The following is a 72,089-nucleotide window of genomic DNA, read 5'->3' as shown; positions in this document are numbered from 1 at the left end:
CTTCATCATAGTGAGAATTGTATGAAATTTTTGTTGCATGAGCAGAAGTTCCTTGCAGCTTCAATAATCTTTATTCTTCTATCCCAGTCATGACAAGTGAGTGATCTGATGTTTTTCTGACTATGAGCTTTCCATCAAATATATTAATGGAGTGCCCTTGCTGGAAGATGTGGACCAAATACAACAAGTTTCTCCTCAACTCTGGGAGGTATAGAACATCATGTAGAAGAAAATCTATAAGACCAGTCAGTTTGAGCCTGATGGTCCCAAGCCCTTATGGCTTGAGTTTTGACTTGTCTACAAAGTAGATTGCTCCATAACGTTGTAACTAAATTATTCAAACAAATATTTTAAGAATTTCATGTGGCAAGTTTCTCTTGAATCAAGAAACCAAGCATATTTCCATGAAGCAAGTGAAGCACTGAATAAGTCTTCAGTTAATCTAATGCTACAATGTGCCGCAACATAATGAGCGGACTTGGGTACTTTTACTTTCCCTTTACAAGGTGTTTTACCTTTTTATTCATTTCTTTCCTAGTTGATTTTGTCTCAAGGAAGCTTACATGTGGAAGCATCATGTTCATTTCTATTACACCATATGCAATGAAGATTAGACCTTTTTCCTTGGAAATATTTGCCCCCTTGCCTCTAAAATTCTTCCTTCCTCTTCCTCTCCGACTACCTCTAACTCTATAATAATCCTGTGCATGATTCTTCTTTTTATGTGCAAGGCACACAACTTATTCAGAATACCGAAGAGATGTCTTCTTCCCAAAATCCTTCTCTCTTTCAACAAACTTCTTCTCAAGGGAGTAAAAGGAAATCTCCTTAATTTTTCCACTTGCGTGCAACGACTCAAGATAATGTGAATAAGTGGGATATAGTGCCTTGACATAACCAGTGAAAGGAATATCTATTTCAACACAAGTGGCTTTTATCCCATGCATAATGGAACTTATTTTTTATGTTAAGGTAAGAGGGTCATCATTTTTCAACTCAAGATTGAACAACTTGATCATCAGTTGAACAACTTCAAGCTTAGAGTGTGAGTCATATAATTCCTTCAAATTCTTTAAAGCTTCAAAAGCATTTGAAAATCGATAAATATGATGTCTCACCTCGTCATTTAATGATGCTAAAATCAAGGAATAGGCCTTCTTGTTCTTTTTTTCCCAAATGACAAGCTGCTTGTCCGAAGTGGGATTTTAAGGAGGATTCTATCCTTCTCCTTCACAAATTTGTTTCCACAGCTCATTGAAAATCAAAGTGTGTTTTATCCTTTTGGACCATTACTCCCACTATGGAGATGAGTGAATGCACCATAAAATATAATCTAGCCTCAAAATAATTACAGTGGTTGCAACAAACACTTTATGTATTTGCAATAAAGTTGACTGACTATGTCTTAGAAAAAACGTCAATTAAAGATATAGGCTCTTTTGTGACAAAGATTGTCTCGATATGAAAATCAACCATGGTCATCCCTGGTCCAACATCACATTGCAACAAATATTGTCTCGATATATAAATCAATCATGGTCAACCATGGTGAAATGTCGCATTTTGATAAGCATTGTCTCAATTTGGAAATCAAATATGTTCAAGCGTGTTTAGTCTAGTGTTTATAATATTTATCTTAGTGTTTATATACCTTGTTATTATAATAATTATCCCTTGGGTTTAATATTTTTCCCTTGGGTTCATAATCCCTTGGGGTTTTAGTATTAATCACTTGGATTTATTATTCCATTAGGTTTATTATATCAATATCTTCTATTTATTATTCCCTTTGGTTTATAATATTATTCATGGTCAACCATGGTCGAATGTCACATTGTGACAAAGATTGTCTCAATATGAAAATCAACTATGGTCAACCATAGTCCAATGTCACGTTCTGACAAAGATTATCTCGATATGAAAATCAACCATGGTCAACCATGGTCCAATGTCACATTATCAATCATGGTTAATCATGTTCAAGGGTTGTCTCAATATGGAAATTAACCATGCACAACCACATTCAACCATGTTTATTTTAGTGTTTATAATATTTATGTTAGGGTTTATATATCTTGGGTTTATAATTTTTATCCCTTGGGTTTATAATATTAGCCCCTTGGGTTTATTGATCTAAGGGTTCATATTCCTACGGTTTATTTTTACTCCATTAGTTTTAACGTCCTTTGGGTTTTAAGTATTGATCCATAGGTTTTATTATTCCCTTCGGTTTATGATATCAACCATGGTTGGCTATGGTCAACCATTCTCTACCATGTTCTAATATTAATCCATAGGGTTTATTGATCTAAGGTTTCATATTCCTAGTGTTTAATTTTATTCCCTTAGGTTTATAGTCCTTTGGGTTTTAAGTATTGACCCCTAGGGCTTATTATTACCTTTTGTTTATAATATCAACAATGGTCAACTATCGTCAACCATTGTCTATCATGCTTTAATATTAATTCCATTGTATCAGAATTGAAAATCAACCTTTGTCAACCATGGTCAACCGTGTTAATTTTAGGTTTTATAATATTTTTCTTAGGGCTTATATACCTTGGGTTTATAGTATTAATCCATAGGGTTTAATATTATTCCCTTTAGTTAATAATTCCGTAGTTTGTTAATAATAATCCCTTGGGTTTATTATCCTTTGCGATTTCTTAAGGATTTCTGCTCTACCATGGGTATGACTGTTAACACTGACAAAACAAAAGTTATGATTATCAAATCCAAGAAGGACAATTACGCTAATTTTATGTATGACAATAATAACTTGGAGGAAGTGTATTCTTACAAGTACCTAGGAATTGATGTCCATCACAAGCTCAACTGGAACCATAGCATTGAGAAAAGGATTAATGGGGGGTGGAAAGCTTATTTTGGTCTTGAAAATAATTGTAAAACAGCAAACCTTGTAATGTGGGATAAAATGAAGTTCCTCTTCGAAAATTTAGTCACTCCTGTTATCTTATATGGCTGTGAGGTTTGGGGTTGCAGCATCTCCAGAGAATCATGGAGAAAGATTGAGCAAATCCAGAAGCGTTTTATAACTTATAACCTGAAAATTAAAGGTAATACGCCCTATCCTATTCTTCTTATAGAAGCAGGTCTTTCCCCTATTGAGAGCCTAGCTATGCTTAGGTTTCTGTTGGACAAGCACAAACTCAATAACATAGACGATCATAGACTTCCTAAGCTAGCTTTAAATTCCAGCCAAAACCACCTAAGGCTCAATCGAGGGTGGCATAAAGACACAAGGGCCTGGTTAAACTACTGGGAGATCAACGAGAATGATGCATTGCAAAACATATAAAACATTAAAGATATTGTTACTTCTAAGTTAAAAGAAAAATTGTGGTGTGAGAAAGATTTAGCGACTAAAAGAAAATTAAGTTATTATAAGAAGGTCATCAACCCCACCCTAGAAGATCAAAAGTATCTCTCTATTTTAACAAGCTCAAAGAAGAAAATTAATATAGCAAAGATTAGAACGAATTCTCATGAGCTCCATAGTGAAACAGGTCGTTGGCAGTTCCTAAAACGCCATGGATGGAAAGGATTTGTCATATATGTGAGAATAAGAGCATCGAGGATGAAAACCACTTCCTCTTAGAGTGCCCTGCGTACAACCACATTAGATCTCAGTTTCACAATCTTTGTTACAATACTGACCTTCCTAACCTTTTACAATGTCAAAATTATAGTGAGCTCGGGAGGCTTCTCTCCAAGCTTTTTGAGCATAGGAATAAAATCTTAAATCAAAATAAATAATCTGTTTATTTAGGTCCGATAGATCATTGTTTGGTCTCAGCGGACGTTAACCATCATCATCATCAGTATTCCCTTTGGTTCATAAGCCCTTGGGGTTTTAGTATTAAACCCTAGGAATATGAACTCTTACATTAGTAAACCAAAGGGGTTGATATTATAAACCCAAGAGAATATGAAAACCCAAGGTTAATACTAAAACCCCAAGGTACTATAAACCCAATGGACTAATATTATTAAACCCATGGGACTAATATTATAAATCCAAAGTATATAAACCCTTGGTTGATCATGATTTATATTGAGCCTAAGGGATTAATATTATAAACCTATGAATAATATTATACCCTAGTAATATCAATAGTTAGATTAATATACCCAAAGGATTGATATTATAAACCCAAGATATCAACACTATAAACCCAAGTGAATATAAACCCTAGGGTTTTTAATAATAATTCCTTGAGTTTAATATCCCTTGGTTAATATTATTCCCTTGTGTTTATAATACCTTAGGGTTTTACTATTAACTCCTTGGATTTATTATTCTCTTGGGTTTATAATATCAATAGAATGTTTATATTATAATAGTATAATATTAATAATTGTAAATTTTTATTTTATAATATTAATTTTTTATACAATGATTTTTTAAATGTTATTATGGTTATTGTTATATATTTTTAAAAATGAATTTCAATTCTGCTATTTTTTTTTTCTACGTAAAGGCTAAATCTATTAAAAAGAGAAAAATATTTACAGAGAGGTTAAGACCTCAGAGGAGGTTGAAGACATCCAACAACCAGATACCTTGATAGACATATACCCCTGTGACAATAATCCCGGGATTGAGAAAACTCAAAACATGTTTTCCAGAGCCCTTTCAGACAAAAGTGTGAACCAAAGTGATGAACATCACTACAAAACAGTCGAGGACTATGGCTTTACTGATAATCGTTCTGCCCTGATAGCCATATACAAAATTTAGCAAAAACAATGGCTTTCTGAGCCATGACCTGATACAAAGCATTAGACTATGATGGCTGATAGCGATACCCAGCCAGGACCTGATACGAAATAGAATTGACATAATCCAGAGAAGCATAGCAAAATGATAAAAAGACCAGAAGGGAAACTGCCATCAGCAGGCACGGTACCGTAAAAATCAAGCATGTTTCAGAGAGTCCGGAGCATCCTTTTCCACTCGGCAAGGAGAGCCCATCCACATATAAACGACATTGTCCCCATCTCCCATGTCGCCGCCACCTGGAGGAGCTTCCAAATTCATATTGTCGTCAGAAGGGTGCGCCGGCTCGACCGCAGGCAAATTGCGCTGAGCAGAATCAACTGGAGGCTGAGGTACCTCAGGCACATTCCCCGCTTCTTGCAAATCATCACAATTAAACACAGTCCCTACCACATCTCCCTTAAGCACATTGTTGTCCTGAGACTGCGACGGTGAGGTATGAACAGAGCTGCTGGGCTTATCTTCTTCCTCAGCCAAAATAACCTAAATGTTGGCTGAGAGAATTGGTTTATTGAGCCGACTGTGAAATTTGAAATGGGGGGTTTGAAAAGAGTTTTGCCGGAAGGGCCTGCCATGATCAGAGGATGGGGAAGCCGAAGCCAGCGGAATGATATTCTGGGGAGCAGGATGAGAGCGACCACGATTACCATTGGTGCCTCCATGGCGAGAAACACCATGGCGTCGCACCATCTTCAAAAAGACAGAGAGACCTGAGAAGGGGACTAAACAAGACCAGACAGAATAGGGCCAAGAGTGGGTGAACCAGGTAAAGAACAGACTCCAGATAAGCCCCCAAGCTGCCAGAGCAAAACAGGGATGCGGGAAAAATGGCAGACGAATATGGAAAGACCCGATGAGAGCGATAGCCAGAACCAGAAACTGAGCCATGAATAAAACAACCTGCACCGGATCTCGAACAGGGCGCGCATTCATTGTCGAATGCTTAACGATCAGCCTGTACCTCAACACATTCATATCAATCACGAGAAGGTTGTGGGAGCCGTGCCAGATGGCCAGGTGCGAAGCTAGCTGCCGGCGGAGAGTTAACCCGCCTTAAATGCACCTCGGGAGCACCCGCATCCGGGTAATTTCAATACTAATATTAATATTGAAATATTCTAATATATTAATATTAATTACTAATAAGATCATATATGTGTTTATCAATCACATTTATTAATATAATTATACTAGTTTAATAGCTTTATAAAATTCATCCTTAAGTAAATACCTCATATATCTTTCTCAATCACTGTAAATTTCAACCACATCTAAATCAATACAATACTCCACTCAATTGAAAATTGAATATTTCACCATCTTATATATCTTCGATAACTTCATAAAATTCTTGTACATTTCGACTTTCTATATGTTTTCAATGACTAAAATTAATAAATGGAGGATTAATTCACATCTAATTCAATACACCACTAATCTCTGGGCATTTTAACTTCCTATGTATTTTCAATGGCTTTGCACAGAAAAGTAATTATGTGCGTTCAATGGCCTTCTCTAAAACAAATAAAAGGTTAAGGAAGGAAACACGATTCATGAAGATATTAAAACAATCGTGTTCAGCGTCAAACACGCGGATTGGACTAAATTGGGTCACACGATATTTGAAATACAAGTATGCAACAGCTACTGCAATTTTGTCTAAATCAAAATACGGGGAACATGCTGCACGATTGGGGAACCAACGACAAATTAACAGGAAGATTGGCAATGCTATATTAATGCCTTAATTTTAGGGTAAAATGTGAGGCCATATATATATGTATATGCACTGATCTCATGCCGAGGTTAAAAAGGTAGTCTAAAATCAGAGAATAATTGATTTAAAAGAAAAACCTATTAACCTAATTATATTATTCTTATGTGAAAAAGAAAAACTTATTAACCTAATTATATTATTTTCATATGAATATCATCTAGAGTGTATTTAGAAAATCTTTGTTATATAGTGTATAGAAATGGCTTTTATGCATCGGCACTTTTGCTGGATTGAATAAGAAACGGTTATTAAATTTGAATTTGATTTCGAATTAACATTATACATTATAATAAATAAAATAAATTTATTTTTTATTAATAATAAAATTAAAAGAATTAATTATTTTTATTAAATATAAATTTATCATTATAATATTTAGTAATTAATTAAATTAATTGGAATTTAAAGTAATAATAATGAATTAAAATTTAATAACAGAAATTAGTCACGTTATAATAACATTAGAATAATAAGAAAATTATTAATAATTAATTAAAAAACTATTCGTTAGAATCTTTTAATAATAATATATAAAATATAATTTAGATTATAGTAAAATTTTAAAACATTATTAATAATTATTAAAAATGATAATTAAAAATTAAAAATAGAAATGAAAAAACTTTAACCTGACTTCATCTCCTTAAATCAAATTATTCTTTTACTATTTATCCTTTTACCAAAGTTGTTCTTCTCTCATCATTCAGAAATTGAATTGATGATGGATCCCTCTTGGGATTTGAAACGTTGACAAATATGATTATCACTGTAGATACCCGAGATTCAACTTGAAACAAGATTCAACTTGAAACAGTATATATATATATAGAGATAGATATATATATATATATATATCTTTTCTTATAATAACATTGTTTTTTATTGATTTTATTCTTATTTATTTATAAATTTAAATAGTTTTTTTGGTAGATAAACAATATTAAAACTACAATTTATTGAAAAAAATCACAACTACACTTTTTTTATTTTCAAAATTTATTTGTGTTTCAAAACTCAAAAATATATCTCTCTAATTTCAAATTTTATCTGAAATTCTTGTGTAATTAATATGTTCAAAACAGATCCCTACCTAGTTTCAAATTTGATCTCCTTTTTAATTAATACATATTTAGTTTTCTAAGATTTCTCTCTAACATAAAGATATCTAAAAAAAATCAATTACTTCTTATAAAAAAAATATTTTCTTATTATCTATTTTCTAAAGCTTAAACTGGTGAGACTACTTGAAGATCGATTCCAAATACCAAAACTCTAGATGCCCTAATTAGTAATGAAACTTGCTTTCTTATCACTTGTATCCTCTTACGGTAAGGTAATATGAGTAACGCCTCTAGAAATTTAAACAAAAGTGTAAAACTACTTACAAATCAATTCTAAAAAATAATAAAATTAAAAACTGATAAATTTTTTCCATTTCCTATTGCAATCTCCCATCCATCTATTTTGTGTTAAAAGGCACTAAACTTACCATGCCAGCCACTCAAATTAACAAATCCGAATAAACTATAAACCCTGAGTTTTCTGTCATCCACGCTATTGGCTACCATAAACCGAATCAAATTCTTATCGATTTATTCAATATACGAATTTCAGTATTTGTTTCTTGGATTCTAACAAATTTGGTAATTATGATATAAATATCATCATAGTTTTTATTTTTCCTCTCCTGCCCGCATATGCTAACAATGTAAAAGTACGTTTCCATTATAAAAACCCAACCGAGAATATTATTGATTTTTTTATTAATTTATAATAAATAAATGAAATTAATATATATTTTAAAAACGCTATGAAAGCCAATTTTATTATACAAAATTAATTTAATATGTATATTAAGGAATGGCCTAGTTTAATTTAAGGATATATTTTTTCCAAAAGAAAAATGTATTTTAGTTATTTAGAAAATTAAAAAATACAATTTATATGTCTAATCTATAAGTTGAGTAATCATTATTTAGGAACATTTAAATAATTAAAATTATATGGAGATATACTTGGTCTAGGTCACACCATCCCAATTAAGCTTTTGCCCACAAAATTTCAAACTGATAACATTTACACAATAGAGTACTTTAATAAAGCACCCTCTACTCTATTTCCCATAAACTTTTAATAAACAATGTTATATTTTAATTAAGAAACTTCTTATAAACTTTTTAAGAGCCATGATATATTTTAATTTAAAAAATGTTAATTTTGAAAAAGTTAGTAAAATTTCCACTATTTATTTATAACATATAAAATTTAATTTTAATGTTAAAGATTAAATATCTTAACATAATATATAATATAAAATGTTTTATGTTTTGGCGTAAAATAAAGACATCCTTTACCAACGAATAGTATAGATTTGGAAGTAATTAATATTTACATTATATATATATATATAGGTTATATATATAAATATATTAATTTATATTTTATTAGAATATTTAATAACATATCTTATTTTGGGTGCCCAAATTGTAAGTGTAATGGTTACATTGAGAAGTATTATGGTAGAAATGTCACAATGTTTAAACATTTTGACTAGGTCAAAATAAAATAAAGTAAAATAAATAAATTCTTTTACACAATATGGTTACATTTTTAGACTCTAATCCATGATTTTTTGCATGGTATTAAATTCTCTTGCACAATATGGTTACATTTTTAGGCTCCAACCCATGATTTTTTGCATGGTATTTTTCTCTAATATAGTCTATTTAACAACTAATAATTAAACCATTTTAAGGCTCGATTTACTAATGCTAAGAAGGATCAAATCTCTTTTCACTCTAAAAGAAGTTTTCACCTCAAGAGATTTGATTAGCTAATAATTAAACCATTTAAAGGCTGGATTTATCAAGTGCTAAGAAGGATCAAATTTCTTTTCACTCTAAAAGAAGTTTGCACCTCAAGAGATTTGATTACTCTTGGGTGATAGCATGGAGTTGGGTTACACTTTTTGACAAAATGAGGGCATGTTTTGGTGAAAAAATGATGCTCGATTGAGCAATTTTAATCACTCGATCGAGCAATTTTTAAGCACTAGATTGGGACGTTGAGGCGCTTGAAAATATCTCGATCAAGTGTTTAAGCAAAACCTCGATCGAGCTGCTTTCTAACCCGACTTAGAGTCTTAATCGAGAGTTATGGCTCGATTGAGGTATATTTTTCAATCAATCATATGGCTCGATTGAGCACTTTAGCTCGATCAAGTGCTATTTCTTATTGAAAACCTCAGTTGTGACATGTACAAGTCATTTTGCTCAAACCATGAGAGGAAAAGCAGTTCCACGGAAGAATTCTAAGCTCGACCAAGATGGAGGAACTCAATCCAACTACCCATCAAACTTGTCAACTTGGAGGTTCAAGTCAAGGTAGCTTTCCTATCATTTTTCTCTCTTTTGTTTAATTTTTTTCTGCAAAATAAAATAAATTAAATTGAGAAAAATCTACCACACAAAAACTACAAAAAAATCACGGAAACCACCATGAAAACCACAAATAACCACCAAACAAATGGTTGAAAAATACCAAAAAAATCTATAACTTATGTTTTAATTTTTATTTTTTTTCACTGTATAAGTTATTTGTTATGGTAGCATGTTTCTTGGTTTATTTTTTAATTACTTTAACAAATAAAAAATTTCAAAACAGAAAACAATTAAACTATAACCAATAAATAAATTGGGAACTTTAAATTGACATAATGAATATGGTTGCTCATGATGAACCTCTATTAGATCAAATAATAAATTTTATTTCATTTTTTATTTTACATTTAAATAAATTTATATTTTAAATATTTTTTACGAATAAATATAGTAATTTGTTTTATAAAATTAATTTTTATTTAAATAAAATATTAACTAAATCCAAAGTCCAAAACTAATTTTTTTTATTTAATAAAATTTTAATATATATATATATATATATATATATATATATATATATATATATATATATATATATATATATATATATATATATATATATATATATAAAGTTATATATAACCTAACTAACATATTTAACTATAACATTTAACATGTTTATATATATAATATATATACATCTTGAGTGGGCCTAATGGTTAAGAGCGTGTGTTTCCTCCTAAGAGGTCACAAGTTCAAAACCAGAGGGGTAGAGTATCCATGCATCCGTAGACTTAACAGTCAAATCGCTACTTGGAGATGGGTGGGTCCTTTGTCCCACAAACAAGGGGGTCTCATGCACCAATTTTGTGTATGGCTTGCCTATGACCTTATGACCTTAAAATATATATATATATATATATATATATATATAGCTAACATCACACACTCATACACACATATATAACATTTAACATAGTTTTATAATAATTTAACATAATGTTCTCTTCATAATAACATAATTTGGGTGATGCTCAACAACATTTTAAGGCTTTAGTTGATCTATAAACTGTAGTTTTCTTCAAAATTTCCACTACTCATATCAGTAGAATTATTTAATATTATGACACAACAACTATATATCTATTAGTTCCCACCCTTATTAAATTTATTAGTTGACTAATGATTTTGTAATTTACACTTCCTATATTTTTATTTAACTATATAACTCAACATAGCATATATATATATATATATATATATATATATATATATATAGATAGATAGATAGATTCAAGTTTCAACAATGCATCATTGATACATACATTAAATCCATGATGAAAAGTGCATTTTAAGTGAATATATAGTGGAGAGATGTCTAATGTTGTGGGACAGTAGTTGTCCCTCCAAGCCACCAAAAATTGAGAGATGTGAAACCACTTTTTAAACAAAAATATATGACATTAAGTGCAAATATATTTTAATTTATGTCCAAATTTTCCCAAAATACAAATTGGGCCCATAATTGTCCATAAATACTATTTTAAATACAAAGAGCACAAAACATCTTGTCCAAACTATAAAAAAAAATAAAACTATAAATCCTTCCAAAATGGCCTTCTCCAAAAGTACAAAGTACCCATCAATTCAACCCCACTGAACTGAATTGAATCTATGTATCCCAAATGTACATTCATATCTGCACATATAGATAGATGATTTATGTCATCCATAACTATTGTGTTATTGAATAATTCATCCCACTGTGTTTAATCAATGACACCAAATCCATTAAATTCAATAAATGACACCCAACCCATTAAATTTCCCATTAAAATATATCATATCAAAGCATATGGATCAACCATTGGATCACATCCAAATTAATCTAGATCACACAGTCAAAATTAATTGATTGCAATCCATGTCAATCCTTGCTACCAATCAAATTCAAGTGCAAAAAACTATAAAAGAAGTTGCATTTGTAACATCCAAACAATTCACCAGCACTAGAAACATACCATCACAGAACATTTCAGAGTATATTCAAGTATTCAAGTTATTTATTTACAGTTTTTGCACAGGTTATGATAATTTATTTGAATGATAGAACTTATAATAATTTTCCAATATTTTGATTATGTAAACTAGAGACTATAGTGTAACAAATGGTCTATGCATTTCAACATTTTGATCAACTTTTTTCTTGCTTCAAAGAATAAAGGATGTATTAATAATACCAAGAACCAACGCAACCAGTACAACAACTATGTCGATGATTGCACCTAAGCTTATACTATTTGGATTTGAACTTTCTACAAATAGCCACACAAACTAGTATTTTTATTCCAAATGCTATTAGATCATTTTGATTGACTATAGATAAAATCCAAGAGTATGTAATTAAAGTTTCCTTTTCATACAAGGAGGGTATGAAAATCCAATGAAAATATAGGCCCTGAATTCTTTAAGAGGCTTATAGATTTTCTTACTGAGGTTGGAACTAAAGTTCAAACTATGTGAGTATTCAAAGCACATCAACATTGTCAAAAATCAAGGTCACAGAAATACATTGTATCCATGGAGTGGTTCAACTGAATGAAGGGGATTTAAACTACAGTTGGCCCTAATAATGCCATTGGCATTAGTAGGTACAACAATTGACCATACAAAAGATGATATTATCCTTTGTAGGGGGTCTCCAAATTTTTTCATTTCTATAAAGCTTGAAAAAGACACCTCAAAAAATACTAGCTTTACAAAACATGAGAAGACTTAAAGTTAAAAAGACATTATTTACAAAACATGAGACAACCTTAAATTAATTAAGGGCATTCCGACTCACTGTTTTCTTCAACAACTGAACTAATAGACATTGTGATTTTGGAGGTGGTTGACTGAGGTCTCCTAGAAAAATTTGAAACCTGTTGACACAAAACAAAAAAGTAGCATCTGGAGTTTTCAATTTATCTCTTCTATTGCATCAAATTTTCCATTATACCTGCAAGCCCACTCCTATGATTTTCCTCTTGAGCATGATTTTCTCTTGTTGTAGTGAAAATAAAGGTCCTAGTATTTGCAAAAAAACCTCGTCCTAATTCAACTCATTCCAAACTCTAAAGAAAACTACCAAGAATGCCCTAATTCAAGTCATCCTCCATAGTATCCTCAGTGAGACACAAATACACTGCAAATTTGAAACCAAAGAAAACAGAGGAACAATTGCAAAATTGACAGAAGTACTCACCTTTTTAGCTAGCAAAGTTATGAAACACTTGAAGAATTCATTGAACACAGACTGAGGAGAGATGTTGTCAGGATCACCACCTCTGAGGATATAACACTAGAAATGAATTGAGGGTGTCTATAACTTGGGGTTACAATAAAACTAAATTGATAGAGTTGCTTTGCATAAAGATTGAATTGTGAAATGATATAGGTTTAATTTTGCAATGTTATAGAGGTTGTATTGCCTTTCAAATTCTAGCCTTACATCTTAAATTATGATTTTCCTTGTGAGCATGATTTTCTCGTTGTATTGAAAATAGAGGTGATGTTATTTGCAAAAAAACCTCGTCCTAATTCAGTTCATTCCAATCTCTAAAGAAAACTACCAAGAATCCCCTAATTCAAGTCATCCTCCATGTTATCCTCAGTGAACCACACTTACAGTACCAATTTGAAACCAAACAACACGGAGGACCAATTAAAAAATTGATAGAGCTACTCACCTTTTCAGCGAGCAAAGTTGTGAAACACTTGAAGAATTTATTGAAAATGGATTGGGGAGAGTTGCTACTAGGATCACCACCTCTGAGGATATAACACTAGAAATGAATTGAGGGTGTCTATAACTTAGGATTACAATAAAATTGAATTGATAGAGTTTCTTTTCATAAAGATTGAATTGTGTAATGGTATAGGTTGAATTGTGCAATGGTATAGAGATTGTAATGCCTTTCAAATTCTAGCCTCACATCTTAAATTATGATTTTCCTCCTAAGCGTGATTTTCTCCAGTTGTAGTGAAAATAAAGGTCCTGCTATTTGCAAAAAAAACTCATCCTAATTCAAGTCAATCCAATCTCTAAAGAAAACTACCAAGAATCCCATAATTCAAGTCATCCTCCATATTATCCTCAGTGAAACACACTTACATTGCCAATTTGAAACCAAAGAGCACAGAGGAACAATTGAAAAATTGGCAGAGTTAACCTTTTTAGCTAGAAATGTTGTGAAACACTTGAAGTATTCATTGAACACAGATTGGGGAGTGATGCTTCGAGGATCACCACCTCTGAGGACATAACACTAGAAATGAATTGAGGGTGTCTGTAGCTTGGGGTTACAATAAAACTAAATTGATAGAGCTTCTTTGCATAAAGATTGAATTGTGTAATGGTATAGGTTTAATTGTGCAATGGTATAGAGGTTGTAATGCCTTTCGAATTCTAGCCTTACATCTTAAATTATGATTTTCCTCTTGAGCATGATTTTATCCCATTGTAGTGAAAATAGAGGTCCTATTATTTGCAAAAAAAACTCGTCCTAGTTCAAGTCATTCCAATCTCTAAAGAAAACTACCAAGAATTTCCTAGTTCAAGTCATCCTCCATATTATCCCCAATGAACCACACTTACATTAACAATTTGAAACCAAAGAACATAGAGGAAAAATTACAAAATTGATAGAGCACTCACCTTTTTAGTTAGAAAATTTGTGAAACACTTTAAGGATTCATTAAACACGGACTAGAGAGAGAGATGTTTCAAGGATCACCACCTATGAGGATATAACACTAGAAATTATTTTAGGGTGTCTATAGCTTGGGGTTACAATAAAACTGAATTGGTATAGATTCTTTGCATAAATATTTGTGTAATGGTATAGGTTGAAACTATGCAATGGTATAGAGGTTGTAATGCCTTTCAAATTTTAGCCTTACATCTTAAATTATGATTTTCCTCCTGAGCATGATTTTCTCATGTTGTAATGAAAATAGGGGTCCTGTTATTTGCCAAAAACCTCATCCTAATTCAAGTCATTCCAATCTATAAAGAAAAATACCCAGAATCCACCTAATTCAAGTCATCCTCCATATTATCCTCAATGAACCACACTTACACTACCAATTTGAAACCAAAGAACACAAAGGAACAATTGCAAAATTGACAAAGCTACTCACCTTTTCGACTAGCAAAGTTGTGAAACACTTGAAGAATTCATTGAACATGGATTGGGGAAAAGTGTATGGATTCAAAGTGGTTTGTTTCTTCCTAGATTCACCAAGTTAGCCTTTATAGATTGTCATTAGACATAGAAGATTAGTGCATGAGTCTAATGAATATTGTTTCTAAATCTCCAATATAAAACAAATTCTTCTGCGTGATTATTGGTTTCATTATCTGGTCCCCATTGAAAACAGACTTTATAAAATGATCATCCTACACCTACCATTAACATGATTTTCCTTTTGAGACCCCATCGAAAAACATACAAAATTTTCTATGAGAGAGTTACTAACATTGGGACAACTCATCTTCCACCTCTAAATGAATTTTCCAATTCTACCACTATCTAGCTTTTGGGTTGATGATTCTAGGCTAAGAGACATGTAGGAAATTGTAAGCCCAACCAGGTTTCAGTTTTAGGAATCACATCAATTTAAGTCATAAAAAATTTTATAAAAAAGAATTAGGCTAGATCAACATCTTAACCAAAAAATGAAACATGTGTGTTTTATTTGAAATTCCTCCTGTGTCTACATCATTTTATTATAACACATAAAACATTTTATCTAAAACATGTATTGATATAATTGAAGATATATAACCAATTCTGGGCCAATTTCAACACACTGGCAATAATTTTCTAAGTGCAAATACAAGCATGGTATTTTAAGTGGAAAAACAAGCTATCAAAGAAATAATTACTGATATACTTGAATAAATACAACAAAACCTTCTTGTAGATTTCATTTTTCAAGGATACTGTAAAAAAGGCATATGTATGATTTTTTTTTTTATGTTGCTACTGTTTTTTATTGTAAATTTTCTCTATTATAATCCATGGTATTGCAAAATATTTATTGAAATTTGCTAGAAATTATGAATAAACTAAGATGTTGTTAATTTCCTGCACGAAATAAAAAATACTAATAGCCTGTAGGAAAGCATAATTTCAATTATTATTTTCTAAATGCATGCAATAAATTTGTAGGTAGTTGCATCTATGGAAATATTTAGTTATTTTTCTCGTACAAGGAGAAGTGGTAGGAGAGTAACCAGCGGTGCCCAGCTGCGATGCCCTTCATCAGATGAGGACGTGACAGGTGAGGTGAATGTCAACAATGCTCCCAACAATTTTTTTGAGGATGACCATGTGCTAGGAGTTGATGTTGTCACACCATCAATCACAAATCCACCATCAACCACAGTCCAAGGGGCAAGTTCAACTAAGAAGATCATCGCTATAAGAGGTTGGAAAGAACAAGAAATGTTAAATGCAATTGATGAAATAGAGTTTAATGGATATTTAGTTCATGCATCTACAAAAAGACATGGTATTCCTCCATCATCAATACATTATTGGATAAATGGTCTCACTCGTAAAAAATGTAGAGTGTCTCTTACAGTTATGACAAAAGAGGAGGAGGTCAAGATGGTTGAGTGGTGTAAGGAGATGGCCTAATTGGGACATGGGCTAGAGTTAATACAACTCAAATCCATAGCTTCTTAGATCTTTCCGGGGAGGCCAAATCCATTTAAAGATGGGTTTCTTGGTAAATCATTGTGGTCTGGCTTAAAAAGAGGCATCGAGACCTTGTATTGCGTACAATTAAGGGCCTTGATAGATATAGAGATTTAAATCTACACCATGCAATTGTGTCTACGTTCTATGACACTCTTTATAATTCATACAATAAGTATTAGTATGTTGCAAACCATATATCGAACTGTGACAAAACTGGTTTACAGGAAGGAAGGAATTGTGGCATGCAGGTAATTGTCAAGAGAGGGTGCCAAAATGCTCCAAATATTTTACCTACGATCGGGGAGTGGATAAATATTATATGTTGTGTCAATTCAAGTGGCACTTCAATCCCAAGATTTTATCTACTCAAAGGTAAAAATAAACTAAAAAACTATATACAAAACTATGAACTAGGAACATGCATGCCTGCTCATCCCCATGCATGGATGAGTAAGGAACTTTTTTTTAATTTCCTTTGTCACTTTTCTCCATCTATTCCCAGTGGTGTCTCACATGAGAAAAAAATACCCATTAATTTTAGATGGTCATGGAAGCCACATTGTTGTGCAAACAATTGAGGAGGAAAACAATTTGGGCATCGACTTGTTAACATTACATGCTCATACTACTCACAAATTGAAATTCCTTGATGTCAATGTGTTTATCCCTTTTAAGAACTATTTCAGGTCAGAGTGAGTTGCATGGATGGCAAAGAATCCAGAGGTTGATGCGAAAAGGTTTGAGCTAGAAGATCTTGGAAGTAAATCCTTTAAAAGGTATCTCACACATCAAATATCAAGGTCGGATTTAGGAGGATTGGAATATGGCCACTGAACTCTGATTCTCTTATGCATGATACTAGTTGTAGCCACGAATTTCATGTAAATGGTCAAGAAGAAGGGCATATCCATGCATATTTTGAAATGCAAGAAGTGGGTGAACAGGAAGATGTAATTCTCACTGATAATAAAATTTCCCTCTCTCAAGGACACTTATATGTTGATGGTGATGAACATGTAAGTGAAACACAATACCATCATAAACGAATTAAAAATAACATGGAGGTTGTTCTACCAACTGAAGCATAGGGAACTTTCGCTATTGATATTCTTAATGACTATAATGATCATGCAATTAACAATGATAATGTGGTTGAAAAAGACATTGATGATATTGCACTAGGAAGCAACAATGACCAATTGACATTGGCAAGCCACATAACCCCACCATCATGGCTAGCAGAAGCCATGATGAATATAAACAAACATGGTGTCTCAAGGACCAATGAAGAAAGCATGAACATGCCTTCACAACCAACAGAATTGAACAATGAAATTGTTCATTTTTTTGTGGAAAATAGATCAACGGAAGAAGATAGTGAACATGATAAGAAATCATATGAAGAGAAAAATATAGTTCAATCAGTTGTCCTGGATATTGAAAGGCAAGTGTCAAACAATGACGTGTAGGTGGAAAGGAATGAAAAATTACTTGGTTGGTTCCTAAAGTTACCAGTAGAGATAGTGTTAATGAAAAAGAAAACATGGAACACTAGGTAGTCTTCGATTGGGCCGAAGTTCACAATTACTACTATATAGCCTTATTAGCTGAGTTTGAAAAAAAAAGAAACTTGACATTCAAGAATCAAAACTGAGAAAGAAGAATTTAGACAAGGAAAAGAATTCATAAAGGATTGTTGCAGCACAACCTAGAGTAGAGGAATGGCTTGAAAGATAGAAAGTATGGCAAGACAAGGACCATACAAAACAAATGGCAAGCCAGGAAAAGGAATCAAGAAAGGCTCAACAAATGCTTCAAAGTGAACAAGGGATGAAATTTGAAAATGATGCAAGCACAAATAATGAAACGAGGATGATGTCAACGATATTGGACCAAATTTCAGATAATACACCATTATTCCAAGACCCATAATCATTTAAGTGCCTCAATATCAAGATGGGGGTTTATGCACTTGCTATATTCCTACCAGTGCCGGTGTCAATCATATGTATTCTTATCAGACACCTCCACTTAATGTATGGGCTAGTAGCACAAGTGTGAGTTATGGGTACTCAATTCCTCCATGGCTACAAGGGGAAAATTGGACTCAATCATATGGAAACAATGCAACACATCCTAATAAACCACTATTAGGTAGGCAAACCTACTTGGATCAAGCAGGGAACTCAAAAATTTTGGGTACTGAAGATTCTGGAGGCCATCAAGAATAGTGGTGTGATATGTTTTTTTTTGTAACCATATTATGATTTGATTTTTTTTTTCTTTCATGACTCCATTGAATCAAACAATTTCAAATAATTTTAATCAAACAAATTCACAATTGTCTTATTATGACTAGAGAATAAAATGTGATCAAACCATAGTGGATGACAAGAAATCATACCACACAATCAATGAAGAATCTAGAGGCCATCAAGCAAAGGGGTTTCATGTTTTTTTTGGTGTAACCACATTAGGATGTGTATTTTTGTAAAGATTACCATTTTGTATATCGATATAATCTATGTATGATTGATTTGGGTATGTCAGGCCAGGTAGTAACTCCACAAAGCAAAAATTGATTCGTGTATTTTTCCATCAGGTAGGTCTTTGTTATATACAATAGGGAGTGACTGTTCAGTTCATCTCCTGATGCCTGTTCACATTCCTAATTTAATTATTTACATAAGTTCACCCAATCATGAGGATTAGGTGTCAACAGTCCCCCCCTTAATCTGAAGGGATGTTGGTGAGTCCAAGCATCGTTTTGAATCTTTCAAGCTTTTCTCTTCCAAGCACTTTGGTGAAGATGTCTGCAATTTGCTCATTTGTGGAACAATGACGGAGATGGATTGTTTTGGCCTCAACATGATGTCGAATCAGATGATATTTAGTATTGATGTGCTTCGTTCGATCATGGAACTTTGGGTTCTTGGCCAAATTTATTGCAAAGGTATTGTCAATCATGAGTGGAGTTGATTGTACTTGTTTTACCTGCAAATCTTCAAGAATTTTCCTGAGCCACACAATTTCTTTTGTTGCTTCAGCTGCTGCCACGTATTCTGCTTCTGTTGTGGAATCTGCTGGAACTGATTGTTTGCATGATCTCCAGGAGACAGCTCCTGATCCAAGACTCATAGCATATCCTGAAGTTGATACCCCAGTTTCTTTGTCTCCATCGAAGTCTGAATCAGAGTATCCAATCAAGCTGAAGTCGTCCACCTGTGTATACTTGATTCCAAAGTCTTGAGTTCCCTTCAAGTACCTTAGAACTCTTTTTGCAGCAGACCAATGTACCTCACAAGGCTTTTGCATAAACCTGGAGAGGATTCCAACAGCAAATGAAATGTCTGGTCTGGTAGTAGTGAGGTAGTTGAGACTTCCTACAAGCTGCCTATACTTTGTTGCATCCTCAAATTATTTTCCTTCAATAGATGTGAGCTTTAAGTTTTGTTCCATTGGAGTAGTGAGAGGATTGCACTTTGTCATGCCAAACCTATTCAACAAAACTCCAATGTATTTCTTTTGAGAAAGAAATATGGACTTTGGATGTTGGGTTACTTCAATGCCAAGATAGTAATGAACATAGGCCAAATCAGTCATTTCAAAAATTTTCCCCAATTCCTTCTTTATGGATGCAATGTATCTTTCATTGTTCCTTGTCATTAAAATATTATATACATATACCACAAGATATACAACTGTTTTGCCAACTTTCTTGACAATAAAGTTGCAACATCAAGATCAAAATGATTGAAATTGAGTTTCAGAATATGCTCAGTTAGTTTTTCATACTAGGCTCGCGGTGCTTGTTTGAGGCCATACAAGGACTTCACAAGTTTGAATACTTTATGTTCATGTCCTTTCATAGCAAATCCTTTAGGCTGGGACATAAAAAGATTCTCTTTTAGATCTCCATTCAAGAAAGCAGTTTTTACATCCATTTGATGGACTTTCCAACCGTTCTGAGCTACTAGTGCAAGGAGTGCCCGGATGGTAGCCCATTTTTCTGTGGGGGAAAATTTTTCCTCATAATCGACCCCTTCCTTCTGTGCAAAACCTTTTGCCACAAGCCTAGCTTTGTGCTTGTCAAGTGAGCCATCAGATTTATACTTGTTCTTGTAGACCCACTTGCAGCCAATTGGTTTGGTTCCTAATGGAGGATCAACCAGCTTCCAAGTGCCGTTCTTTATGAGGGCATCATACTCCTTTTGCATCACTTCTTTCCATTCGTCATGAGAAGCAGCTTCTTTGAAGGAAGTTGGTTCAAAATCTGTAGACAAGTTCAATTCACAATCATAAGAAACAATCATATCAATAGGTGAATTAGAGTCATCTACATCACCTCCATTTTGCCGGTTTGAATTTTTGGTTCCTGTCTTTCCAACTTCATCAGGATGAAAACTTTCAAGTGTCTTTGTCAGCCACTTTGGGGGACCTTTCTGAGATGGTCCAGGCTGCTCTGTTGATTGAGTTGGGACTGAATCAAGATTGAGTCTCCCAATTCTATCAATTACATCACTTAAAGCATCATCCATTGTTGGAGTTTGATGCGGGGGAGAGTGTTCTTCAGATAAGATTCCACATGTTGATCTAGTATAGGAATCCCCCCTTCAAGATGTGGAATCTAATTATCAAATTCTTGAAATGATTTTGTTTTTGCGAATCTATCCAAGCGATCAAGTTGCCGCTCAACAACATTGTCAGTTTTGGATGATTCAAGAAAAATTACATCTCTAGATACAACAAACTTTTTATTTACTTCATCATAGAGGCGGTATGCTTTGGAGGTGTTTGAGTACCCCATGAAGATACACTTACGACTTCTAGCACCAAGTTTGTTTCTATGTACCTTTGGTATCAAAGCATAATAGGTGGAACCAAAGACCCTGAGATGTTTTACCGAAGGAACATGTCCATACCACATTTCATAAGGAGTCTTGTTTCTTATAGAATTAGATGGACATCTATTCTTTATATATGCAGCACATAGAACAACATCAGCCCAAAACATTATCTTTACATTTTTGAAGAAAAGCATGGATCGTACCATATTCAAGATTGTTCTATTCATTCTTTCAGCTGCACCATTCTGTTGGGTATTATAAGGCACAATTGTTTGATGTTTGATCCCATGTTGGCGAAAATAGTTTTCAAATTCATTTGATGTGTATTCTTTTCAATTATCAATGCGAATAGACCCAATATGAGATTGTGCATCATTTTCAATCCATTTATGAAAGTTCTTGAATGTTTGAAAAGCATCAGATTTGTTCTTCAATAAATAAACCCAGCACATTCTGGTGTAGTCATCAATAAATGTCATGATATATTTATTTCCATTTGCAGAAGGAACAGGCATTGGACCACATAAATATGAATGAATGAGTTCAAGTTTCCTATGTGCTCTTGAATGTGAATCATGAAAAGATTGTTTGCTCTGCTTTCCTGGAATGCAAGCATCACATTGCTTAAGTTTCCTAGGAATTGTAGGCAAACCAGCAACACCATTTTTCTTCAATAAGTGGAGACTGGACCATAGTTCAAGTGTCTAAATCTAGCATGCCATAATAAACTTGATGGAAGTGTACCTTCTTCATGATGAGAATTGTATGAGAAATTTTGTGCATGAGCAGAGGTTCCTTGCAGTTTGAGAAGCCTTTCTTCTTCTATTCCCCTCATGACAAGTGAGTGGTCAGATGCTTTTCTTACCTCAAGCTTGCCATCAAACATATGAATGGAGTGACCTTGTTGGAAGATGTGGACCAAGGACAACAAGTTTCTCTTGAGTTGTGGGAGATATAGAACATGATCCAGAAGGAAGTCTGGAATACCAGGCAGTTTAAGCCTGATTGTGCCAAGCGCTAATGGATTGATTTTTGATTGATCTGCAAAGTATACTGCTCCATCAACATTGTCAGTGAAATCTTCAAAAAAATATTTTCTATGAGTCATGTGGCAGGTTGCTCCTGAATCAAGCAACCAATCATTTTTCCATGAATCAAGTGAAGCATTAAACAAATCTTCATTTACTCCAATGTTACATTGTGCCTCAACATAGTGAGCAGATTCAGGTGCTTTACCTTTGTCTGTATCATCAGTTTTACCTTTCTGTTGGTTTCTTTTCTGCTCAATTTTGTCCCATGGTAGCTTGCATGTAGAGGCATCATGTGATCCATTTCTTTTGCAGTGAATGCAGTGCAAATCTGCCTTTTCTCCTTGAGAATGTCTGCCCCCCTTGCCTCTGAAATATCTTCCTCTTCCTCTTGAATGCGTACTGTAACAAAAAAATACTTCTGCTGCAAAATTTTACTCTTAATGGGAAAGAAAAATATAGTTCTGATATAATGGTCCAACATATTCAAATATCAATTTGCATGCTTTATCTTTGAATCTTGTAAACCAAGAAAAAATCCCCTTTTATTTTTCTCGGCGTGCATCACCCACAGTTCTTATCTAATTCCCAGCAATGGCAGTCATACAATATATATCAATCTGTAGTTAATACACTATATGCACAAGGTTATTGCAACTATAATAGGAAGATATACCCTCCAGGATAGAAGGCAAGAAGGCGGTTATAATGCGGTGGGACAAATCCGGTAAGGAGTATAAATCTTAGTGTAAGCTACCTCAATTATGATCTATGTCAAAATAAGTTGCGTATGAATAAGAGCACAAAGCCAACAAATATATGTGCATTACAGCATTCTTTGCCTTGAGTTGCACTATTGCTAAATGCATATGTGCATACACAATGGAGATATATAAAAAAGAATTATCAATTTCAATCTTAACAAGTCGTCAGCTTTTACCTCTGAAAATCTTTCCAAGTAAGGCCACACATCAAATCGAGAAACCCAGTTACGCAAAACTCCTTTTTCTGTTCTGAAGGGCACCCAGAGTATATAACAGTTGAAGCTACGCTGGTGGAGGACGGTAAGGATGGCGTCTCTATAGCTATCACTGTTTCTAAAGGAGAAGGCCCTTTCTTTCAATTTGATTGCATCGGGTATTACTACGACTTTCAAATCGAGGGCGTGGCCACAAGTGAGCAATCGAAAACATTGTTTTCTTGCTCGGATCCCCACGCTTCAACAGTGAATCAACTCAACAGTCCTCCAAGCAATCCAGGCCAGCCGAGGCTAGGCTTTTCAAGATCTTTGAAATAAACAATGACAAAAACAAGAATAAAGCCGTTAATGGCCTGAGCCAGACAAAGACAAGCTAGGGGAGTGGCACTTCGAATCCTCTAGGACGGGCATTCATGGCATGAACAAAGCTCAGTTATCTGCTCTTGCTCTCGTCCTAACAGCCCTGAGAAAGTCCAATGTGGCTTGCAGAGCAACCAGAGAGGATTCATGTTCTATGGAGATCAGCTGGCCGACAAATGCTAGGCATGTTGTTCATGGCGTGAAAATTCATGGCATTGGATAGCCACATGAATTTGGGCTACCAACATTTAGCAGAATGTCCAACGCATGTCAGGTGAATGTCAGGCGACGGTTTAATGCTAGGCGCAGGTTTTATAAATGGAATATGGCAGAACAGCAAACATTCATGGACAGACACCTTCTAGCTGACAGAGAGCCAGGTAAAAGGAATATGGCAGACAGACAGAGGAGTTACAAGGAGCATGAGAGCTAAAAATGGAGCTGGCTCTGATACCATGTCAAGCCAGGCAGTAACTCCACAAAGAAAAAATTGATTCGTGTATTATTCCATCAGGTAGGTCATTGTTATATACAATAGGGAGTGATTGTTCAGTTCATCTGCTGATGACTGTTCACATTCCTAACTTTATTATTTACATAAGTTCACCCAATCATGAGGATTAGGTGTCAACAGGGTAGCATATAGAATGTTCTCTCATGCATCCACATAGGATGTTCTCTACTGCAACCAACTACTAGATAATTACAATTTTCCAAGAAATTAACTTTGCAAGACGATGAAATTTAATTGTATTTAAGTTTCACCTACACGGAAGTATTACTGATATTCAATATCAAGCTTTGTCTAATGAATTTTATTTTAAATTGTAGCAAAATATATACATATTCATGTAACATTGTCTAATTTATTGACACTAATATATTAATGTTATCCAAAGATGGTTTCCGTGAGATTCAATTCTAGTCAATTCTACATGGTTATGAAAAAAGAATTATTTTACTTCAAATCAGCAACGATTGGTTCAAAGAATGTAACTAAAATAAGCCATACAATTTCATCATATATCAAAGAAAACAAACAACTTGAATGATGACTCTCATCATAGATAAACTCAATAAATAATAAACTACTCTCATCACATAATTTATCGACTATAATATACTAATGTTATTCGAAGATGGTGTCAGAGAGTAAATTATACATGGTCATGAACAACGAATTATTGGTTCAAAGATTGTAATTAAAAAAATCCCTCTAATTTCATCACATATAGTATGAAAAATATAACTTGAAGCTACTCTCATCATAGATAAACTTGATAAAGAATAAGCTATTCTCATCACAAAATTTATCAACACTAATATATTAATGTTATTCAAAAATGGTGTCATTGGGAGTCAATTCTACATGGTCATGGATAAAGAATTGTTTTACTTCAAAAACAACCATGAATGGTTCAAAATTTGCAATTAAAAAAAGCCTTGCAATTTCATCACATATCAAAGAAAAATTACAACTTGAAGCTAATATCATCACAGATAAACTTGAAGCTACTCTCATCACAGATAAACTTGAAGCTACATCTCATTCTACAGATAAACATGAATAAGAATAATAAAATCTAGCAAGATGATAATAATTTAAGATAATTTCAAATAACAATAGTTCCATAACTTATTTTTTAAGCATGTCGAGACCCATGTTGAGACCCATGACCTAAAAATTAATCTATTCATTACAGGACGAAATCTCTTTACCCTCACCTTGTCAAAGATAAATGGGGTAATAATAACTAAGTTTCTAGAGTTCTTACTTGTGATAATCTAATATTCAAAGGATTGGGAAGATGCCCAATCGTATGCTAGCTTGGGAGAGAATTCATAAATGAGGGCGATCACATGATCTGTCTAGTCTAGACATGCCTAGAGAAAATCCATGTAGGAAATCTTGGAGACATGTGAGAAAATGCTCTAAACAAGGGAGGAATATGAAGAAAGCGACAACATAGAATAGGTAGCACGAGGAGGGAATAAGCTTGAATAATTATGAGGAACTTCCTGTTGGGTTAAAGATATGGTCCCTTCTCACTACATACAAATCTCCTCATAATCATCGATTTATATGGAAAGAAAAGAAACTTAACAAAAATTACTATGATAGATTCATTGATTCATACAACAAATCCATGCTAAATTGGTAGTAATCACTGAGGTTGTTCTATTGAGTCTATGTTGCAAATCTGCGCTTTTTTAGCAAATCAACTTGGAACAATTATCAATTGATTTATCCTTGCTTCTATATTGCTACACCTAGTAAGAAGACCAAGCATAGGTAACAATGTATCAATTTCGAGTGAATGTGCACATGTTGAGACCCATGTCGAGACCACTGACACAACAAAGAAGAATCCTTATCTCCAAAACTTGATTTCAAAACGAAAAATTCATAACCCTACCAAAAACACTATACACAGAGCATATATTTTTTTTCTAAAACCCTACTAAAATACAAGCATAAAATACATTTTTGGATAGGGTTTTTGGAACCCTACCCAAAACCTAAAATACACAAAAGCATAAAATTTTGTTTTCTAAAACCCTACTAAAATAGCCTAAACAAACCATCATAAATAGGTGTACATAGTAAAAGAAAAAAAAAGATGTCGCTAGAGAGATGTTACATAAAATTGTTATTTAATTAATTTTTGAAACCTTTTTAATACATGATATATAAAAAATATTGTTTTTATAACTATTATGATGGATCTCTATTCACATTTGAGCTTTTTAAACTACTTTAAGTTTTAAAGATTTTGGCTGGAATTTGCTAAAATGGTTTTTATTAGATTATTTTGGAGAAATGTTTTCATTTTTTTCTTTCCTATTTTAAGATTTGAAGCTTAAATCTCATTATTTACTTCATAACACCAAGATTAAGTTTTTTTAACTATTTTTCAACATTTAAAAAAAATTGAATTCACAAATCAACTTGTAATTACAAAAAAATTCTATCAAAATTTGAAAGAAAAAAAACAAAACCATTAGCATACCACATCAGAATTGTAATAAAGTATAATGGGTACAACCAAAACAATTAGAACACTGTGTCTACAATATAATAAAGTATAATGGGTCCCCAGTAGGACAATCACATACAAAAGTATTCAATTTTATGTTTATTAATTTGTTTTCTACACATTATTAATAACAACATAGGAATTATCCCTGTGCCTTAATTATCCCTGTGCCTTAATTATTCCTGGCCTTAACTTATGGAATTTTTTATTTATATATATGGAGAAGTCAAAAGTTATTTTTCTAGGATTTTAATAAAAAATAATTATTTTTACTTTTAATTAGTTTAAGATTAATTTTTTTTTCCCGTAGAAAAAATCGTAATTTTATTCATATTGATAAAATTACATTTTGTAGATGCTTGAAGCATATGCATATGGCTGTTCCTGTAATGACAGGCAGCAAACAGAAATAGAATCAACAAAAAAATTAGCAAATGGTTGTTCCTGTAATGACAGGAATGCAAACAGAAATAACAAAAAATGTTGTGCCAGCAGGCCTATATTTTCCTGCCTTTTTTCTTCTCTACTTTGCGCTAGACTCCAATGTTGGGAGTGGGGACAATAATAGCAAGTTGATTTTCCTCTGTGTACATGGGTTGTTCTTTATCCGAGTCCGATCCTTTGGAGCTATGTGCTCGTTTGGCGCCGCTTAATTCCAACTGTAATTCTTGCTGCCGTACCAAGCTATTTGGCTCCAAATTGGGCCCCTCGGTGCTTTCTTCCTATGTTTTTTCCTGTTTCCTTTGCACGTCTGTGGGTTCTGTATTGAGTGCCTCCTCCTCTATTGGTTCGGTATGCTGCCAACCTTTGGGTTTTTTCTAATGTTTCTTGTTCCCTTTTGGCTCCTTACTAGCCAGTGGACATGCATATTGAAGGTGCCCTGTCTGCAAGCAATCGCGGCATCTAAATGTCGTGTTCTCATAGTCAAGTTTTTGCGTCCACAATGAATTATTAAAATTCAATGTGATGTGATCTGGGAGTCCTTGACTTAGATCCACCTCCACACATATTCTGGCATATGTGAAGATTCCCCGAATGGTTCTATCTTCATCTGTTTTAAGATGTTTTCCTAAGGTGTCCCCAATGGCTGCTAAAGCTTTGCGGTGCCAAAAGTGCAATGGGAGATTATGCAACCTTACCCAAACTGGCATCGTTGAAACTACCATGGTATTGGCATCAAAGTCCGGGAACCAAGGGGTGATAAAGAGACCAACACTGCCCCAAAACCAAGGCCCCTGATTAATGATATTGTCACGTTCCAGTTCTGTGCTAAATCTGACTATGAAAAACCCTTTAGGGCATAGATATATTTCACATTTTGGTGACCATGATGTAAAAACCCATTGATGCAGTGCATCCGCTTTGGGCCAATATCCATTAAATCTGCATATAACAGCGTTGTGAGTAAAATCTGTGTATAGATCTGTTACCTCCCGCAGCGATACAGTAAGCATAGGTGATTCTGGCTTCTGTTCCACAATGTAAGGGCCTGGGAGCTCTGATGTGGGTGTTGGTCTGAGTTACAATGGTTCCTTTCCTTTGACTGCGTCGTGGAAGGAGCCTGTAGCGTTTGAGCTAGTTCCCTTGCACCCACCTCGCAGTCTCAGATTGAGGATGATGGTTGAATCTTTAACAACTCCATAGTGCTGGAGTGTGTGTTGGTCCTACATGCAGAATCCTGAAAATAACAGATTTTGGTATGTTGACGGGGTTCCCAGCTTGATCTGGATCTCCTTTTTTAACTCCAAAACACTCATCCCTTCCCTGATCTGTACACAACAATGTCTGCCTTCTATCGATTTGATAAAGATTTGCTTAAGGTCTGACGGATCAATCTTATCGAGGCCCGTTTTATTAAATTGATCGCCAGATCTGGCGGATTGTTGGTAGATCTAGGGTTTTATGTCTTCCAGCTTCATAAGAGGGCTTTCCCCTTCCCGTCCGTAGTTTTTCCGGTGCAGCCATTGTAGTTCCCAGGTGTGCCTCTGTGGGCCCAGGCCATTCAATAGTATTATTATGAGGTTTATTTGATTCATGCCCGGTTTCTCGCAATTTTCCCTGTTGTTGTTCATTCGCCTCTATTATCAGAGCTGGGTCACCTCTCAATATTTTAATGGGAGGTAAGGGCGTGAATTTTTGTTTTGCTCCTGTTCGCTTTGCCATTTCCGGCCAGATCGCCTCATCCTTGCCTTTAAGCACAGTTAAATGCACAAGTTCAGGGTAGTAATGTGTTTTTGTTTACAGATCTGGTCGGTGGTATGCTACACCGCCCTTGCTTTGTCCTATTACAATGAAAGCAAACGATACACAGCAAGAAGGACTCTGAAACAGGTAAAGAAAGCTCGTCCCTGACCTGTGTGAGGATCGATCTGCCACCTGGGAAAGATGAGTCGCAGGGGTTTTGTTATCTGGTCCGCTGCGAATCCAGATCCTTGTATACGTCTGTGTTTCGGTGATTCCAGCACTTGATCTTCCTGCTGTCTCAGCTCCTACGCAGGTCTGCTGTGTGTCGGCGGCACTGTGGATGACAGAAACCCTCGCCATCATGAACCCTTTCGTAACCAATCTGATCGATACCTTTAGGGTTTGATTAGGATATAGTGGAGATTTGTCAGTTTAAGATTAATTAAAAAAAATAATATCAATATTTATTCATATACATTTAACTAATTATTTAAATTAAGATTAAATTTATTCTTTTTCTATTTTTTACCCAGTGAAAAGTAGTTGTTTCTTTATAGTCGTTAGAATGGTTTGTCTTCCTATTTAATCGGCTGCCATGATCTGATTCTTCATCTTGTCCTGATGATGAACCACACTAATTGGTTCTAAACGCTACCAAATATTCCTAATATAATTTCTACCGAAAATGTTTCAAATATTCTGGATTACATTTATTGATTATTATACTTGGAATAGTAAAAAAATCTTGTATATGACACAACTATTGTAAATCAAGAAAAATGAATCAATCATAATTTTTTTGCCTTATAAGTTGATTGAAAAAAAACACATTTCAATAAATTAATTTTTTTAATGAAATAAAATAGAAAAAAAAATTAATATTTCAAATTATTTAGAATGAAATTGACAATAAAATTAAATTAATAAAAATAAATAAGAATAAAATTTCAATAAAAACAAAATACTTACAACTATTTGTAAATTAATTTTTTTTCTCTAAATAAGAATAATAATATCACTGAAACTTGAGGTTATAAAACAAAGGCTTATCAATATTTCTCAATTAAACTTTTTTATGTTTACTAAATAAATATGATAATATTACTTTTATTTGAAAATTGTAATTATTATTAATTTATAAATAATTTTTAGATTTGTAACATGATTTTTCACAAGCACATATAGGAAAAAGAATGTGAAAATTTAAATTTGTAATATGAATTTCCAAAGTAGATATTTAGAAAAAAAATTTGCTATTTTCATTATCTTGTGAATATTAAAATTAAACTACAATTAAATTGCCAATAAAATATAACTAAGAGCGAAGGAGATGTGAATATACACAACATGAAATAACAGTTAAATTAAAAACTTAAAAATACTTCCAAACATCAAAATCATAATTAGTCTCTCCGCACAATGAAATACTTCCAAACATCAAACTCATTATTAGTCTTTCCCCGCAATGGGTTCATTGATCAATCACATTAGATCTAATTATCGCCATAGCGACTTACTTGACACCTATAAGGGATGCATATGATTGTTGCATGCATATTCCAATTCTGGAGTTACAACTAAAAATATTGCCGAATAAGGAGACAACATTTAAAAATTTAAAAATACCTCCAAACACCATTTAGAACAGAATTTCTTGGGGAAAAATAATCACCATAGATATAAGAATCCCAGCAACATATTCATTGATCAATCACCGTAGATCTAATTATCACCACGACGACTTACTTCTCACTTTTAATGGAGTGTCAACGTAACAATGTTTATTGTAATAAATAAAGGTCTTGGACAATCCAATGTTTCTTGTAATAAATATAGGTCTTTGACCTATTTATTTCAAAGCAATATTCTCTCTTATAAATGAATGTTTCTTGTAATAATCCCAATAACAGATTCATTGAACACCATTTAAGACAAAATTTCGTGGGGAAAAATAATCACAGTTACAACTAAGTATGCAATGACGAAATGAGATGTGGAGTGCTTCAAAAGAAGATTCCACGGATTGATCCAATATAGGAATCTCCCCTTCAAGATGTGGAATCTCATTATCAAATTATTGGAAAGATTTTGCATGTTCGAATCTATCCAAGCGATCAAGTTGTCACTCAACAACATGGTTAATCTTGGAAGATTCAAGAAATATCACATCTCTAGATATTATAAAATTCTTGTTCACTTCATCATAGAGACGATATGCTTTGGATTTATTTGAGTAGCCTAAGAAGATGCACTTGCGACTCCTTGCACCGAGTTTGTTTCTCTATTCCTTGGGTATCAAGGTATAACAGGTAGAACCAAAGACCCTGAGATGCCTCACTGAAGGAATGTGGCCATACCACATTTCATAGGGAGTCTTTTTTTTATAACATTAGATGGAGACCTATTCTTTATATACACAACACATAGAACTGTATCAACCCAAAATATCAGCTTAACATTCTTGAAAAACATCATGGAATGTACCATATTTAAGATTGTCCTATTCATTCTTTCAACTACTCCATTATGTTGGGGATTATAAGGAATAATTGTTTGATGTTTGATCCCATGCTAGTGAAGATAGTATTAAAATTCATTTGAAGCATATTATTTTCCATTATCAGTGCCAATAGAGCCAATATGAGATTTTGCATCATTTTCAATCCATGCATGAAAGTTCTTGAATGCTTCAAAAGCATCAAGTTCAGTTTTTATACGTGCCCTGGAATGAGAATCATGAAAAGATTGTTTGCTATTCTTTCCTAGAATACAAGCATCGCATTGATTAAGTTTCCTAGCAATTGTAGGCAAACTAGTAACAACATTTTTCTTCAACAAACAAAGGTTGTCATAGTTCAAGTGTCCAAATATAACATGCCATAAAAGACTTGATGGAAATGTACCTTCATCATAGTGAGAATTGTATTAAAAGTTTTGTGCAGGAACAGAGGTACCTTGTAGCTTCAGAAGTATTTATTCTTCTATCCTCGTCATGACAAGTGAGTGATTTGATGCTTTTCTCACCTCAACCTTGTCATCGAACATATGAATGGAGTGTCCTTGCTGGCAGATTTGGACCAAAGACAACAACATTCTCCTTAGCTCTGGCAGATACAAAACATCATGCAGAAGAAAGTATGGAAGACCAGGGAGTTTGAGCCTGATGGCGCCAAGCTCTGATGGCTTGAGTTTTGACTTTTGTGTAAAGTATAATGCTCCATCAACATTGTTAGTGAATTATTCAAAACAATATCTCCTAAACATCATGGGGCAAGTTTCTCCTCAATCAAGCAACCAATCATCTTTCTAAGAAGCAAGTGAAGCATTAAACAAGTCTTCAGTTACTCCATTATTACAATGTGCCACAACATAGTGAGTGGATTCGGGTGCTGTACCTTTCCCTTTGTCATTGGTTTTACCTTTTCCTTCATTTCTTTCCTGCTCAATTTTGTCCCACGGCAACTTACGTGTGGATGAATCATGTCCATCTCTATTGCATCGTATGCAATGAAGATAAGACTTTTCTCCTTAGAACTGTCTGCCCCCCTACCTCTAATATTCTTACTTCCTCTTCCTCTTCAGCCACCTCTTCCTTTAGAAGAATCTTCTGAATGATTCTTCTCTCTATGTGCAAGACACACAACTTCTTCAGAAGACTGAGGAGCTTTCTTCTTCCCAAAATCCTTCTCTCTCTTAGGAAACTTCTTCTCAATGGTGTCAAAGATAATATCCTTAAGGTTTCCACTTGCTTGCAATGACTAAAGATAATGTGAATAGGTGGGATATAGTGCCTTGACATAAGCTATGAGAGGAATATGTATTTCAACACCAGTGGTTTTTATATCATGCATAATGGATGTTACTTCTAATGTTAAGGAAAGAGGGTCATCATTTTTTAATTCAAGACTAAACAACATAATCGTCAATTGAACAACTTCAAGTTCAGAGTGTGAGTTACACAATTCCTTCAACTTCTTTAAGGCTTCAAAAGCATTTGAAAATGGTGAAATATGGTGCCTGACCTCTTCATTTATCAATGTTGCAATCAAGGCATATCCCTTGCTATTCTTGTTTTCCCAAATGGAAATTTCCTTATTTGAAGTGGGCTTTACAGGAGCATTGTATCCTTCTCCCTCACAAACATGTTTCCACAAATCATTGAAAATGAGGGTGTGTTTTATCTTCCGGGATCACTCAGGATAGTTCTCTTTACTAGAGAAAACTACTCCCACAATGGAAATTAGTGAATGCATCATAAAAACTGGTTTGAGCTCAAAATACTTTGCAAAAAAGATTGATGTAAAAATAAATCTTCAATTAAGGGTTTAAACCCTTAATATTCCTCCAAACTCCATGCAATTTCATACCATATAAATAATATATCAAACTTTTTTTTTTCAAAACCTTCACTTTATAAGCCATGACCTTATAAAAATCACTCAATGCACTTTATATGCCACTTATACCACCAATACATTCACCATATATGCACAACACAGTCAACATATACACATAGTGTTTAAAAAAGGAGTGGACATACCATTCATCGCACCATTTTTCAACACAAGACTGCTCCAAGGCTGCATCATGCACCACAAACACGTTGCACAGGATTTACCAATCTGACCCATTTCTCTGGGGGGAAAATCACATAGATTATTGATAATTGACCCTTGTGATTCTTAATCACTATAGTATTGCAACCCGACCTTCTAGATTTTTCAACTGATGTCGATCTTCTTTGCGATAATTTTCAACGAAGTTTGACAGAGAAATATATAGACATTTCTACAAGTCGAAACTCGATTTTGCAATCTCACATAGAGCCAATCACTTCAGCAAGTTCAACACAGAAGTGCCCATTTGTTGAAGGGTTTTTGTAGATATTTCAGTAACTTATCTGCAAATTGGGTAAAAATATGAAGAGAATTCAACACAAAATCAATGGCAACAGTGATGGCCATGTCACTGAGATACATAGAGGTGAAGGCGAGGGGTAATTGGCACCTTCTCCCTAGGAGCAAGTTTCAACATGGAATAGGGAGTGGGTGGCTCTATTAATTGTTTGAGGAGTCTTCACCAACCAAGTTATACACTGGATTGATTGTTGAAGTCTTTGTGAGACAGATAGAGATGAATCAGACAAATATGTCGTAAGTGGTGATAAGTTGTGGGAATAAGGGGGGCTCGAATGTGAAGGAAACAAGCATTGATGCAATACACAAACATAGTCACGCTCTTAAAATAGACTTGACTCCAGAATATATGCTCTTAAAATAGACTTACCTCCAACATATATGCTCTTAAAACAGACTTAACTCTAGCATATACACTCTTAAAATTTATCAACAAACTTCTCATGCTCTTAAAAGAGACTTACCACATGCTAAACACCATTGAACATGAACCATTTAACACAACACCTCGCTCTGGTCTTCACGTCGATTCAACCTTCTAGGCACCAGGTAGCAAATAAATGCCTCAATGTAGTAATGCGACCCTTTGAATAGTAGGAATATGATATGCAGTCTCGACCAATGCATTCAATAACATTGCACATGATTTTGTGGGACTATGGCATAGGTGTCATTCTGCAAAAATGCAGAACAAAGGCAAGAAGGAGTTACAAGGGAAGGAAGGAAGCCAAAAATGGAGTTGGCTCTGATACCATGTCAGACCAGGAGGTAACTCCTCAAAGCGATTTTGTTTTTGCATTAACATGAAACATGAATATATACATGGAGAGGGAAACTATTTGGTTTACTCTCCCAACATCTCTTCCTCTTCCAATTCCCTTTATTTTCCTATTTACATTATTTACATGGATTTACCTAATCCCAAAGATTAGGTGTCTAACAAAAAGATTTCAACTAATTAGCATATAATTTACGAAATCAACAAGAAATAAAAACTTACATTTAAAACAAAGAACTATCTTGTGATTTCAAAACCATTGTGCTTCCACAATCCACACCACAACCATGTTGGGGACGACTCTCAGCTTAGTTGTATATTTCGTTGCACTATCTCTTTCTACAATTGTCCACCCTTAGCCCTCAATCAACTACATCTACTAATGAATCTCTCATATCCTAAAATTCTCCTAAGAAAAAAATGTCCCACATCCTCCTTCTCATCCATTAAACAAAACAACTTATTCCAAAAATAGAAAAAAATTCTTCATACACATAATCCATATCTTATTATACAATTTTTTTTTGTCTTAATTTATTTATTTATTTATTTTATTCATTTATTTTTACTAATTTTAATTTTGTTTCTATGAATTTATTTCAATTTTTTAATAAAATATGTTATTTATTTATTTATATTAACTTAATATTATTATTTATTATTTTATTAATTAATTAACAAATAACCATGGTTATTATTATTATTTATTTTATTAATTAATAAATTATTATAATACGAAACATTATAATTTAGATCATTTACGTAATAAATTGCATCCATATATTATACTATGGTAATTAAAATATTTTCAAAAAATATTAAAAAGAAAAATTGGAAAGTTATAACTACATTAAAGAAGCCAAGAAAATGCACCAAACAGTGATGGAGTAAAAACTTTGAACCCTGATAGGCTTTTTGAAAATTTTAATGAGAAGAAACACTTCGACCAATTTTGAGGAGAAGCATAGGCCTTCAAAAGTGTATGTTTGGAATTCTTTCTGCCATATGTTGTTATTCTTATCACTATAAGTTTGTATTGTTTTATTTTCTTAAATGAATAGTATATTTTTTTTAAATTGCTTTGTGGTAAAAGTAAGATTGTGAATAATAATTTAATTATAGATTTATATATCTTTATTTTCTGTTCATGTTTATGTATTTTTTCAATAATTTTATATTTTAGAAATGTTTGGAATTCTTTTTGCCTATTTTGTTATTCTTATCATTATAAATCTGTATTGTTTTATTGGTATATTTTCTTAAATGAATAGTATAGTAACTTTTTTAAAATTGCTTTATGGTAAAAGATTGTGAATAGTAATTTAACCATAGATTTATCTATCTTTATTTTCTATTCATATTTATGTATTTTTTCAATAATTTTATATTTTAGAAATAGTAGAGCAGTGTAACTAATCTCATTTTTACTAATTAAAATTTACTCCTAATAAGATTAAACATATGTTTATGTATTTTTTGAATAATTTTATATTAAACATATGTTTATGTATTTTTTCAATAATTTTATATTTTAGAAATAATAGAGCAGTGTAACTAATCTCATGTTCACTAATTAAAATTTACTCCTAATAAGAATAAGTTAAATATACACTAATTTCATGTTTACTAATTAAAATTTACTCCTATTTAATATTGCATTATGCATGTAAACTAAAAACATTTAGCATTATGCATCTCACAACATTTTTAAGACTTTGTAGTATTGGTTAACACCTCATAGTATTAGTTGCTTAACCAGAATTTGGATAGATTTACTGTTTCAAATATAATTCAGACAACATAATTCAGACTTGGACATTAAGGAGAACCCCTAATGAGCGGGGCACTTATTCAACATCTCTTTGTAAAAGTGAACACAAGAGTGAAGGAGAGAACAGAACAGGGAGCTCAAAGCCAAAGAAGAAAAAAGCAAAGGAAAAAAAGAAACGCATCAAAGAACTTTGCCCCAGTAACACACAGGAAATTCAAAACTTATTGTTTTGTTTTCTTCTTGAATCATTATAAGCCTGATTGACACAGTACGACTAGAAGACATTTTTTTTTTAAGTATAGGAAGAAACTCATAGTTATTGTCAGTGGTGGTTTAAGTCGATTGAGGCATATCTTTGTGATTTTATATACCTAAAGTTTTGACTGAAATATTAAGTGTTGGTTCTGTAAATCTGAAATTCCCATAATCTTAAAACGCAAGTGCATGATTCCAAATCTTACCTGTGTGATCTGTTTGAATTCGATTTTGACAGCGCTGCTAGCTGTTGTTATTGGTGCATATCATAACAGGGATGCATTAGCTTTGGTATTAGCTATCTCGACCAACTGGATAGTAATACAGCCAGGGTTTTCATATTTTATTTCAAATGGAGTGAATCTAAGACTGCCATTTGGTTTCTTCGGCTTCATCCCTTTAATAGTTGGACCAACGTTTTCATTTTATATTTCAGATAAGTGAATCTAAAACTTTACCATTTAGTGTATCTGGTTTCATTCCTTTTATAATTGTATTTGACCAACCTGGATTGCTAATTGGCTTCGACTTTAATGATCAGAATTTTGCCCCAACATAAACCCAAGCTCCCAATGTAACTTGGAAGGTCTTCCAACAGCTCGTTTCCTAAAGCAAAAATATCAACACCTAACCCTGATTTCACAAGTAAGATGTGCATCTAGTCTCACTGAGTTTTCATTTCCCTTTCAACTTGAAATCGAACAGTAAAAGCTGTTGGAATGTAATTTCAACTGCAGAAACTGTTGAACAACAACAGCGTCTGCAAAACAATCAGTTTTCCATTTACGATGTGATCCATTGCAGATCGCTGCCCCCCTCCGCTCCTTGTCCCCTGCGCTTCGACGATGACGATGCGATGCGATCATGCGATCGCAGATCGCAAAATAAAACCTCTGTGCGTTAAGCTCTTCGCGATGCGATGCGACCTGAGCCATCGCAGATCGCACCTTCTGTCAAACAAATCTCATAATTCAATGGTTATGGTAGCAGCTGCGCGATATGGTTTGACAACCGCCCGATGAAATCAATGGTTGCGTACAAACCTGCACCATGGAGTAATTCATGAACTTGACGTGAAGTTTCAGTTTGACCGCCGGTTCTATCAACAAAGCCGACTAAATTAATTGAGTGTCATGCTGAGAATTAAATGGCATTCATAGATGGTTGGTAAAACACTTAAGTTTTTACGCCATGTATTATTATTTGTTTTTAACATATATGAATATGTGTACGCCGTGTTATGTTTTTTTATGTTGACTTTCGTGAAGAACAGTGTGGCAAGCACAGCAGTGCAATGGTTCATTTTTACATAACCAAAACAAAAGGGCTCGTTGCTGTAATGTTTATTTGCACATGGGATGAATGAGATAATGTGCGGCAGCAGAAAAACGAGAGGAGATGCACAGAAGTGCATAAGGAGTTGAGGGCGTTGTTTATTGCATATGTATGGGCAATGAAACGCACAGCAAGTGCAGATAAAAGAAAACCAGAACAGAGCAATGAAATGAGTGAGGGGGAGCACAGCAGTGTGAAGAAAATGAAACCAGAGCTGAGGTTAATTTTTCCATAGAAGTGAGAATGAAAAAAATGTGTTTTTACACAGCAGTGAAAAGAGCAATCATGAAGAGCAAGAGAGGTGCAGCAGCGCGACAGTAAAGGAGATTTTTTTTAATGAAATGTAAGGAATTACATTTACAGCAGTAAATGTAAGTAAATTTTTTTATTACAGCAGTATATGTAAAACTTTGTTTTTACAGCAGTAAATGTAAATGAGATTTTTACACACAGCAGTGTAAAATCTCAGGTGGAGACACAGTAAATTTTTTGTTGGTTGAAATGTATTTTTGGTGAAACCCTCTGTTAAAGAGGAAGGTGCTTTTCAGCACAGTCTCTTGGTGAATCCCTCTGTTAAAGAGGAAGGTGCTTTTCAGCACAGTCTCTTGGTGAATCCCTCTGTCAAGAGGAAGATGCTTTTTAGCATAGACTGGTGAATCCCTCTGTTAAGAGGAAGATGCTCTTCAACATAATCTCTGGTGAATCCCTCTATGTGAGGAAGACCTTTGTGTAACAGCAGTTTTGTAATCCCTCTATTAAGAGGAAGACCTTTTTTTTTGTAATAGGCAGTCATATTGATGAATGCAAAGTTTTTTTGGGTGTGAAAAATTTATGTTCTCAGAAAACAAGTTAGCTTCCCTGTGCAAAAGATCCTGTGGCAACAAAACAGAGCATTGTCTCTGTGTCCAGTTTATGTTGTTTTTGGGATTTTGACAGAAAAATCTCTAACAGTGGTATCAGAGCATTGTTCTGCTTTGTTAAATTTTGTTTGAAATTAGCATAAATTTCCAACATGGTATCAGAGCCAATCCAGGTTCTTTGAAGGTGACAAAGAAGCTGAAGGAAGGGGCTTTTTTTTGCTGCAGTAGTAAAGCTTCTCTAGCAGAGTGAAGACACAGTCAAGAAAGGATCCAGGTATTTCTCAAGTCAAGTTTTTGAGTTACTATTGAAGAAACAGTGAGTTATTTTAAATACATAGTCAGCTATTTGAAGCATAGTTAAGAATGGAAAGGTCAAAGAAGCAAGTCTCCAATCCTCCTAAAAATATGTCTCCCTCTTCTACTAAAATAGAAGAAAATCCATTTGAAAGCATTCTATTTGAGGCTCCAAGGTTCAATGGGAACTTTGATATATGGGAAATAAAAATTAGGACTTTCTTAAGGTCTGAAGGGATTGAAATTTGGGAATCAGTGATTGATGATAGCAAGATGGATAGAGAATCCAAGGAGTACAATGCAAAAGCAGCAAAGACAATCCTGGATGGACTGCCTGATTCTGTAAAGAAGAATCTAGGAAAATATTCATCAGCAAAGGATATATGGGACAAACTTCATGACCTTCATGCGAAAGGAGCACTGACCACGACCATCAGTCAAGAAGGAAATTCTGAACCCATCATAGAAGCAAAAAATGAGAAGGTTGACCTCATTAAGCTTCAAATACAAGAAAAGGATGAAGAGCTCGCCAAGCTTAAGAAGGAACTTGATCAAAGCAAAAGGAAGCATCATGAAGAAGTCATATCCATGACAAATCAATTGAATAAAACAAAGAAGCAGGAAGATATCTTTTCAAGTCAACTTGAACAAAGGCACAAGAGAGTGAACAAACTTGTAGAAGAGATTGGACAGTACAAGGTAGAGGTCTCGTCCCTTAAGTCTGAACTACAAGAAGCCAGGAAGCAAGCAAAAGGAGCTGAGAAGAAAATGGAGAGCAGTCAAGCAAAGAATGAAGAAATCTCCAAAATGAAGTCAGATATCATCTCCCTTAAAATAGTAGCAGCTGAAGCTACTCGTAGCAAAGAAGAAATTGAGGAACAACTTGCAAAGAAGAATAATGAGTGTGAAAGATTGGAAGAAGAGATTGTCCTCCTCAGGAAAAATGTTGAAGGGATGAATAGAATCATGAAAAGCTCTCAAGCCTTGGATGACATGCTCAGCTATCACAGATCTCCATCTGATAAATCAGGACTCGGGTATGTAGGTGAACCCTCAAACAAGAATGAAAATGCTTTAAGCAAGAAAGATGTGAAGAAGCCAGAAAGACATTGTGATGCTCCTAGTTCCAGCAAAGGCAAGGAGAAAAATCAAGGCTACAATAGAAGAAATCTTGCTCCAAGTAGAAAACCAGCTCCAAAAAGAAATGTTGAAGATGTCAAAGAGGAAAGAGGCAATGGTTATCATCAAAGGATCTCAACGCAGAAAAGCTTCAGAAGTACATCAAGGAAACCACTATCTACCAGGTACCAAAGTTCATTTTTTTGTTATTGTTATTCTTGTTCAAACTTTGGTCATATGGCAAAAGACTGTAGAGCATTTTGTAGAGATAGATGTTATGGTCTCTGACAACCTCCAAGAAACAATTTTACAGGAAGAAATCATGAAAGCTTATTCATGAACAATGTAGAATGTTTCAAGTGTCATAACATTGGGCATATGGAACGTGATTGTAACTTAACATGGGCTCCTATGCAAGCTAGACCCACGCAAAAGAAGAAAGTTACAGAAGTATGGAGAAGGAAGGAAATACAGTCCGAAAGTCCTTCGAGCTCTCCAGCCGATATAAGTTTCTTTTAGAAGACTCTGCCAAAAGGGGACGATGCATACAGTTAGGGGGAGCCTGTAACAGTTTGAACTTTTTGAGGAAATGTTTGGGTATGACTGATAACCGAGCAGTTGAAATTAAAGGGGAGTGTTGGAATGTAATTTCAACTGCAGAAACAGTTGAACAGCAACAACGTCTGCAAAACAATCAGTTTTCCATTTGTGATGCGATCCATTGCAGATCGTTGCCCCCCTCCGCTCCTTGTCCCCTGCACTGCGACGATGACGATGCGATGCGATCATGCGATCGCAGATCACAAATTCAAACCTCTGTGCGTTAAGCTCTTCACGATGCGATGCGACCTGAGCCATCGCAGATCGCACCTTCTGTCAAACAAATCGCATAATTCAATGGTTATGGCAGCAGCCGCACGATGGTTTGGCAACTGTCTGATGAAATCAACGGTTGCGTACAAACCTGCACCATGGAGTAATTCATGAACTTGACGTGAAGTTTCAGTTTGACCGCCGGTTCTGTCAACAAAGCCGACTAAATTAATTGACCGCCATGCTGAGAATTAAATGGCATTCATAGATGGTTGGTAAAACACTTAAGTTTTTACGGCATGTATTATTATTTGTTTTTAACATATATGAATATGTATACGCCGTGTTATGTTTTTTTAAGTTGACTTTCGTGAAGAACATTGTGGCAAGCACAACAGTGCAAGGGTTCATTTTACATAACCAAAACAAAAGGGCTCATTGCTGTAATGTTTCATTTGCACATGGGATGAATGAGATAATGTGCAGCAGCAGAAAAACGAGAGGAGATGCACAACAGTGCATAAGGAGTTGAGGGCGTTGTTTATTACATATGTATGGGCAATGAAACGCACAGCAAGAGCGGATAAAAGAAAACCAGGACAGAGCAATGAAATTAGTGAGGGGGAGCACAGCAGTGTGAAGAAAATGAAACCAGAGCTAAGGTTAATTTTTCCAGAGAAGTGAGAATGAAAAAAATGTGTTTTTACACAGCAGTGAAAAGAGCAATCATGAAGAGCAAGAGAGGTGCAACAGCGCGACAGTAAAGGAGATTTTTTTTAATGAAATGTAAGGAATTACATTTGCAGTAGTAAATGTAAGTAAATTTTTTTATTACAGCAGTATATGTAAAACTCTGTTTTTACAGCAGTAAATGTAAATGAGATTTTTACACACAGCAGTGTAAAATCTCAGGTGGAGACATAGTAAATTTTTTGTTGGTTGAAATGTATTTTTGGTGAAACCCTCTGTTAAAGAGGAAGGTGCTTTTCAGCACAGTCTCTTGGTGAATCCCTCTGTCAAGAGGAAGATGCTTTTTAGCATAGACTGGTGAATCCCTCTGTTAAGAGGAAGATGCTCTTCAGCATAATCTCTGGTGAATCCCTCTATGTGAGGAAGACCTTTGTGTAACAGCAGTTTTGTAATCCCTCTGTTAAGAGGAAGACCTTTTTTTTTGTAACAGGCAGTCATATTGATGAATGCAAAGTTTTTTTGGGTGTGAAAAAATTCTGTTCTCAGAAAACAAGTTAGCTTCCCTGTGCAAAAGATCCTGTGGCAGCAAAACAGAGCATTGTCTTTGTGTCTAGTTTATGTTGTTTTTGGGATTTTGATAGAAAAATCTCTAACAGTATCAGAGCATTGTTCTGCTCTGTTAAATTTTGTTTGAAATTAGCAGAAATTTCCAACATCAACACCTAACCCTGATTTCACAAGTAAGATGTGCATCTAGTCTCACTGAGTTTTCATTTCCCTTTCAACTTGAAATCGAACAATAAAAGCTACAACTAAGTTTTCTCAATGGGTGGTGATAATCCCTGTGGATCTGTTTAATCACAAAAGAGTACATTTCTCTTATAATTTTAAATATGTTCATTTTTGTATAAAATTTAAAGATTAAATTTTAAGTTTCACTTAAAAAAAATATATGAACTCTTAGAATTTTGCAAGATGCAAACATTCCTCTTAAAACAGATAAAATTTTCAGATTAAATGCCCAGTCTAACCCGCAGATAACAAGAATACACAAAAACATATATACATATATCACAGCCAAATTGGTAGTGGAGAAGACAGCCAACAAGGAAAAAAATCGGCTCTCATGTTCATAAAGCCTGTGATAACAGTCTAGTAGCATCCCAATCAAATGTATATGCGATTACACATAAATAAATCTTGTGATAACAATCGAGTGGTATCCCAATAATATGCATAAATATGGGATTTGCGTATAAAATGAAGAGAGAAGCAAATTTAGTTCAGACTGTGAACTCTAAATGTAGTGCCAATTAGGAACTTATCAAACCTGCAATCAATCTAACCAACATTGTTGCATATCCCAATGATAGACTCCAAGGAATTTACAGACACCCTTAGAATGTGTGGATAACTAGATTTTAGAGATGGTAATACTGGAAAATGGGACATGAATAACATGTCTTTTATTGTCATAAAATAAAGCAAAACATTACAAAGATCCTTGTTTGGAACAAGGACAACAGAAGTGGCCATTTACATCTACATTCATGGACTTCACTTCAAGATTATTGGTAGATAAATGGATATTTAAAAAAACAAAAAACAAAAAAAAAATTCCTTCTAAGAGAAGTCAAATCGTCATCTTGATCAGCTGAACTGGAACTTGGAGACTTTTCAATACCCATAACCTTTCCCATATTCATAAAAACATGTCTTGGTTTCTTACCAGTTTATGATTTAACTCCTTGCTGTGTAGGTAAGATATCAAGCATCCAGCCAATCCAGACTGAAGTGTGCATCTACCACTTCAACTCTAAGTTCTGGAATAGCAGAGCTCTTGAAACACATCCATTGTTGTCCAATCTTCTCATCACAGATAACATGCTTTAGATATCTCAGCCCTCCAACTGATTTAGGCAGCTTCCTCAATCGGGAGCACTCTCTCATGTCAAGCTCCTCGAGTTTATTTAGTTGTCCTATTTCCTGGGGAAGTTCTTTTAGGCATTCACAAGGGAAATGTCAGATATTCCAGCTTCCCAAGTTTTCCAATAGATGTTGGAAGCTCTTTTAGACATAGACATCCAGATACGCTTAGCATTCTTAAAGATCCGAGCTTCCACAAGTCATCAGGCAACTTTTGTAGAAGGTGACAACTAGTGATAGACCACTTCTCAACTGAAGACGTGTCACAGATACCAGGGGATAACTCCTCTAAATCACAGCAGTGGTCCAAGTTAAAATCTTGCATTATGGGAAGCTTTAGGATTGACTGGGAACTGTTGAACCTGGACATATTTCCAAGCCCTTCACATAATCTCAGAGATAGCTTCTCCAAGTTCTGCAAGACTTTACTGTGCTCTTGAAGTGGGGGCACATTCAACTTCTCCAAGTGAATAGTCTTAAGCTGAGTAAGTGAAGATAAGGCTGGTAGATTGTTGACTGTGGCTTTCTTGTACCCATAATTAAACACTGTGAGGACTTTCAGTTTCCTAATGGAACTCAAAAATGATGGAAGAAAGTATTTGGTCGTAGAAAAGAGTAAAACCAAAGCCTCTGCCTCACCAAAATTCATCTCACACCACTGATCGTCTTCCATTGCACCTACAGAGGTGAACCACATATGCAAAGTGAGAATAGAACATTATAGGTTATTGCACACCCTATGAAATCATTGCATATCTTTTGTAAGAACTTTTGAATCAATGATCAACACCTAGATATCATTACATATCTTTTCTTGCAGATCACAGAGTGAAATGCCTATTTGGTGTAGGATAAGGTTGGCATGTGACAATTCTTTTTAATCCCATGTTTAGAAAAAATTATGTATGCTTCAAGCAAAGCTGTTAAAATCACCCACCTGTGTGAATGGAAACAACTTGAGCATCAAACGCTTGATCCTTGAGCAGTTCCCATTTTGCTGGCAATCTGTCCTCGTTTTTGGGCATAAGCAACCTCTTCCTACGAGCTATGCTGCCTCGGGATGCCAAATATAGGGCCAAATCCCGCATTACATCATGTTGAGAAAAGTACAGCTCAGAGTCCTTGCCATAATTGATTGCTTGGCTCCTACTACTTCCAATCACCAAGACAACAACACAATGTATAAGGCAGAGGAAGCCAAGATTAAATGATCTTGAGCACACAACAATTAGAAATGAAGGCGCTTACCTGAGATTGCTTGTTAAATTCAACAGATTTCTGCTTGCAAGCTCTAACAATATGACAAAAGCATCTTGCCACTCCATCTTTCGCACATAAACCCAAATATCCAATAATGAATCCACTGAGAGATTTTTCTATCCTCAAGCAATGACCCCAAGTCTAAGAAGCACTCCCGTGCTTCCTCGTCCAGGGCATCAATACTGGTCTCCAAGCATCTAAGAAGCCCTTCTTTGTGATAATCTGATACCAATTCCCCATTTAAGAGCTTTTTCTTGGCACCCTCCCTGGCTGGATGAGGCTGAGCATACAAAGAGCTTCCGATCACCTTCAGAGCAAGTGGCAGGCCTTTACATTCCGCTTGCACCTGTGATTCATACATGAGCAACACTAATTGAAAATTTTAGAGGTGGAAACCAATCAAATACCAAAAACAAAGGTTGTTGAAAGCATGAATATTTTTCCTCATAAGCTTAAAGTTTATTCACAGGTTTTTGTTTGATTGTTTATAAAGATGAATATACAATTGAGTCTATGGCTAGAATCTTGTTCACTGGATTACCGATACCATTTTTAATGGCAGAGTAAGTATTAATATGTAATTATGTGAAACTATAATGATATCTTGATATGATATGCCACTGTAGTAATTGCTTGTAATTTGGGACATTTACGAGAACACTTTGTCACAATCATTAAATTGAATCAAACTTAGTAAAATAATATATTGCATATAAATAGCATTCCAGTACTGTACGAGACATACCTGGTTGACTAGCTGCTCGTCCGCATTACTTGGAATTGATTTCTGTCCAAAAGCCCAAAAGCAGAAAAGGGGCAGAGCATCTGCATCATCCAGCGATGGCAATTCATAAAGCCTGGTAGAGGGTGTTGTGCGGATGATAGAACCATCTCGGGTTGTGACAAGGGTCTTATGACCTTCGCCTTCAAATAACAATTTTTCCAAATTCAGACATCATCCAACACCACAAGAGTTCGCTTGGCTCGCCTGAACAGCAGCTGTCTATGTGCATCCTCGATATTCTGAAATTCAGGTTTCTTCCTCCGAATAATCTTCTCCCACATGGTCTCTAAAATTTCCTTCAGGTTCGGGGATTGTGAGACCGTGATGAAGATGATATTGTTTTGAAAAGCACCTGCCATACATAAAAGATCAATTTGTTAGGATGGAAATTCCATAAATTGAACAGAAATATAAATTTATTAAGTGCAAAAAGATAGCCTTTTAGGAAATGAAAATGGTTTGAAATTTTGAATAATTAAAATCCCCAATTACCTCATTGCAGAGGGACAATGCCATAGTTGTTTTGCCAACGCCCCCCATACCTTGCACCGCTACTACGGAGACCTCTCTCTGGAGTAGAATCTTCTTAACATTAACAATATTTTTCTCCAGTCCCACTACAAAATCAGATTTCACTGAGCCACTACAATTAGAAGTAGAAGCTTCGTCAAAAGCTCCAACAGTCATACCATGTGGACCCATTTGTTGTAACATCATGGCATTCTCACCGGGATCATTGGTGAGCCTGGGAACGATTGTTTCATTCACGTTTCTCTCATCCACTTCCTCCAACTCGTACAGATGGCGAAGACTCTTGAACTCCGATATGATATTGGCCAACTCAAGAGATAATTGGTCAGGTATCTGGTATTGAACGAAATCACGGATTTCCTTTTCCAGCTGGTGGATTTCAGAAGCATATCTGAGGCTCTGGAAAGCATTAAGAGGGCTGGTTTTCTCGCACATTTTCACCAATTGAACGCCTCTATTGAGGATGCTCAGGGACTTCTCGTAGATGGGATTCGGTTCATTATTTTGTATGTTCAGCAAACGGAGGTGCCCAACCGTTTGAATCAGGCCTGCCGGCAACGATTCTAATGTACGGCATAGCCCCTTGTAATTTAATATCATCATGGGTGTCGTCTCGTTCAATGGAGATTGGGAAGGTAAACGTTCTTAAGAAAAAAGAATTAAGAAACAAAAGAATATCTCCGATATTTGGGTATCTATGGTGTATAGAAATGGCTTTTTTGTGGGGATGGTGTATAGAAATGGCCTTTTGGGATGCCTTATAAGAGAAAAAAACTGACGCACATTCAATCTCTCAATGGCCCATTCCCAAACACTAACCCAGTCAAGAATATCAATCAATTCTGGAATGCTCACGAAATAATGAAAGTAATCCCAGCACTGTTCCATCCTGACGGTGGTGCGTGGCCGGCAAGACAACGGACCCGTTCGCAGGTAAGCGATGACTTTACTTAATACCCACCCCGCGGTTGCCCATTGAACGCCATCTATGACTTCGTTGGGTCTGTGTATGTTTTAAATTCACACTGCTCACGAGATGATTCCACACGGCTAACGAGGCCATTTTCAGAATAGATATTTATTTTTTAGTTTGTTTAAAATTATTATAAAATTTTATTTATCACGTTTCATGCTTTTATTATTTCAAAATTTTAGATAATTTTTTTAAATATAGTTTAAATAATAAAAAATCCCAATCTTACCCAGCAAAAGAAACCTATTAAGAAAATCAAAATAATGTTGCGCCCCTTTCATGCTGTGTCGCGTAATGATGCCCCTTTTGGGTTATTCTGGAACATGATTCGGTCACAGTGATTGGTTGGCGATTGAACGATGAATTTGTCTATTTGCTTCTTGAAAGTCTCTTAATCATTTCCGTCACCCGGATTTGTTGAACAATGAATTTTCTACAACTCTCTTGATCGTTTCGTGGATCGTTAATAGCGTGTCCGCGGTCACAGAGACTGGCCAGCCGTTGAACGGTGGTGGCTAACGAAAGAGTTTGTTCCTTTCCTAGTTGTTTCTGCATTGGTTCTTTGCGGGTTACTTACAGTTGCTGTATAACCGTCATGAATGGTCCATTGTAGAGTTGTTTGAGAGACGCGCTCTGTAACAGATACATAAATATTATCCATCGTTCTTTTCCTCCCCTCCACTGCCAAGCATATAAAAGGGCGTCGTCCACTTGTTAGACTTTTGGACGCTGATGTGGCATTGCATGGATGTTCATAGCATGGTGTTTCTGGCAGCTTCTTTTGATGACTATGCCTGAGAGATTTCCAGTAAGCCGCATCCGCCTTGATCACTACCGCCACCACCAGACCGAGTGCGCACCAGTGTTGGTGCACATGCAGTTAGACTAGCTGTAGACTAGCTATGTTGGTGTACATGCACTTAGACTAGCTGTAGACTAGCTGTGTTGGTGTACATGCACCTAGATTAGCTCCAGTTAACTTATTGCTTGCATGTGGCACATGTACACTTAGCTTTAGTTAGCTTTAGTTATTGCATGCACAACTAAGCTTAACTTAGTTGTTTTTGTGTATTTATTCTAAAACTCTTATTGTAAATTCACTTCCATTCTTTTCTCAATTCTTGCTCGCTTCCTTCCTTCTATTGCAAGCTTGTTATTGTTTTGCAGATCTAGATCTATCTGTGTTTCTCAAAATCTTACATGGTATGAGAGCACAGGGATTTGTAATCAGTGCACAAGCAATTTTATTTGCAGGTTCAGAAGATTGAAGCAACAACAAAGAATGGAGTCTAAATTGGAGTTTCCACAATCGGCAATTCTCACTCCATATAATTATTTCGAATGGAAGCCAAAGATTCAACTTCATCTCAGAAGTAGAGGCTTATTTCGAATAACCATGGAAACGGAAGTTGAACCAACATCGGCAATGGAGAAATCAAGATATTTCAATCGCATGGACGAGGCCTTCGGCATCCTATGTTTATCTATTTCTCTGGAACTGCTATTTCATGTTGAATCATGTTCAACTCCAAATGAGGTATGGAAAATTTTGGAAGAATTGTTTGGAAAACAGGATGAAATGCTTAGAATGATAAACGATTCGATTGCAATCTATAGAAATCGTCGTGAAAGCTTTAGCTTAGAACCGGAGGACCCGCATGTTGCCAGCCTGTATGCCACCAACTACGTCCAAGGTCTCCTAGAAACCGACGGTGGTGACCCTAACCAGTTGCAGGTGGCGGCCTGCTGCAAACATTACACGGCCTATGATGTGGACAACTTGCACGGGGTCGAGCGTTACACGTTCAATGCCATCGTGACGCAACAAGATCTGAAGGACACATACGACCCGCCATTTAAGAGATGTGTGCTGGATGGTAATGTGGCTAGCGTGATGTGCTCCTACAATCAGTTCAATGGCGTCCCCACCTGCGCCGATAGAAATCTGCGCGCAGGCATCATCAGAGGCACTGTCTACGCACCTGGCTGTGCAAACGTTGCATGCACGAGAAATGGATATCTGAATGACGGGCTAACGTTCAAGGGATACCCGGTGATTCGGCCAGCTAACGAAATAGGTATTGCATATTTCTGCACGGGAGTCGGCTTTGCAAACTTACACCTCTTGATATTCAGATTTAGGGCCTCTCCTAAATCAATTTCAGCAAAAGTATTCACAGGAGGAGGTACATGGACTCCGCTTGTCTCCACAGGAATGTCTTCGTATGCATCGAAGTTTATACCCGTATTCACCTGGTCAAAGACGTCGTCAGCTTTCATTGCGGCGGTATTCGCTATGCAGGGTTTCAGCATCTTGAGCGGAGGCGCAGTTTCTGTCATCGTGGCTGCAGCGTTCAACCGGGCGTACCATCGCCCCAACTTCGAACAAAACCCGGGGCTGTCCACGGCCCCGCAGGCGGACTTCGTGTGGAGAATAATCCTCATGTTCGGAGCCATTCCAGCGTTGCTCACTTATTACTGGCGTCTCAAGATGCCGGAGACGGCTCGATACACGGCGCTCGTGGCCAAGAACACGAAGCAGGCCGCTTCCGACATGGCCAAGGTTTTGCAGGTCGACATCGAGCAAGAAATGCAAGAAAATAACAGCACGACGGTAGGTGCAAAGGATGATGAATTCGGGCTGTTTTCCAGAGAATTCGCAAGGCGCCACGGGCTTCATCTGCTGGGGACGACGAGCACATGGTTTCTTCTGGACATAGCCTTCTACAGCAACAACCTTTTCCAGAAGGACATCTACACGGCCGTCGGATGGCTTCCCGCCGCCAAGAAAATGAACGCCATACACGAAGTCTACAAGGTAGCCAGAGCCCAGTCGCTCATTGCTCTCTGCGCAACGGTGCCCGGCTACTGGTTCACCGTGGCTCTCATAGACCGCATAGGCAGATTCGCCATTCAGCTCATGGGCTTCTTCTTCATGACGGTTTTCATGTTCGCTCTTGCAATTCCATACTACCATTGGCGATCGGGGCACCCTATAGGCTTCGTGATCATGTACTCGCTTACTTTTTTCTTCTCAAATTTCGGACCAAACAGCACCACTTTCATCGTGCCCGCCGAGATCTTTCCGGCTAGATTGCGCTCGACTTGCCACGGCATCTCCGCGGCAGCTGGCAAGGTGGGAGCCATCGTGGGAGCCTTCGGGTTCGTCTATACTGCCTAGCAGTTGTCTTTTCTCTACTTTTGCGTTATATTTTGAGGGGGGGGTTTCTTCCCACTGGGTTTTCCCTCTTTCCTCCTTTTTATGCATTGTATATGGGTACCTAAAATGGCCGTGTTGCCGGGACTCATTCATTTTGCATCACACTCACCTAAGTTACGCTTAAGGGGGGGTGTTGGTGTACATGCAGTTAGACTAGCTGTAGACTAGCTATGTTGGTGTACATGCACTTAGACTAGCTGTAGACTACCTGTGTTGGTGTACATGCATCTAGATTAGCTCCAGTTAACTTATTGCTTGCATGTGGCACATGTACACTTAGCTTTAGTTAGCTTTAGTTATTGCATGCACAACTAAGCTTAACTTAGTTGTTTTTGTGTATTTATTCTAAAACTCTTATTGTAAATTCACTTCCATTCTTTTCTCAATTCTTGCTCGCTTCCTTCCTTCTATTGCAAGCTTGTTATTGTTTTGTAGATCTAGATCTATCTGTGTTTCTCAAAATCTTACAACCAGACCATCAGAGTGCGACGATATATAAGGTTGGAAGTTGACGATCATTTTGATAGTATTTTAAGTTTAAATATTTTGAAAGACTGTTTCTTTGTGATGTATTACCGAAAACGTCATTACCGCCCTCTTCCAAATAGCTGCAAATCACTTGCGCCTGGGCAGGAGGCCTGGAATTTGATGGCACGTATTTACTCGTGATGTATTATATTGACACGGAAATAATTAAGAGCTCTAATATTTAGAATTAGCGACACAATATTTGTGATGTATTATATCGACACGTCAATAATTAAGAGCTCTAATATTTATAATTGGTGACACAATATTTGCCTTTATTTAAATAACTTAAGTTCATGTTACTTAAAGCATTTTAGGCAAATATTTGTTTTTATTTAAATAACTTAAGTTCAGGTTACTTAAAGTTTTTCCAGGTAAAAATTATATGTATTTTTTTTATTAAAAATTTATTTAATATGGTTTTATGTTAGGGTTATGTTTATTATTTTAATAAAATTGTGTAGTTACATAAACAAAAATAAATGAAAATAATTAGTAAGTATAGAAAGGTTTCTGAAACAACTCAAAGTTGCTTTAATTCTTATCTAAAATAAGGTGAAACAAATCGAATTGGATGTAGTTCTGAGTAGGTGGTATCACCTTTTCAGATTCTAGCGCCAAATTAACAAGTGTATATTATCAATCCAAAATCAATATAGGTTATTAAATGAATATTATTGTAGATATCTCCCAAAAACTACTACGGGGTTTGCTAACCTTTGCTGGTAGAATGGTTGCTACTGATTCTTTACTACCTCCGTGACTTAATTTGCCGCTACCTATGCTACAGGTGTTGGTTTGTTCCGGTCAACTGCCCCTGGATATGGATATGGGACTCAATCTCGACCAAGAACTTATATAGGGGTATGGTTCTGCAACTGCGACCGGAGTATCTATAATGACAAAATTCTAGATATGTATAATGACAAAATTGGCTGACATTAAAGTTTGAAATTGGAATTGAAATTGAAAATGGGAGGTGACTATAAGATATCGAGCAAGTGACATACTCGCTGGCACAGTAAATGCATAAATCATTGGATAAAATTATTATAAAGGGAGGGGTATGCAAAAGACACTAAAAATCTAAGATAGAATCAACTGCATCTTCACCCAAGCCACATGCCTAAACTATTCTAAAATTACACATAGAAGCAAATATGCATGTGGTGGAAGTTTACCAGAAAATTGACAAGGAAAGCATGGATCATGAATTTTTAGGAATTTTATATTATGGAAGCAACATAATTTCCAGAACTATTACACTATTACCATGCTTCAATAATCACTCAACTACCAAATTCTAGTTCCATGTCAAACTTCCAAGTTCTCCCTAGCCCTTGGTAGTTCAAGTTTCACCCCTGATAGGATGGTCACATGGAAACTACCAAGAGCTCGAGGAAGGCTTTTTTCTTTGAAATATTGTGCAGGATTTTGAATTATATAAATTTAGAAATCCACATAGCACTCTAGAATCATTGAGAAGCTTTGGAATGCGAAAATAACCTCTCGAAGGCACCCATGACTCGGTTGAGGAAGTTGGTAGCATAGCTTTACTCACAGATGGCACTAGAATATGTTTGTGTCTTCAAAGGCATAGATTGCACTACAATACAACAAGGTGAAGTGTGCTTTGACCTTGATAATGTACATGCCCATGCTTCCTATGCCTTCAACAATTATTACGTTAAGAATGGGATATTGCCTAGCACTTGTGACTTCTACCGGAGTGCAACTCTTACTACCCTTATATGTTTGTTATTAGTAATTTAGTATTGTAGGGACCTCTCTTTAAGTTGCAAGCTTTGGAAAGTCACTTTCCTCTTACCCAAACAAGTGCAACTTATTTTTATAAGTTCTTTTTGTTTCCTTGTTTTTCTCAAGAAGCTTATGCTACAAATTTCTCATCATCAACCAAGGACAATTTTTTTTTAACATTTATAATAATTTATAATTTTAGTAGTAGTAAGAACAATCCTCGAACGAGAGATATCTTTAGATTTCATTTATTTTCTCAAATTCCACAAATTCAACATTAGATTTACATTTTTCACATAATATCCACACAAGGAACCTCTATTCCATTGTCTACAGGAATACACCTCAGGAATTGTTCACTTAACAACAAAGCCAAAATTCTTACAATTGAAAATGCCTCCAAAAATCCTATGAACTCACCCACCATCCAAAAAAATATATCCAAGATCTAACATATGTCAAATAGATATTTAAAATTGATCTAAAACATATGTCAGATAGATATTTTTAAAATTTTGAGCATGTCTGTCAACTAATAGTAGAAAGAACACAGTTAAAACGATAGTTGTTTATTTATGACTCACCACCTACTACATTCTAGAAATTAAAAATTGCCATTTGAATGATGTAAGCTAGCCATATATTGTCTCATTGTTTCTCACTAACGAAAAGGAAAATAAATAGGGTGGATTATAAGTGAGTTGGTTATACATGTCAGATGTAGTAATTGTTTTTAGAGTACTGATTTTGTCTCCTAAGGAGAAGGAAAATAAATAAGGGTGGATTATAGGTGAGTTGGTTTTTTCTCACTAACAAAAAGGAAAATAAATAGGGTGGATTATAAGTGAGTTGGTTATACATGTGAGATGTAGTAATTGTTTTTACAGTACTGATTTTGTCTCCTAAGGAGAAGGAAAATAAATAAGGGTGGATTATAGGTGAGTTGGTTATACATGTCAGGTGTACTAATTGTTTTTACAGTAATGATAAGGCAAATTATAGTTGAATTGATTATGCATGTCATATGTACTGATTCTTTTTCTAACTTCAATATTTCTTTTGTTGATAATAGGTTACCAACCAACACTCCCATGTGAAAACTTTATGAAATATTAAAACACTTTTAATACATTGTATTGGTTTTACTACAAATTCTGACTCCACATCAATTCCATGCAATTATGATGATGGAGAGGATGGTGAGCCTATGATAAACTCCATAGTCCTTAAGATGGAAATTACTACAAACTCTGATAAAACCTTACTAAAAACTATGACCCCACATCTATTCCATGCAATTATGATGATGGAGAGGACGATGAACCTAGAAGATAGCCTGATCAACTCTAGATGGAAATTACTAAAAACTTTGACCCCAGATCAATTTCATGCAATTATGATGATAGAGAGGAGGATGACTTCTAGAATTGTGCATAATTTTTGTACCATGTGTTTTGGATGGTTTGGGAGATGTCGATCCCATCAATGAGTAAAATAGACTTCATGATTCAATAAGTCATTTGTGTGTCATGTTCAAGTTGTTTTTTTTTTCTATATTAAATATGTGAAAAATATTTAACATTTGTATTATTGAAGGTAATTTTTTAATGAAACAGTTATTGGAGAGTCAATTTATTATCAAAACATTACGATTAAAGAGAAAAAATTTAAACATAATGTTCCTTAATGTAAAAACCAAAAAAAAAAAAATTATTTTACAAATAATGAGGAATCCAAATTCTAACCTTTACGGTACTAAATATGCAATGTAACGTATGCTCATTTGCATTTGCAAACCTACTGAAACAAGAGCTTGAATCCCTCCATTCATATTCCTAGCTAGTATGAAATTTAAAATTGAAGAAGCAAGAAGCAACATTCATATTGTCAGCGAGTTTGAAATTTGAAATTGTGGCCTTCCTCGCTAGACTACTCCATTTCAAATTCTTTCTTATCAATAGAGATCTTCATTGTTAGTGACCTGAAGTTCAATTCAAGGAGGTCTCTTATCTAGATCGATATTTATCTCAAAGTTATAGTGGCGTATGCACTTGGTAATTGTATGCAAAATCACTTGGACTCACTCCATACAGATTAAAAAAGGAAGGTTTGCGATGAAATTTCTTCATATATGATTGGGAGACGACATTCCTGGATGAAAGTCAAATTTTTGGAAAGAGATCAGTTTGGCCTCGTAGAAAGCCCATGGGTCATGGTGTAATTGTTAGAATTAATGGAGAATATGTTATTCTTGTTACGTAGTTATGCATTCTACTTTTCTTAGTCATTCAGGTTCTATTATTCAGGGATATGATTTGTTGTCCCTAACAAATTGTATCTATTTATTATTGGAAATTAATGTGAATCTTGTGTGGCGTTTTGCTTATAGGAGCTCCTGGTGATCCGCACCTATGAGATCCTCTTGTGTTGGTTTGTCATTTCACGTCTTTCGTGTGCAACTCTTGACATGGTATCAAATCATATAAAGAAATCAACACTATCTACACCTCATCATTAAATACAGTATACAAATTAGGATCATTTTTGCTCCGTTTATAACCATGCATGCGGAAAAATGAATCAATTTTTTTGTACCAGGATCTAGGAGTCTGCTTTAAACCATATAAAGCTTTCTTTAATCTACATGCTAAATGCTCTTCTCCCTTATTAACAAACCCCTTAGGCTGCACTAAGTATACTTCTTCTTTTAAATCACCATTTAAGAAAGCAAATTTAACATTTAATTGATGTATTTTCCAATGATGCTTAGTGGCTAGAGAAATAATCAATCAAATGGTATTTAAATTTGCAGCAAGGGAAAATGTTTCCTCAAAATCAATACCTTCTTTCTGGGAATAACCCTTTGCAACCAACCTTTCTTTATGCTTATCAATAGACCCATCTGCTTTAAATTTCAACTTACATAACCATCTGCAACCTATGGGTTGTTTACCATGAGGAAGTTTTACTAGATCCCAGGTATTTTTCTTAATAATATATTCGTATTCCTCTGTCATTGCTTCCTTCCATTCAGAACTCTTACTAGCTTCATAAAAATTAGAAGGTTCTGCAATGTTTAACATACCAGTCATGAGCGCACAATCCCTATATCGAGCTGGTAACTGGTTCGTCCTGCTAGATCTCCTGAGTGGTGGGGTGTCAACTATTCTTCTATGTTCTTATCTTTGTGGACTGAACTCAATTTCCTCCTCTTTATCTTGATGTTGTTGTTGCCATTGTTGTTGTTGTTGCTATTGCTGTTGTTGGTTGATCCTTGTTTCAACGTCTTCATCTAAAAGTAAGGGTACATGCCATTCTTCATTATCTTGAATAGAATTTCCATCATCAACCTGTTCATGGAATACTACATCTCTACTAACAAACACCTTGTGGGTAGAAGGATCAAACAATTTATAAGCCTTATACTCATTGCAGTATCCAATGAAGGTACATTTAATGGCCTTTGAATCTAACTTCTTCCTGTTTTCTTTGGGAACATGCGCAAAAGCTTTACAACCAAATACTCTAAGATGACTTACTGCAGGCTTGAAGCCAAACAACGCTTCAAAAGGAGTTTTATAATCAATACTTTCAGTGGGACTCCTATTCTTCAAATACACTGCAGTATTAACAACTTCTGCACAAAAAACATTAGTTAGATTCTTACCTTTTAACATACTGTGAGCACACTCCATCAGTGTTCTGTTTTTCCTCTCAGCTACTCCATTCTGCTGAGGAGTGTAAGGTGTTGTAAACTGCTACTGTATCCCATGTTCTTTATAGTATTTAATGAAATCCCCTTTCTTGAATTCTCCGCCTTGATCTGATCGAAGAATCTTGATGAACTTTCCTGTCTGCTTCTCGATCATGTTCCTGAACTGCTTGAAATACTCAAAGGCATGACTCTTCTATCTAAGAAAATACACCCATGTGAATCTTGTACAATCATCAACAAAGATTAGAAAATAGTAGGCCCCACCTAATGATCTTGTCTGCATAGGGCCACATAAATCAGTGTGTACAAGTTCGAGTGTATCCCTCTGTTTCCTATCTTTAATAGCAGGAAATTCATCTCTATGTTGTTTACCGAATGCACATGCTTCACAATCAATATGCAACTTTTTCAAAATAGGAAGACCATCTACCATACCTTTGTTCTGCAACAGAAGAAGGTCACTGAAATTGATGTGCCCAAGTCACTGATGCCACAAATTTTCAGCAGACTTATCTGATGACATCAATGCTTGTTGTGGTGTACTCTTCACATCCAGTTTGTAAAGTCCTCCTATACTGATACTTGTATCAATAGGCTTCATCTGGTCCAACAAGTCTTTAATAATACAATGAGATTTAAAGAATTCTACCTTGAGATCTTGATCTGTAATATTTGATACAGAAATCAAGTTCTTCTTAATACCAGGAACATACCACACATCAGATATATTCCTGATCTTTCCATCAGGCAAAGTGACAAGGTCATCTCCATGTCCCTTGATCTCATACCCTTTATTATCTCCAAGGTATACTTTTACTCCAGTGTTGGATTCTCTAAAATTTCTGAACCATTGCTTTTAACCTGTTATAAAAAATCAAGCAACAGTTATCACAGAAATTTGAGATGAAGGACCTTGAAGAAATGCAATATTGTTTGGATCTAGAAGTTTGGAGAGACTCAAGCCAAACTTTCTTGTCCCAGGGTAAGTATGCTAAGAGTTTGTCGACTAAATTCAAAATGGATGAGTGCAAGGCTGCATTTGTGCCTTTACAGTAGAACAACAAACTTCAGGTGAATGATGGTTTGAAATATGCAAATGCAACATTGTACAGACAGTTGGTTGGTAGTCTTATCTATTTGACTACAACGAGACTAGATCTAGCTTATGCAGTGAGTGTTTTGAGGCAGTCCATGACTCAACCTCATGAGAACCATTGGCTTGCAGCGAAAGGAGTATTGAGGTATCTGCAAGGAACTTTAGACTTTGATGTTTTGTATTCTGACTCATTTGATGTTAGCTTGACAGGTTATACAAACTCTGATTGGGCGGGAAATTTAGATGATAGAAGATCAATTACAAGTTACACCTTTAGCATTGGGTCTAGGGTCATCTCTTGGTGCAGCAAGAAGCAGCATACTGTAGCCTTATCCTTAGCAGAAACAAAATATCAAGCTATGTGTGCAGCAACATTTGAGGCAGTTTGGTTGCGCAGACTTCTCCAAGATGCAGGGGAAGAACAGACAGAAGCTACGGTTATCAATTGCGATAATCAAAGTTCCATCAAACTGGTTTACAATCCTGTGTTTCATAAAAACAGTAAGCACATAGACACTCAATTTCATTTTGTTAGGGAAAAGGTACACTGCAAAGAGATTTGTGTTGAATATTTTAATTCTCGTGATAATATGGTTGATATATTTACTAAGCCTCTAGGAACATTGAAGCTTGAGTTGTTTAGGGACATATTAGTTGTGTTTAAGAACCCTTTTTCCATTAAGGGGGAGTGTTAGAATTAATGGAGAATAGGTTATTCTTGTTACGTATTTATGCATTCTACTTTTCTTAGTCATTCAAGTTCTATTATTCAAGGATATGATTCGCTGTCCCTAACAAATTGTATCTATTTATTATTGAAAATTAATGTGAAGCCTGTGTGGCGTTTTGCTTGTAGGAGTTTCTGGTAATCTGCACCTATGAGCTCCTCTTGTGTTAGTTTGTCATTTCACATCTTTTGTGTGCAACTCTTAACAATAATTCTCATATGCTTTATCTCCACAGCTAGCTATGACCATTCCTTGAGGGTACGATTTTATCCCGATTCTTATGATGATCATCCCCCAACTAAGTACATGACCCAGGGTGGAGAGGGAAGCGAAAAATCCTTAAGTATTCATGTGGAGAGAGTAATTAAAAATTTTGTCACTACCTTAGGAGTGACATCTATGGACGGGTAGAGGCAATTACTTTGACCGTACAAAAAATTTTCTTTCAATTTTATTCTGGGCTCCTATGTCAAACTTTAACTTTCACTTTCACGATGCAAATGACGCCTGCCCCACCGCCGCTGTGGTAGAGCTACAGCCCCCGAGGTGTGAGGTCACCCGTACCATCTTAATGATTGTCATAACTCTATCCAACTGTTCATCTTTAATTAACATTCCGCGTCATATAGTTAGTGGCCCACCCATGCCATATACGTGACGAAAAAGACTTGAACATAGGATGAGTATACCTGTATGGAGGCTAACACCCGAGGATACGAGAGAACGCTAAATTCACTGCAACTAAATTTGGCGGGTTAACACCATTGTTTTTTGGTGAAAACAGTGGCACTCGTTCATTTATCCAAGTGCTAACTTTGATGGTGTATTTAATGGCGAGTCTTGCGTAGGATCCCTGCTCAAGCTTCAACGTCAATGACCATTACTGCAACAATAACTGATGGCCATTCCTAGTTGTTCAACATGCCATTTTCCCTCTCTCCACGAACGTTCAAGGGTGTTCAACTTGTTTTTTTCTCAGAGAATCACTCCATATCCATCGCTAAGGGTAGAGGAGTGAAAAGGAGGCTTTCTTGTAGCATGGATAGCCTTGAACACCAATTTCGAGGTATTTTGTATTTCCTCTTGGTTGCATCTCACATATCACCTGTATTTCCTCCTGAAATTTGAACTAATTGAGCACATCTTGGTAATTTCCATGAAGTTAATACTGCATGTTTCCATGGCTCAAAAAATTACTTCGTGGCGATCGTTGGGGGCCGAGGAGCGAGAAAGAAGCTTTCCATGTTCTACGCACTGAGTAACAATTATCAAGTATGCATGTTTACAAAGCCATCGACGTGAGTTCCAACTACTTATTGTTCTTGCACCATGAAGATGCGAGTGTTTGAGGCCCGCCCATGCATTTCATTTTGAACCATATGAACGATAAGAGCTCGTGCTATAAAACCGGGCCATCCAAAATTTGGTTGTGAAATTTTTCATGTCGTCACCGTTTGGCATATACATAAGTCGCGGAGATGTATGCGTGGGACATACATTACCCAACTGCTTCTGAGGAGTGTATTTGCCCTTAATAATTCCATTGCTTAAGACTAGAAATGGGTAGTATATTGCATTTTACATGGTTAATAATTCCATTGCTTAAGACTAGAAATGGGTATTATATTGCATTTTACATGGTTAATTGTATTATTTAACTTTGCACAAGTAAGACAGATGAAATTCAAGTTAAAGTTACTTAATGTTTTTTTTCTTCTTATTGAATCATCATCTCCTTGTGAGAGTGAACACGATAGTTAAGGAGAGAAGAGAACAAGGAGTAGAAGACCAAAGAAAAAAAGAAACACATTAAAGAAGAATCTTGCACCAGTATGACGGAGGAAACTCGAAGTTAAAATTACTTATTGTCTTGTTTTCTTATTGAATCATTATAAGCATGGTTGAGACTATGACTGGACATTCCTCTTTAGAAAGAAATCCATTGTTATTGACAGTGGTGGTTTTAAGCCCATTGAGGCATATCTTCGTGATTTCACATAGCTAAATTTTGAACTTAAATGTAAGTGTTGGTTTTGTAAATCTGATATTCTCATGTGTCTGCATGAATCTTAAATTATATGTGCGCTTTCGATTGTTAGTTGTGTGCTCTGTTTGAATTCGTTTTTATAGCCATGTTGGTTGTTATTATTGGTGCATGTCATAACTCGGATTCATTACCTTCAATATTTTTGTTGAGATTTTTCTGTTTTAGACAAAATAGGCAAAAATCCCAGTGTGTGACAACAATAGAAAATCTGTTGCTGGATTAGCTCCAGGTTGTTGGGAGAAAATTAATGCATCCTAAATTTGATGTGAGAGGCAGTTAGATTCTCCCTGCTATAAAATAGGTGGTCATACGGATAGCTGGGTGTAGAGTGAGAGTTTGATTGATGTAATCTCCTGTTTAATTAATAATACTGCCGATGCCTTAGTTTGGTGGATGTAGCCCAGATTGGTTGGGTGAACCACGTTAAAAGCTGTGTCCCTGTGCATGATTTTAATTGCTGTATATATATTTTATTGTTTGTTGTGCATCTGATCTCCAACAATTGGTATCAGAGCAATGTTGGAGGCCTGGTGCAGCGGAGGAGGTCGTTTTTTGTAGCAGAACTAGAGTGCGTTTGAGAGCTAATCTGGTGCTGGTGCGTGAGAGAATCGATCTGTTATAGTTGCTGCTAAGTGCGCACGCCTGAGTAAAGTCAAGCTAAGCGTGGAACGTCTCCAACGTTACAAAGGTTTTTCATTAGCTATTGCCCATCACATACTTGCGTAGAAGGCTGCAACGTCTCCAATCCTGGTGCGTTAATGTTCAGCGTGGAGCTGTGTGGCGTAATCAGCGCGGGCGTTTGTCTGTGGACTCTCAGAGGTGCGAGGCGTTTGGTGTTTCAAACTCTGCGATCTGCCATCGGATACTTCTCCGCCCGAAACAGCGATTGTATGCGGAACCGAACAGTTGGATATCAGTGTAAAGGACGCCCGGTTTAGAGAGCTTCGTTTTGTGGGAAGCCTGCGGAAGCGTGGATTCTGTATTGGCGTATTACCTGATTGTTGGAGCTGTCCATTGCCCTGCGCGCTGGTAAAACACTCTTTTGGTGTGAGTTTACAGCGTGGGTATGTATTTAAAAACAACGTGGATCTATATTTTAAAAATTGTCATAGTTATATTTTTAAAAATGGCATGGATAGATCAAATACATGCGCTGTGTTTTACATATATATGTTAACATAAAAGGTTGAAACGCATATGATATACACCATGTTACAAACCATATGTTACACATATTGTATAAACCATGTTAACGTAATGGAAAGTGTGAACATTTGTTAATGGTGGATTAATATTAAATTGGGTGAACGCATATGGTGGAGTAGTTTTGGTGGAGTGGATCAATCCTTCCATTGGTGATTCGAACTTTTTTTTATGGTGTGCGGTGAGATATAAATTGCAGAATTGGTACATTGTGATTCACACAGCAGAATATTGTTTTTTGTTTTATTTAAAGGCAAAGACAGAAAGGCATAGGCAGTTGGTTTTGCTAATTGCTGGTATTTAATCACAAACTTCATTAAAAGTTGGTTTTTTGGAGATTATTGTTTTTTGATTGATACAAATGGCGAAAACTCAAAGTGCCCGGTTCGAAATCGAGAAATTTAATGGCAAAAATAATTTCGAGATCTGGAAGGTTAAGATGCATGATCTGTTGGTACAGCAGGGCGTGGCAAAGGCATTGTTGGGCAGGTCCAAACTGCCTTCCCCCGTGACAGATGATGAGTGGAATGAATTGGATGGAAGAGCCTTGAGCGGAATTCGGTTGTGTTTGGCTGATGATGTTTTATTTAACATCGTGTCAGAGAAGACTGCAGCTGGTTTGTGGACGAAGTTGGAGAAGCTGTATATGACGAAATCCTTGACAAATTGGATTCTCCTGAAACGGCAACTTTACGGTTTGCAGATGAAAGAAGGTACCTTGATTACTGATCACCTGAATGTTTTTAATACCTTACTGGTGCAATTAGACAATCTAGATGTGAAATTTGATTCAGAGGATAAGGCAATAACTCTATTGTGTTCATTGCCCGAATCCTGGGATCACTTTGTTACTTCCATAAGCTTTAGTACAACAGACATTCTTGAGTTTGACAATGTTGTTGGAGCCTTGTTGTCTGAGGAGACGAGGAAGAGGTCGAATGCAGACACCTCTAAGTCAGAGGTAATGATGGCCAGAGGTCACTCAAGAGAGAGACACTCCGGGGGAAAACTCAAAGTGCCCGGTTCGAAATCGAGAAATTTAATGGCAAAAATAATTTCGAGATCTGGAAGGTTAAGATGCATGATCTGTTGGTACAGCAGGGCGTGGCAAAGGCATTGTTGGGCAGGTCCAAACTGCCTTCCCCCGTGACAGATGATGAGTGGAATGAACTGGATGGAAGAGCCTTGAGCGGAATTCGGTTGTGTTTGGCTGATGATGTTTTATTTAACATCGTGTCAGAGAAGACTGCAGCTGGTTTGTGGACGAAGTTGGAGAAGCTGTATATGACGAAATCCTTGACAAATTGGATTCTCCTGAAACGGCAACTTTACGGTTTGCGGATGAAAGAAGGTACCTTGATTACTGATCACCTGAATGTTTTTAATACCTTACTGGTGCAATTAGACAATCTAGATGTGAAATTTGATTCAGAGGATAAGGCAATAACTCTATTGTGTTCATTGCCCGAATCCTGGGATCACTTTGTTACTTCCATAAGCTTTAGTACAACAGACATTCTTGAGTTTGACAATGTTGTTGGAGCCTTGTTGTCTGAGGAGACGAGGAAGAGGTCGAATGCAGACACCTCTAAGTCAGAGGTAATGATGGCCAGAGGTCACTCAAGAGAGAGACACTCCGGGGAAAACTCAAAGTGCCCGGTTCGAAATCGAGAAATTTAATGGCAAAAATAATTTCGAGATCTGGAAGGTTAAGATGCATGATCTGTTGGTACAGCAGGGCGTGGCAAAGGCATTGTTGGGCAGGTCCAAACTGCCTTCCCCCGTGACAGATGATGAGTGGAATGAACTGGATGGAAGAGCCTTGAGCGGAATTCGGTTGTGTTTGGCTGATGATGTTTTATTTAACATCGTGTCAGAGAAGACTGCAGCTGGTTTGTGGACGAAGTTGGAGAAGCTGTATATGACGAAATCCTTGACAAATTGGATTCTCCTGAAACGGCAACTTTACGGTTTGCGGATGAAAGAAGGTACCTTGATTACTGATCACCTGAATGTTTTTAATACCTTACTGGTGCAATTAGACAATCTAGATGTGAAATTTGATTCAGAGGATAAGGCAATAACTCTATTGTGTTCATTGCCCGAATCCTGGGATCACTTTGTTACTTCCATAAGCTTTAGTACAACAGACATTCTTGAGTTTGACAATGTTGTTGGAGCCTTGTTGTCTGAGGAGACGAGGAAGAGGTCGAATGCAGACACCTCTAAGTCAGAGGTAATGATGGCCAGAGGTCACTCAAGAGAGAGACACTCCGGGGGAAAGCATAGCGACTCTCGTTCAAAGTCCAAAGGAAAGAAGACAAAGGTGAAGTGTTGGCATTGTGGCAAGGTTGGACATCTGAAAAAGGATTGCTGGAAGCGAAAGCAGGCTGCTAAAGAAGGCTCTTCGACAGAAAAGAAGGAAGCCAACACCACAGATACAGGTTCAGTATCTGGTTCAAGTATGAGTGATGAGGTATTGTCTGTTAATGTTTCAAAACATGATCAACATTGGTTGTTAGATTCCGGGGCATATAACCACATGTGTATACATAGAGACTGGTTTAAAACATATAGGTCAGTGAATGATGGAGTCGTGTACATGGGTAATGATGTCACTTGCAGTATTGTTGGAATAGGAAGTATACAACTGCAAATGTTAGATGGCACAACCAAATTGTTAACCATTGTGAGACATGTACCAGATCTAAGAAAAAATCTAATTTCATTAGGAGCACTGGATACGAATGGATATAAAACTGTAATTCAAGGTGGAGTTATGAAAATCTATAAAGGTATTTTACTAGTGATGAAGGCTAAGAAGGTAGGAAATCTTTTTCAATTAGAAGGTAGAACTGGGTCAGATCATGTGTCGGTGTCTGAACAGGACAGTAGTTCCATTCGCCTATGGCATCAAAGGTTGGGCCATATGAGCGAACGAGGGTTGAAAATTTTGGCTGACCGCAAGTTACTTCCTAATCTAAGATCTGGAAAGTTAGATTTCTGTAAACATTGTCTGTTTGGTAAACAAAGTAAGCAAAAGTTTAAAACAGGCAAACATACTAGTAAAGGCATACTTGATTATATCCATTCAGATGTTTGGGGTCCAGCCCCTACAGCGTCATATGGTGGCTCGTCATATTTTGTATCGTTTATTGATGACTTTTCTAGAAAAGTGTGGGTCTACATGTTGAAAAGGAAGTCTGATGTTTTTACAGTTTTCAAGCAGTTTAGAGCATTGATAGAAAACAACACTGGTAGAACTATAAAATGTTTAAGAACTAAAAATGGTGGTGAGTTTTCCTCCAAGGAGTTTGACAGCTATTGCAAGGATGCAGGGATCGAGAGACATAAGACCACAGTTTATAATCCTTAGCAGAATGGAGTTGCTGAACGCATGAACAGGACTCTTCTAGAGAGAGCAAGGTGTACGCTGAGTAACGCCGGGTTGCAAAAGGAGTTGTGGACGGAAGCAGTGGCAACAGCTTGTTATGTGATAAACCGATCTCCATCAACGGCGATAGGCTGCAAGGTTCCGCAAGAGGTATGGAAAGGACACCCTTGTGACTATTCTAAACTCAGAGTGTTTGGTTGTGAAGCATATGCTCTAGTGCCTAAACATCAGCGAACTAAATTAGATCCAAAGTCAAAAAGGTATGTCTTTGTTGGGTATGGTGATGGAACAAAGGGATATAGATTGTGGGATCCTACTACCCGCAAAATCATCATCAACAGAGATGTAAAGTTTAATGAATCCTCTCTTGTACAGTTAGATGTAGATAGTAGATTGAAACAGGATGATGTATTTGATTTCCAGCACATTCAGTTTGACAGCATTTCTAATGATAGTCATAACGACCATAGTTCAGATTCTAGTCATGAACAGGTTTCAGAATCAGATTTTGAACAGGGTTCAGATGGAGGTCATGAACAGGTCTCAGATGGCGATCATGAAGAAGTTCCTACAGATGATAGACAGCCAATTGCGGAAGCACCAGAAACATTCTTAAGGAGGTCTACAAGGATCAAACGCCCTCCGAGAAGGTATGATGATCATGTTACTTCAGTTGCTTTGATCGCTAATGATGATGAACCTTTGTGTTATCAGGAAGCTGTAGAAGGTTCAAATAGTGACAAGTGGAAAGCAGCCATGAAGGACGAAATGATGGCCTTAAGTAAGAATGGTACATGGGATCTGGTTGAGCTTCCGAAAGGCAGGAAAACTGTGGGGTGTAAATGGGTTTTCAAGCTGAAACGAGGTGTGAATGATACGGAAGATAGGTACAAAGCACGGCTGGTTGCAAAAGGGTTTTCTCAGAAAGCCGGTATTGACTTTCATGAGATTTTTTCACCAGTGGTTAAAATTATTTCAATTAGAATTGTGTTAGCATTAGTGGCTTTGCTTGATTTAGAGTTGCAGCAGTTAGATGTTAAGACTGCATTTCTACATGGTGACTTAGATGAGGAAATATATATGGAACAACCGGAAGGGTTTGTTCACCATCGCAATGAGAAATTTGTCTGCAGGCTCAAGAAGTCATTGTATGGCCTGAAGCAGTCGCCTCGGCAGTGGTATAAGAAGTTTGATTCTTTCATGTTGAGTCAGAAATATGTTAGAAGTGAATATGATCATTGTGTTTATTTTAAACAGTTGAATAATGGCATATTCATTATCTTGGTATTGTATGTTGACGATATGCTTTTAGCAAGAAAAAGCATAGAAGAAATCAACAGGTTGAAGGCTCAGATGGCAAGGACATTTGATATGAAAGATCTAGGAGCAGCAAGACAAATTTTGGGCATGGAGATTTTCAGAGACAGGAGCAATGGTAAGCTATGGCTGTCACAACAAAAGTATATTGAGAAAATACTTTTGAGGTTTGGTATGAATAATGTGAAGCCTGTTTCAGTCCCTTTAGCTTCCCATTTCAAGCTTTCTTCCAGTTTATGTCCTAATACAGATGAAGAAAAGGATTATATGTCTCGAATTCCATATGCCAATGTAGTAGGGTGTTTAATGTATGTGATGGTTTGTACTCGACTAGATATTTCATATGCAGTTGTGGTTGTCAGCAGGTACATGGCAAATCCGGGTAAAGAACACTGGTCAGCATTGAAATGGGTGCTTCGGTATTTGAGAGGCACAAATAGTTATTGTATTACTTACAATAAGAGTAGTGAATCTGTTTGCGGATATGTTGATTCTGATTTTGCAGGTGATTTGGATAAGAGAAGGTCAACTTCAGGGTATGTCTTTACTCTTGCAGGTGGAGCTATTAGCTGGATGTCAAAGCTACAAAACATTGTTGCTTTATCCACTACTGAAGCAGAATACATTGCTGCTTCGCATGCTTGCAAAGAGGCGGTATGGTTGAAAGGTTTGCTTGGTGAGTTTGGTAGGTTATAGGACAACATCAGGTTACTTTGTGATATTCAAAGTGCAATACATTTGGCTAAGAATCCGGCCTATCATAGTAAATCAAAGCATATACCGATCAAGTACCATTTTGTAAGACAGGTTATCACTGAAAGGGGGGTCTTTCTTGAAAAGGTGCATACAAAGGAGAATTGTGCAGACATGTTCACGAAACCAGTTTTGTTAGAGAAGCTACGCTGGTGTTTGGCTTCTCTTGGCTTGCAGAAAAGATAAAATAATAATAACAGGGAATCATGCTAATTGTTGTCAAGGTGGAGATTGTTGAGATTTTTCTGTTTTAGACAAAATAGGCAAAAATCCCAGTGTGTGACAACAATAGAAAATCTGTTGTTGGATTAGCTCCAGGTTGTTGGGAGAAAATTAATGCATCCTAAATTTGATGTGAGAGGCAGTTAGATTCTCCCTGCTATAAAATAGGTGGTCATACAGATAGCTGGGTGTAGAGTGAGAGTTTGATTGATGTAATCTCCTGTTTAATTAATAATATTGCCGATGCCTTAGTTTGGTGGACGTAGCCCAGATTGGTTGGGTGAACCACGTTAAAAGCTGTGTCCCTGTGCATGATTTTAATTGTTGTATATATATTTTATTGTTTGTTGTGCATCTAATCTCCAACAATTTTTAACCTTAAACAGAAAATAATTTTAGCTCCTATATGTGACTTGGCCAACTGGTTAGTAGTGCAACCAACGTTTTTATATTTTATTTCGAAAGAAGTGAATTTAAGACTTTACCATATAGTCTCTTCGATTTCATCCCTTGAATAATTGAACGAGTGTTTTCATATTTTATGTTAGATGAAGCGAATCTAAGACTTTACCATTTTGGTGCCTTTGGTTTCATCCCTTTTATAGTTATATTTGACCAACTACAATGGATCATAATTACTACGTTCGACTGTATTGGTCGAAAAAATTCAAAAATTCGTTAATACCATTCGGTTCGCATCATAATATGTTAATTTTTAATACAGTATGAATTTTTTAAAAGCAATTCGAGTTGACAGTACGTGGTTCTCTGGTTCCATTATCTATCCAGTCGGACCTTGTGATTCTGAGCACCAAGGCTTAGCAAAGGGCAAGGCAGTCTAAAACAACTTATGGATCTCCTCTGATCGATGAGCAATCAACCACAGTAGAATAGCCTCATAGAAACATCCAACCCAGGGGGCATAATGTCTGACGAAGCTTAGAATTTTGTTATTTAAAAATTTATTGTTACATAAAATTAGTAAGTTTATTATTAAAAATTGTAACCTTTGTATTAGAAGTTTGTATAAAAGGTTAAGTTTTATATTTAAAAAATTGTAAAAACTTTAACGTAATTTTTCTTATTCTCATAATTTTATTGGATGATAGGCTATTACCATTAGTTGTTTAGATATAGCCATTCTCAAAATTGAGGTTCACTGCAAAACTATAATTTGTATAGAATTCAATTAAATGGGTTATTTTTTTGTTATTTTAATTTATACATATTTATTATTGAATAAATTTGAATTTTAAAAGAGAAAGATATTCAATTAAATGGGTTATTTTTTGTAATTTATTATAAAAATAATTTTACACATATTTATTATTGAATAAATTTGAATCTTAAAAGAGAAAGATATTTAATTAAAAGAGTTATTTTTCTAATCTACCACAAAGATTAATTTACACATATTTACTACCCAATAAATTTGAATCCTAAAAGAGAAAGAAAACACAGATATGTACACGCAAGCAATTTTTCTATTACACTCAAAAAATCATTCAATTGTATCACGTGTATATGGATTTTATGAGATCCAACAATTTCTAAAGTGAGAGATTCTTTCTGAGAAAATACCTTAACAACCCAATTCACTCAAAAAATTAACGTTATTTGTAAGCGTTATTTCGAGGTCCAGTTTAACGCTTACATTATTACATAAATCTCGTAGACACCACTCTTTCTTCACCATCACATGAGGTACCACTTGATCTCCATTTAAAACATAAATGTCTATGACCATCGTTCACGAACTTGTAAGATAAACAATATTGACAAACTCAGAGCTATCATTGACAAACTCAGAGCTATCAAGAAATGAACCACTCTATGGATCTGCGACCATCTATCAAATATTTTTCTTTTTGTTATCCGTCAATTACTAGGATGGAGGTTTGGATACTAAATGTGTTCAAAAGTTGATCAAACAACTTGACCTTAAACATAAGAATTGATGTTCTTGTAATCGGGGCTTCCACGTTAAGAACCACCAATCCTTTTTACAAATACAGAACAATAACCAGTCTCACACACATGGATCTCATAATGTCTCACAGGTATTTCAAAAAAGTTTGAGCAGTTTTGCACTGTACTTATCATCCCTGTCACAATCTAACATGTCCTTAAAGTTATCGTCTGACAAATCTTCTCAAATAGCCATGTTAGCTGATTTCTTTTCTTTTCAATTCAAGAGACCTCTAGCATGACTTCTACAATTGAATGTTGTATGTCCATGCCTTCTGTACTAAAAACAATTGACTAAGTTCTTATTTTTATTGATCCTTCCCTTAGAGAATAGTGTCATCTCAGGGTGTGAGCTATCCTCTATGTCACTTGTTTTCATCCTCTTTTCTTTTGCTACGAGTGTTGCTATCATTTCATCTAGTGATTTATAATAAAATTGACTTTAGGTGAAGATAACATTATCACCAGCTTATATCCATCTTAAATAGGGATCTAACATGAGCAATCTTAAATAGGGATCTAACATGAGCCGAGAGGGATCCAATTTCTTCACGTGCAAATTTGCTTATGAGTCGACATTATTTAAATGTTTTGTATAATTATTTAAATTTTTAAATTTTTAAATTTTTAAATTTTTTTATTTTAGCTGACATAAGCAACATTTCAACTTTGATGACGGATGAACATCATTACACATCATACTGGCTTGTAGAATGAGCCTCTTAGCTCAATAATTTGAAGATAAATTGTTTACCAAAAATGGCCTTAACATCTTCATCTTCTATTTTCGCCCCAATTTCCGTCAACTACCTTATAAGATATTTTAAGTCATTTATATGTGTAGACAATGATACCCTTCATGAATTTTAAGTTTATATAATTGTAATTTCACGGAGAATTTTGGGTTCACAACGTTTTTCCAAAATATTTTGGTTAAATATTTCCATATTTGTGAAAATTTTTTGTGTTAAGTCTATAAGATGAAGTTGTGAGTCTGACAGGGAGAGTCCTATAATGGATTTAGTTTTTTTTCTCTTTTTCAGTCAATCAATTAATATTTTAATTATGTCGAAGGAGTTCTCTCTATGGAGTTGGTTGTGCAAACACTATTCACCCCAACCAATCTCCTTGCTCCAATTTTGTCTTCCTGTCCAGTGAAAATATGACACCTGTATCCAGTAAAAATATGACACATGGAAAGGATGTTGTAGGGTCGTCAACCTGCCTAGTATAGGGTTCGAATCTCTGTAGAGAGCCACTTTATTGAAATATCATAGGCAGACTCACTCTATACATCAAAGTGAATGTTGGAATTTAATTCCAACTGCAACATAAACAGCTAGACAGAAATCCGATTTGCTGTAGATATTCCAGACTGTTGGATGCCTCAAAGTCGTGCTCGATATTTTGCACATTACTAGGCATTAAATTTTCAGAATTAAATTCCCCTGCAACAGCCAGCTTCAGTTCTTCAAAAGGCATCACCGCTTGCTGCATTCAATACGCAGATAAGCTTTAGAAGATATTTTTATTATTTTATTGTTTAAAGTCAAATATGTTTTTTAACATATAAATGTAATGAATAGCAGTTCTTTTTCATGTTAGAAGAATATTAGAGAGTTTGAGAAATAGAAAAAGACAGAAAAGAAGGCAGAGCAGAGAAAACAGCAAGAAAACAGAGTCGTTGTGTTTTGGAGCAACAATGCATTCTACAGGCTGTTTCAGCAACTGTTTGTGTGTTTCAGCAACAGACTGTGTGGCTGAAACTGGTGTTTCAGCAACTATCTGCTAGATGCTGAAACACGAATCTGTGTTAAAAACTAGAGTTTGTAAAAACAGAGTATGGAGTTTTTTAGTTATTCCAGAACTGTAGTTCTGAAGAAGTTTGTAATTTTTACTGTCATTTTTATGGTTAATAAAAACAAAGCTTTTCTCCATATCTTCTTTGTCCAGATTTCTCTCATTTCTTTATGTTGAGTTGAGGAACTTTGCTTCCTCTGTTTTGTTTGAAATTATCAGAAATTTCCAACATGGTATCAGAGCTGGTCTAGGCACTCAGTGAGTCAAAAACAGAGTTTGTTTTTTCACTGCAGGAGTTGTAAGAAGCTTATTGAGCAGAGTTTTTCTCCAGCAGAGAAATTTTTTTGCTTGTTTTTTATTTATACAGTCAGTATCTCTTCTTTATTTATACAGGTTAAGATGGAAGATGCTGGAACTGGTTTGAAAAATTCCCAACTGCCACAGTTTAATGGGAAAAATCACAGTTATTGGTCCATAACAATGAAAGCATTGTTTGCTTCTCAAGGAATATGGGAGCTGGTTGAAGCTGGCTATGCTGAACTTGCAGATGCAACAACATTGGCTGCTTTGACAGTAGCAGAAAGAGACCAGTTGAAGAGTGACAAGAAGAAGGATGCCAAAGCTCTCTTTTTCTCTTCCAATTAGTACATGAAAGTGTTTTTCTACGGATTGCAGCAGCAGCAAAATCCAAGGAGGCATGGGATATTCTCAAAACTGCCTATCAAGGCATGGAGAAGGTTAAGACTGCAAATTTGCAGATGTTGAGGAGAGACTTTGAAACACTCAGCATGAAGGAATCTGATACAATAGATTCATTCTTCACTCATGTTATTGGGTTGATAACCCAAATAAGATCTCATGGTGAGATTCTTGAAGAAAGAAGGATTGT

The 72,089-nt window shown here is 35.6% G+C and overlaps 1 protein-coding gene and 2 pseudogenes across 1 annotated transcript; 1 reads left to right on the top strand and 2 right to left on the bottom strand.

The window, feature by feature from the left end:
* Nucleotides 1-43,744: 43,744 nt before the first annotated feature.
* On the bottom strand, nt 43,745-44,576 carry LOC149245497 (disease resistance protein ADR1-like; annotated as a pseudogene).
* Nucleotides 44,577-44,832: 256 nt separating this feature from the next.
* Nucleotides 44,833-46,487, bottom strand: LOC149245496 (putative disease resistance protein At4g33300; annotated as a pseudogene).
* A 2,552-nt stretch (nt 46,488-49,039) lies between these two features.
* Nucleotides 49,040-50,632, top strand: LOC149245495 (putative inorganic phosphate transporter 1-5). The gene has a single exon (XM_089438879.1). The coding sequence runs from the start codon at nt 49,040-49,042 to the stop codon at nt 50,630-50,632; it is 1,593 nt and encodes a 530-aa protein (XP_089295005.1).
* Nucleotides 50,633-72,089: the final 21,457 nt, after the last annotated feature.

Source organism: Pinus tabuliformis, chromosome 7 (assembly GCF_031772625.1).
Source record: "Pinus tabuliformis cultivar Carrire ecotype Pingquan chromosome 7, CPIR1, whole genome shotgun sequence".
Taxonomy (NCBI): Eukaryota; Viridiplantae; Streptophyta; class Pinopsida; order Pinales; family Pinaceae; genus Pinus; species Pinus tabuliformis.
Note: the sequence above shows the minus strand (reverse complement) of the source record. Positions and strands in the feature narration are given on the sequence as shown.

Excerpts from the sequence above, each read along its gene's own strand:
- LOC149245495 (XM_089438879.1), top strand. The coding sequence starts at position 49,040 with ATGATAAACGATTCGATTGCAATCTATAGAAATCGTCGTGAAAGCTTT.